This window comes from Nomascus leucogenys, chromosome 17 (genome assembly GCF_006542625.1).
Source record: "Nomascus leucogenys isolate Asia chromosome 17, Asia_NLE_v1, whole genome shotgun sequence".
NCBI lineage: Eukaryota > Metazoa > Chordata > Mammalia > Primates > Hylobatidae > Nomascus > Nomascus leucogenys.
Window position 1 is genome coordinate 38332066 of NC_044397.1, and position 56395 is coordinate 38388460.

At 47.8% G+C, this 56395-nt stretch overlaps 3 protein-coding genes across 4 annotated transcripts; 1 reads left to right on the forward strand and 2 right to left on the reverse strand.

Moving 5' to 3' along the window:
• Positions 1-4673: 4673 nt before the first annotated feature.
• Positions 4674-35959, forward strand: LOC100605610 (putative postmeiotic segregation increased 2-like protein 2). Of its 2 annotated transcripts, XR_004026548.1 has the most exons (9): positions 4674-4711; positions 6534-6620; positions 8013-8196; positions 26241-26380; positions 28562-28648; positions 28827-28929; positions 30041-30219; positions 31306-31514; positions 32018-32053. XR_004026548.1 is itself a non-coding variant. In XM_030797551.1 (8 exons), exons 3-8 carry the CDS (start codon positions 8186-8188, stop codon positions 35929-35931), a joined length of 534 nt encoding a protein of 177 aa, XP_030653411.1. In that variant the 5' UTR covers positions 4687-4711; positions 6534-6620; positions 8013-8185; the 3' UTR covers positions 35932-35959. The 2 variants fall into 2 exon arrangements, 1 of the variants encoding a protein (XP_030653411.1); XM_030797551.1 differs by lacking the exons at positions 31306-31514; positions 32018-32053 and adding an exon at positions 35923-35959 and having other exon boundaries at positions 4687-4711; positions 30041-30224.
• LOC115831003 (speedy protein E2B-like) lies at positions 13555-21524 on the reverse strand. The gene is made up of 7 exons (XM_030797546.1): positions 20887-21524; positions 19724-19891; positions 18632-18690; positions 17343-17428; positions 14730-14973; positions 14504-14608; positions 13555-13652 (listed from the first exon to the last, which is right to left on the reverse strand). Exons 1-6 carry the CDS (start codon positions 21002-21004, stop codon positions 14549-14551), a joined length of 735 nt encoding a protein of 244 aa, XP_030653406.1. The 5' UTR covers positions 21005-21524; the 3' UTR covers positions 13555-13652; positions 14504-14548.
• Positions 35960-37139: 1180 nt separating the features above from the next.
• LOC115830812 (putative speedy protein E7) lies at positions 37140-43559 on the reverse strand (the record flags this gene model as incomplete). Its single annotated transcript, XM_030795599.1, has 5 exons — positions 37140-37452; positions 39843-39928; positions 41131-41189; positions 42224-42391; positions 43364-43559. Coding segments are annotated over 5 exons (822 nt in total), but the record flags the coding sequence as incomplete, so codon positions are not given.
• Between the last annotated feature and the right edge of the window lie 12836 nt (positions 43560-56395).

The following is a 56395-nucleotide window of genomic DNA, read 5'->3' on the forward strand; positions in this document are numbered from 1 at the left end:
AACAGAAAAATAGGTGAGGGTCAGCCAGGCATGGTGGCTCATGCCTGTAATCCTAGAACTTTGGGAGGCCAAGGTGGGAGGATTGCTTGAGGCCAGGAGTTCAAGACCAGCCTGGGCAGCCTAGCAAGATCCCATCCCTTAAAAAAAAAGTTTTTAGGCTGGGCATGGTCACTCATGCCTGTAATCCTAGCACTTTGGGAGGCCAAGGCAGGCGGGTTGCCTGAGCTGAGGAGTTTGAGACCAGCCTGGGCAACATGGTGAGATCCTGTCTCTACTAAAATACAAAAAATTAGCCAGGTGTGGTGTTGGGCACCTGTAATCCCAGCTACTCAGGAGGCTGAGACAGGAGAATTGCTTGAACCCAGGAGGCAGAGGTTGCAGTGAGCCAAGATCGCGCTACTCTACTCCAACCGGAATAACAGAGCGAGACTCCGTCTCAGAAAAAAAAAAGTTTTTAATTATCCAGGTGTGATGGTGCATGCCCATGTCCCAGCTACTTGGGAGGCTGAAGCAGGAGGATTGCTTGAGCCTGGGAGGTCAAGGCTGCAGTTAGCTATGATCACGCCCCTGCACTCCAGCCTGGGCAACAGAGGGAGACCCTGTCTGAAAATAACAGAGGTGGGGGCCTATGACCCCCACTTTAATTTTGGCCCAACCTTAGTAACAGCATAGTCATTGAGTAAGGCAAAAGTGATGTTATGATGTTTGTTATGATGTTTTTCGGCCTCCAATTTACCGTCAAAAACATGTACGCAGTGGCCCTGAGCTGTTGTGTAAATGGACTCGCCACCCTGAGGCCACCATGCTGCAAGGAAGCCCAAGCTAACCCTAGGATGTGCCCTGAAATGACATGAAGACGCATCCCAGCCAGCATTCCACTACCCCATCCTTCACTGCCCCATTTTCACCCCCGCCTACCTCCCTACTCCCTCCACCCCTCCACCTGCCTCCAGCCAGAATTGCACAGCCAAGTACTTCCAGAATTGCTGGTCCAAAGAAATCACAACAGGCACCAAGTTTGGGGCAATCCATTTAATGCTACTAATTGTGGGATGGTTTGTTTGAGCAGCCCCAGATAACAACGTTCCTTGAGGTCACACACTAACAAGCTGTGATTCGAACACTGCCTCTCAAATTCACAAGCGAAAGAGGGGGAATTCCTGTTTAAAATGCCAAAAAGAACTCTTTCTTGCTTTTATTATTTTTAATTTTGTATAATAATTGTACCTTTATATAATAATTGTAATAATTTATGGGGTACAGGGTGATATTTCAATATATGTATACAATGTGTAATGATCACATCAGGGTGATTAGCAGATTCATTTCCTCAGTTATCATTTCTTTGTGTTGGGAACATTCAAAATCGGCTCTTCTACCTATTTGAATATAGAAAATAAATTGTTTTGTTTTGTTTTTGAGAAAGAGTCTCCCTCTGTCGCCCAGGCTGGAGTGCAGTGGTGCAATCTCGGCTCACTGCAACCTCTGCCTCCCGGGTTCAAGCAATTCTCCTGCCTCAGCCTCCCGAGTAGATGAGATTACAGGCACTTGCCTCCACTCCCAGCTAATTTTTGTATTTTTGGTAGAGACAGGATTTCACCCTGTTGGCCAGGCTGGTCTAGAACTCCTGACCTCAGGTGATCTGCCTGCCTTGGCCTCCCAAAATGCTGAGATTACACGCGTGTGCCACCATACCTGACCTCTCCTCTCTGAGATTAACTTTTTTAGCTACAACATGTTGACACAATCATGTGGCATTTGTCTTTTTTTTGTTTCATTGAGACAGGGTCTCATTCTGTCACGCAGGCTGGAGTGCAGTGATGCAATCACAGCTCACTGCAGCCTCGACCTTCTGGGCTCAAGCGATCCTCCTGCCTCAGCCTTCCTGGTAACTAGAACTGTAGGTGCACAGCATCACGCCTAGCTAATTTGTTATTTTTATTTTGCGTAGGCATAGGGTTTCGCTCTGTTACCAAAGCTGGTGTCGAACTCCTGGGTTCAAGCAATCCCCCCACCTCCACAAAGTGCTGGGATTACAGGCACGAGCCACCTCACCTGGCCCATTTGTCTTGCTGTGCCTGACTTATTTCACTTAACATAATGGTCTCCAAGCTCACCCGTGTTCCTGCAAATGACAGAATTTCACTCTTCCAAAGAGAATTTTTTTTTTTTTTTTTTTTTGAGGTGGAGTCTTGCTCTGTCACCCAGGCTGGACTGCAGTGGCACAATCTCAGCTCACTGCACCCTCCACCTCCCAGGTTCAAGCGATTCTCCTGCCTCAGCCTCCTGAGTAGCTGGGATTACAGACCTGCGCCACCACCCCCCGCTAATTTTTGTATTTTGTAGAGAGATGGGGTTTCACCATGTGGCCAGGCTGGTCTGAACCCCTGATCTCAAGCAATCCGCCCGCTTCGCCCTCCCAAAGTACCAGGATTACAGATGTGAGCCACCATGTCCGGCCCCCGAGAGAATTTTAAAATCACATGGGTTGTGGGATCATGTGCCTTGGAGAGAGAAAAACTGCTAGGAAAAAAGAGTAGGAAACCAAACAAACAAACCAACAAAAAATAGCAGGAAGACAAAGGGCATGCAGTGTGCTTTGGGTGAGGATTTACACAGGACAGAAACGGTGGGAATGGCTGTGTAGCTTTGGAATGAAAAGTAGGTTAATAGAGCTGATCAATGCACAGCGAGTCTGGATGCATGATGCCATGAAGGATGGCTGTTTTAATGAGGAGAGAGGCTGGGAGAAAGGCTGATAGGGAAACCCAGCTTTTGGGCCCAGACACTGGAGCAGCCTCCACGCTGCCATGGTCTGGAGAAAGCTATGGCAGGGTCAAGGTCTTTGACCCAGACGCTCATCATCGGTGCCTCTGTTGGGAAGATGGCTGCATGCTGCCGGGATAGTAGCAGGTGAGTGGCAGGCTCTGGGGTCTGCAGACCTAATTAGAAGGAGGACAGGGCAGGCCTGCTGGCTGTGCCGCGGCAGAAGGCAAATGGATGACTCTCTGACCACAAAGAAGAGTCCCACAGGGCTGAAGCCTGCCGAGGGCTGAGGAGTTCATGAGATTCCCATTCAGCCAGCCCCATGGAGGGGAAGAAGGGATGAGGGAGGCAGGGTGGGTCATTGGCTTTTCTCTTTTTCTTTGGGTCTGAGACTCAGGCTTCCTGGGAGGGGCTGGGAGCTGGCATTTACATTCACAGATCTGATCTATTTAAAAGGACAGACTTACTGTATTGACCTCAAAATTATACCCTTGAACTTGCAGGTTCTCCACAATTTCTTTCTTAGGGTGGGAATGGAGTTGGGTTAGAGGCATCTTTGAGATGCTGTATTAGTTTCCTCAGGCTGCTATAACAAAATACCACAGACCAGGTGGCTTAAATAACAGAAATTTATTTTCTCATAGCTCTGGAGGCTGGAAGTCCAAGATCAAGATGTTGGCAGGGGTGTTTTCTCCTGAAGCCTCTCTCCTTGGCTTGCAGATGGCGGCCTTCTTGCTGGGTTCTCACATGGTCTTTCCTCTGTGCACACACACCCCTGGTGTCTCTATCTGAATGTCTTAATCTCCCCTTCTTTTTTTTTTGAGATGGAGTCTCACTCTGCCACCCTGGCTGGAGTGCAGAGTGCAATGGCACAATCTCAGCTCACTGCAACCTCCGCCTCCCAGGTTCAAGCGATTCTCCTGCCTCAGCCTCCCGAGTAGCTGGGATTACAGACTTGTGCCACCACCCCCCTCTAATTTTTGTATTTTTAGTAGAGACAGGGTTTCACCATGTTGGCCGGGCTGGTCTCAAACTCCTGACCTCAAGTGATCCGCCTGCCTCTGCCTCCCAAAGTGCTGGGATTACAGGCATGAGCCACCCCACCCGGCCATGCTTTCAGTTTTCAAGAAAGAAGACACCATTGTTGCCAAAGATTTTGGTAATTTGAGAGATAGAATGTATGTTTTCTCCATGTGGATCCTAGTATAATTAGATAGTAAGGATCTGTTGAATTTCAAGTATCTATCCAGAAGCATTTTGGGTACGTGTTTAAGGATTGTAAAACAGTGTTTCTATTTCTGGATATAATAAATGTATTTGTTAATATAATAAATGGATTAGACCCATAAACTATTTACAGTGTTGAGTCATTTCCCACAGTTAAAATCAGGATGAAAATATATAGTTGAATAGTTGCTTTGTTTCTTACAACATTTCTTTAGTACAGAACCTGCTAAGGCCATTGAACCTATTGGTCGGAAGTCAGTCCATGAGATTTGCTCTGGGCCGGTGGTACTGAGTCTAAGCACTGCGGTGAAAGAGTTAGTAGAAAACAGTCTGGATGCTGGTGCCACTAATATTGGTAAGTTTGGGAGAGTTTTAAGCCACAAGAAATGATCAGTGAATGTTGTTGTAGTCAAGAAACATTTGTAATTGAAATAAGACTATCAAGTGTTGATGTAGTAATAAATTATTATTTTTTTAGTTAAAGTTAGCACCTATTATGTGCCTAGTACTTAGCTAGGTAGTAATAATAATAACAGCTTTTATTGTGTTCTTATGGTGTGCCAGGCAGGTGTTATGCTAAGAATTAGACAGAAATATCTCATTTAATTTGCAGAATAGCTGAGCATGGTGTCTCACACGTGTAATCCTTGCCCTTTGAGAGGCCGAGGTTGGGGGGATTGCTTCAGTCCAAGAGTTCAAGACCAACCTGGCCAACATGGTGAGACCTCGTCTCTATTAAAAACTAAAGTAGGCCAGACGTGGTGGCTCATGCCTGTAATCCCAGCACTTTGGGAGGCCAAGGCGGGTGGATACCTGAGGTCAGGAGTTTGAGACCAGCCTGTCCAAAATGGTGAAACTGTCTCTACTAAAAATACAAAAATTAGCCAGACCTGGTGGCAGAAGCCTGTAATCCCAGCTACTTGGGAGGCTGAGGCATGAGAATTGCTTGAACCCGGGAGGCGGAGGTTGCAGTGAGCCGATATGCCACTGCACACTAGCCTGGGGACAGAGCAAGACTCTGTCTCAAAAAGATAAAATAAAATAAAATAGGCCTGGTGTAGTGGCTCACATCTGTAATCCCAGCACTTTGGGAGGCTGAGGGGGGGGGTGATCATTTGAGGTCAGGAGTTCGAGACCAGCCTAACCAACATGGTAAAACCCTGTCTCTACTAAAAATACAACAATTAGCCAGATGCGATGGTATATGGCTATAATCTCAGCTCCTCAGGAGGCTGAGGGAGGAGAATTGCTTGAACCTCGGAGGTGGAGGTTGCAGTGAGCCAAGATCAGATCGTGCTACTGCATTCCAGCTTTGGTGACAAGAGCAAAACTCCATCTCAAAAAAAAAGAAAGAAAATAACAAAATTAAAACAAATAAAAAATTATTAATCTGCTGAATCACTTTGTGAGGTAGAACTTACTATCTCCATTTTACAGATGAGGAAATTAAGGAACAGGAAATTTCCTGTTTTTGAGATTATAAAGCTAATAAAATAGGATCCAGGAAGTCTGATTCCAGAACCAGTTCTCTTTTCTTTCTTTTTTTTTTTTTTTTTTTTTTTTTTTTTTTTTTTTGAGATGGAGTTTTGCTCTTGTTGCCCAGGTTGCAGTGCAATGGCACGATCTTGGCTCACCGCAACCTCTGCCTCCCGGGTTCAAGCGATTTTCCTGCCTCAGCCTTACGAGTAGCTGGGATTACAGGCAAGCGCCACCACGCCTAGCTAATTTTGTATTTTTAGTAGAGACAGGGTTTCTCCACGTTGGTCAGGCTGGTCTGGAACTCCTGACCTCAGGTGGTCCGCTCACTTTGGCCTCCCAAAGTGCTGGGATTACAGGCATGAACCACCACACCCGGCCCCCGTTCTCCTTACTGGGTATGTTAAAATTATTTCTTTCAAAAGAAAAAGCTGGTCAAAGTGCAACGGTGTTACCCACTACTTGATCACAACCAGTTACAGATTTTTTGTTCCTTCTCCACTCCAACTGCTTCACTTGACTAGCCTAGGAAGAAAAAAAAGAGAAAAGAAAGAAAACGCTAAACTTTTTAATCTGGGCTAGTAAATAGCCAGAAAGGACTTTATAAAAATGAAATATACAAAATGACAGTAGTACATTTAACTAAAGGTATAGCTATGACTCTTAAATTTGCATATGTTATAAATAATATCAATATAAAAACTTATAGCATGGGTCCATTTTTAATAACTATGTAAATTTTTTTTTTTTTTTGAGATGGAGTCTCGCTCTTTCACCCAGGCTGGAGTGCAGTGGCGCGATCTCGGCTCACTGCAGGCTCCGCCCCCCGGGGTTCACGCCATTCTCCTGCCTCAGCCTCCCGCGTAGCTGGGACTACAGGCGCCCGCCACCTCGCCCGGCTAATTTTTTGTATTTTTAGTAGAGACGGGGTTTCACCGTATTAGCCAGGATGGTCTCCATCTCCTGACCTCGTGATCCGCCCGCCTCGGCCTCCCAAAGTGCTGGGATTACAGGCGTGAGCCACCGCGCCCGGCCTAACTATGTAAATATTTTAAACTTTCTAGATCTAAAGCTTAAGGATTATGGAGTGGATCTCACTGAAGTTTCAGACAATGGATGTGGGGTAGAAGAAGAAAACTTCGAAGGCTTAAGTAAGTTGACTTTTTCTAATCCTATTATAAAATAATTGGGCCACATGTCTCAGAATTTTGAGTAAAACTGTCTTGGGAAACGCAAAAACAGTTTTTTAAAGCCAGTTACTAGATATCGTGTATATTCGTTGTTATAGCACTTGAGATATCTTAGTCCTTACTTTACACTCTCTTTCAGCTCTGAAACATCACACATCTAAGATTCAAGAGTTTGCCGACCTAACTCAGGTTGAAACTTTCGGTTTTCAGGGGGAAGCTCTGAGCTCACTTTGTGCACTGAGGTGAAACAATATTTTTATCCATTCACTTGACCCCTTAGAAAAACCTCTCTGAAAATTAGTTGGAATCGTTATTATTAGCAATTTTCTATCTCAGTATCTCAACTTCCAGCTTCTGAATTCTGTTTCGTCTCACTGCCAGTCTAAGTCATAGTACTTCTGAAATGTGAGCAATAAATGAATGAAATGAAGCAAATAGTATTGTTAAAAAAATGGTTACCCTTATTAAAACAGTAACTTCTCAATTTTAACATAACATGTAGATAATAAATGATAGTTACCATTAGTTTTCACTATCAAATTTTAGGGAAACATTTCACCAAAGCACTATTTAATTATAGCACAGATATGAAATTTTTATAATTATATATAAATGCATATATATATATATATATATATATATTTTTTTTTTAGACTGTGTCTCACTCTGTCCCCCAGGCTGGAGTGCAGTGGCACAGTCTCAGCTCACTGCAATCTCTGCCTCCCAGGTTCAAGTGATTCTCGTGCCACAGCCTCCTGAAAGAGCTGGGACTATAGCGTGCACCACCACTCCTGGCTAATTTTTGTATTTTTAATAGAGATGGGGTTTTGCCATGTTGCCCAGGCTGGTCTGGAACTCCTGGCCTCAAGTGATCTGCCCTCCTCAGCCTCCCAAAGTGCTGGAATTACAGGCATGAGCCACCGCACCCTGCCCTACATATACATTTTAATTATAGTATCTTTTGGATTCTTTAAAAATTTTTTTTAAACTTTTTAAAAATTATTTAAAATTCTTTAAAAAAATGTTGTTTGAAGAGTAATAACAACACAAATCTCTATTTGTGAATAAATAAATCTTGAGATCATTCATTTATGGTTTTACAGTTCAACCTGAAAATGAAATCAAAGCTTTTTTCAAAACAAAGCATGTTTAGTGCTCTCTGTCTCACTGTCTTTTAGATGCCAAACCTTAGATTTTATGATGACTCCTCAACCGTTTAGATCTTGGTTATCTCAGAGGGATCATCAGCTTCTTAAGAAAGTTTTGAGAGAAAAGCAAGTGAAGAAAAGCGTAGTCAGTGCCCAACATCATGGGTCTCTCACTGAACACACCCTGCCTGGTATTCTCTCACAGCAATGTCACCATTTCTACCTGCCATGCATCGACAAAGGTTGGGACTCAACTGGTGTTTGATCACAATGGGAAAATCATCCAGAAAACCCCCTACCCCTGCCCCAGAGGGACCACAGTCAGCGTGAAGCAGTTATTTTCTACGGTACCTGTGCGCCATAAGGAATATCAAAGGAATGTTAAGAAGGTACAGTAAATTAATCCTGGTTTTCAAGAGTATTGGTTAATGCACATGAGCAAAAGATTTACTAAAGATGTTTATTCTTCAGTTGATTCTCTTCCCATAATTTATTGAGAAATGCTTTATCTGCATTTCTCATTAAAGACTTAACTTTAGGGTGATTTACTTTTTTGTTTTCATCACATGGTGTTTATTAGGACTGGGCAACATAGTGAGACCCTGTCTCACTATGTTGAAAAAAATTGACTGGGCATGGTGGCATGCACCTGTAGTTCCAGCTACTTGGGAAGCTGAAGTGGGAGGATCACTTGAGCCCAGGAACTTGAGGCTGCAGTGAGCTATATATATACACACACACATATATATATATGTAATTTTTTATTTTTATCTTTTTTGAGATGGAGTCTCACTTTGGCACCCTAGCTGGAGTGCAGTGGCACAATCTCGATCCACTGCAACCTCCATCTCCTGAGTTCAAGTGGTTCTCCTGCCTCAGCCTTCTGAGTAGCTGAGATTACAGGTGCACACCACCACACCCGGCTCATTTTTGTATTTTTAGCAGAGAGGGGGTTTCACCATGTTGTCCAGGCTGGCCAGGCTGGTCTCGAATTCCTGACCTCAGGTGATCCGCCCACCTCGGCCTCTCAAAGTGCTGGGATTTCAGACGTGAGCCACCATGCCTGGCCTTACGTACTTATATTTTCATGAGAATATTTCTCTTGGTTTTCTGATAAATGAGTTACTGGAACCCTTATGAATTTGAATGCAAATGAAACAGCTAAATGTTATGTAATTGTTGTGTTTAAAAAGCAGATTATAAAACTATCTGTATTATATGATTACAGTTTTATAAAAACGAAACAACAGGCCTAAATGTGTATAGTATAAAGGCTGGAAGAGTCAGCACTTCATGTTCTCAGTGGTTATCCTTGGGTGTGAGATCTCATGCACTTTTTGCTCTCTTCTTTTTGCCTTTCCATTTTGTGTGTGTGTTTTTTATCATCTAAAAAGTTATGTAAACATATGCAACTAAAAACTTTTTTTACTTGTAGAGCATTGGGTGCTAATTTTAACATTGTTTTTTTTAGACGGAGTCTTCTCACTCTGTCTCCCAGGCTGGAGTGCAGTGGTGTGATCTTGGCTCACTGCAACCTCTGCCTCCCGGGTTGTAATACAAGCTGAAGTTGGAAGTGTTGGAGCCTGGAGGACCAACAGCTCACCATCCATTCAAATGAATAGGACCGAAAAGTGACAGAACAATGGCCACGAGGGGCCCCAACAGAGGAAGAAACCAGGTGAGGTGTGGTATAGTGGACTCGACTGCCTTCTAAATCTCAGTGGTTGGCCAGGTGCGGTGGCTCACACCTGTAATTCCAGCAAAAGAAAAGCTGAGGCAGGGTGATCACGAAGTCAGGAGTTCAAGACCAGCCTGGCAAACATGGTGAAGCCCCATCTCTACTAAAAATAGAAAAATTAGCCAGGCATGGTGGCATGTGCTGTAGTCCCAGCTACTTGGGAGGCTGAGGCAGGAGAATCGCTTGAACCCGGGAGGCGGAGGTTGCAGTAAGCCGAGATTGTGCCTCTGCACTCTAGCCTAGGTAACAGAGTGGGACACCATCTCAGTCAATCAATCAATCAATCAATCAATCTCAGTGGTTGAACTACCCTTGATATGGTTCAGCTCTGTATCCCCACCCAAATCTCATGTCAAATTGTAATTCCCAGTGTTGAGGGAGGGACCTGGTGGGAGGTGATCGGCTCATGGGGGCTGACTTCCCCTTTCCTGTTCTCATGATAGTGAGTGAGCACTCATGGGATCTGGTTGTTTAAAAGCGTGCAGCACCTCCGGCTTCACTCTCTCTGTCTCTCCTGCTCCACCATGGCCAGACGTGCCTGCTTCCCCTTCACCTTCTGCCATAATTGTCAGTTTCCTGAGGACTCCCCAGCCACGCTTCCTGTACAGCCTGCAGAACTGTGAGTCAAACCTCTTTTCTTTAAATTACCCAGTTTCTGGTAGTTCTTTATAGCAGTATGAAAACACTAATGGACCCTTCTGGTTGAAGGAATGCAGCCATTCTGCTTGTTTGACTATTTCCTTTCTATTCATCTCTATTTCCCGGGAGGTGTTTATCCAAGCGCAATAGGAGGTATTGGTGACCGCACAGTCCCCTCAGTGTTCTGCTAGTGAATACTTGAAGGTTGATCAGAGATCTCCTGCGTTTTCAGTCTGGCATGGGAAAGCCCCCATGTAACTGGTAAAGGTATCTATAAGCACCAGGAGGTATCTAAATCCACCAGGAGCCATCGGCATCACATTGATGTCCATTTACCAGTCTTCCCTGGCAAGATTCTTCTGAATTGTACTGCCTTGGCCAAAAGAGGTATGGGAGGGGCTGGGCGCAGTGGCTCATGCCTGTAGTGCCAGCGTTTTGGGAGACCAATTTCGGGTGGATCATTAGAGGTCAGGGGTTCAAGACCATCCTGGCCAACATGGTGACATCCCGTCTCTACTAGAAATACAAAAAGTTAGCTGGGTTTGGTGTTGGGTGGTGCCTGTAATCCCAGCTACTCGAGAGGCTGAGGCAGGATAATCGCTTGAACCTGGGAGGAGGAGCTGGCAGTGAGCTGAGATCTTGCCATGGCACTCCAGCGTGGGCAACAAGAACGAAACTTCATCTCAAAAAATAAAAAAAGAAGTCCGGGTGCAGTGGCTCACGCCTGCAATCCCAGCACTTTGGGAGGCCAAGACAGGTGGATCACGAGGTCAGGAGTTCAAGACCATCCTGGCCTAGATGGTGAAACCCTGTCTCTACTAAAAATACAAATATTAGCTGCGCATGGTGGCACGCACCTGTAATCTCAGCTACTCAGACGTCTGATGCAGGAGAATTGCTAAAACCTGGGAGAGAGAGGTTGCAGTGAGCCGAGATTGTGCCACTGCACTCTAGCCTGGGTGACAGAGCAAGACTCTGTCTCAAAAGAAAGAAAGAAAAAGGAAATTCCCCAGAGAAGTACCTTGGCTTATTTCATAAAGAGGTACTGAAGGAAGCAGAGGCATGTGGAGGACTTCCCCACCTCATGCAGCTATTTGGGCCATGTCGTCCGAAATTTATTATTTCAGAGTCACTCCTTTGATGACCTTGGCAGTGGACTGCAGTCATCTGTTTAGGCCTCTCCACGGCCCACATCAATGCCAGTATTTCTGTTTGTTGCACATTTGATTTCCTTGTTGTTGGCATTTAGAAGGCCCTCTGTTTTGCAGATCGCACCCTGGGCATGGACCACAGAGATTGCGTCTTGTGAGTCTGTAGAAACAGTCAAGGCCTTGTCCTCTCTTAGGTCCAGAGCTCAGGTGAATGCAGATTTTCCCAGCCGTCTGCGCTGAAGTCCCTGCGGGGAGGCTCCTGGCTGGTTCCCGTAGGTAGACAGCTACACACCCTGCCCTTCACTGGCTTCTTTTCATGAAGCTCCTGCCATCTACAAAACATGTCTCCCTTTTCTTCTTGAACCGCATCTCTGTTATTGAAACTCTAGAAGTCGGCTGGGCATGGTGGCTATGCCTATAATCCCAGCACTTTGGGAGGCCGAGGCAGGCAGATCACGAGGTCGGGAGATCGAGACCATCCTGGATAACACAGTGAAACCCCGTCTCTACTAAAAATACAAAAAATTAGCTGGGCGTGGTGGCAGGCGCCTGTAGTCCCAGCTACTCGGGAGGCTGAGGCAGGAGAATGGCGTGAACCCAGGAGGTGGAGCTTGCAGTGAGCCAAGAGGACACCACCGCACTCCAGCCTGGCTGACGGAGCGAGACTCCATCTCAAAGAAGAAAAAACAGAATTGCGTCACACAGGCCAGATGCAGCGGCTCATGCTTATAATCCCAGCAATTTGAAAGGCAAGGTAAGAGGATCACTTCAGCTTGAGTCTGAGGCCGCAGTGAGCTATGACCATACCACTGCACCCCAGTCTGGGTGACAGCGCCAGACCCCGACTCCAAAAATAAAAAATAAAAATCACAAAGAATTGCATGGCAGAGTGCCTGCCTTTCACAGCTTGAACTGCTGCAGGAACTTTCCTTTTTTTTTTTTTTTTGAGGGGGTGGGGAGACACAATCTCTGCTAGTGATTCTCCTGCCTCAGCCTCCCAAATAGCTGGGATTACAGGCGTGCACCACCATGCCTGCCTAATTTTTGTATTTTTAGTAGAGACAGGGTTTCACCATGTTGGCCAGGCTGGTCTCAAACTCCTGCTGGGATCACAGGTGTGAGCCACCATGCCCGGCCACCTTTAGAGTTTTCTTACCACCTGGTTTTCCTCTCTCAATATCTCTCTCTCATTTCCTGCCTTAAAACTCTAGCTTGGCATCTGGGCGCAGTAGCTCATGCCTGTAATCCCAGCACTTTGGGAGGCCGAGGTGGGTGGATCACTTGAAGTCAGGAGTTCGAGACCAGCCTGGCCAACATGGTGAAACCTTGTCTCTACTATTTTTACAAAAGTTAGTTGGACGTACGGGCGGGTGCCTGTAGTCCCAGCTACTTGGGAGGCTGAGGCAGGAGAATTCCCTTGAACCCGGAGGTGAAAGTTGCAGGGAGCCGAGGTTATACCACTGCACTCCAGCCTGGAGACAGAGTCTTGCTCTGTCTCCAAAACAAACAAACAAACAAACCAAAACCCTGTAGCTTGGGAGCAGCCTTCTCTTCTATTGTTTTTCTTTAAAAAATAAAAATTAAAAATAGATGTAGATGCTGTGTTGCTGAGACTGGCCTCAAACTCCTGGCCTCAAGTGATCCTCCCGCCATGACCTCCAAAACTGCTGGGATTGTAGGTGTGAGCACTGCACCCAGCCTTTTGTTTTTTTCTACATAAAAAACAACACAGGATTATCTTCCAGAGCTAATAAATATGTTCAAATAACCACAACCCCATTAAGGAAAAAACATCACTTGACAGCAAATAATCAATCCAGACCAAGGTGATCACACTCGCTGTGAAGGTGAGAAAAGTTCATCTTTATTATGTTTCCCCAAGAGACACACTGCACTGTTCTCTTGAAAACACACAGCTCATGCCCTCCTTTAGAACACACATCCTGTTTAAAGTAACATACAAACATGCCAATACAAGGTAAAAAAATTACATCTGAATTCTCACATTTCAAACATACACTAAATATCAAATAAACATTTATTTTTATAAGAATTTAAGGGAACTACTACATCACCGGAAACACTCCTGGTTTCTTACTTTTCCCCAAGGACTCCTAGAAGTACCCCAACCCCCACCCCCACCCCTACCCCTGCTCCCAGGAGGACAATGTGATCACTGTATTCAGCTCCATCAAGAACGGTCCAGGTTCTTCTAGATGATCTGCACACATGGCTCCTCTCCTCCTTCCTGGTGTCTGCCTTTAGCATTGGAATAAAGTTCCTGCTGAAAATCCACATCTCCCCTGGGCCCAGTGTTCTGGAAGTGAGAGAGACGATGTGACACTTCAAGGAGGCAGCTCTCTAGACAGGAAGGTTATTCACGTCCCATGTCAAGTCTAACTAGAGTTCAGAGCAATTGAGAAATGCAATTTTATCTCCTGCCTTTCATTCTATACCCTGCTTCTGAACCATCGTGTTCAACTGTGATACTCACCTTTGGTGACCATGACTCCAAAACTCACTTAATACACCCAAGGTCAGCCCCAGTGATCTGCTTCATAACAAGGACTTTGGGTGGGTCTGCCCAGGGAGTAGGGCACCCTCAGAGAATGTGGCTTTGGACTTCATCACAGCTGGGGCCTTTCGTGTCACTTAAGATCTAAACTTGCAACCATGCTAGATCTGTTTCTAATGTGACAACATCGCGAACCACGAGTCCAGAAGTCTAATCCTAATCCTCCCTCCTCATGATGAAGTCTCGTGCTCTGTGCTCAACGTGGTTAGCTGCGCAAGATGTAAACCAAAGCTTCACTGAACCCTCGACCCAAATCGGTAACTCAGGTGTGTCAATCATAATGAACCTCCCCGAACTCAGTATGATTATTTTTGAGTCAGGGTCTCACTCTGTCACCCGGGCTGGAGCGCAGTGGCAGGATCAGGGCTCCCTGCAGCCCTGACCTCCCAGGCTCCAGCGATCCTCCTGCCTCAGCCTCCTGAGTAGTTGGGAGTAGAGATGCCTCCCACATCGCCTGGCTGATTTTCGTATTTTTGTGGAGAGGGGATCTCGCCACGTTGCCCAGGCTTGAAGCCGGATCAAGCAATTGGGTTCCTCGGATTTCCAAAATAGACCCCAATATTCTGCCTTTACCCCGGAGGATGCAGTTGTACCTTCTCTCAGGCCGATGACCTCAGGCCTCCACGGTCCCTGGAGCTCTAGGAAAGGCGGGCGCGATCTCGCGCCCACACCCAGTGCTGTGGGTCATAAGCCTGGATCTGGAAAAACAAACGCCCTTTGAGAAGACAGGGACTCCCCAGGATACCCCTCCCTCCCCTCGTCCAGCCTCCAGCGCACCCGATTCCTCCCCACCTCCTCCACCTCCCAGGCCCCACCCACCTCCTCCAACTCCTCCGGGGAAACCCAAGCCCTGCAGCGCATGGAACAGAAGAACTGGAACCGAAGCTTGTGGAACAAGGCTATCTGAGAGCGGATCTCCCTGGCCCTCCAGTTCGTGGAACGGCGTAACTGGAACTGACGCTTATGGAACAAGGGTATGTGAGAGCGGGTATTCCCATACAGGAAGTAGAAGATGTTTTGTTTGGGGGCCTCGTCGTCCTCCTCCATGTCATTGGCCAGGTAGCTGAGGACAGAAATCAGGTTACTGCTCAGGGGCACCACCAGGAGAGACCTCCGGCTGAGGTCAGCTTCCCAGAGAGGGGGCAGGGGACCGTCCCTAGTTCAGGACTGGCACCCACCCTGCAGAGAGCCACACCTTCCTTAGGAGGGCTCTGCTGGACAGAGACCTGATCAAGGGCGTCTCTCACTCCTTCAGGATGGAGACAACAACCCAACTGGTGGCCAAGAGTGGTGGCTTATGCCTGGAATCCCAGCACATTGGGAGGCCAAAGCAGGAGGATCACTTGAGGCCAGGAGTTTGAGACGGGCTTGGGCAACATAGCAAGACCCTCGTCTCTATTACAAATATAAGAAATATGCCAGACGCGGTGGCTCATGCCTGTAATCCCAGCACTTTAGAAGGCTGAAGCAGGTGGATCACTTGAGGCCAGGAGTTGGAGACCAGCCTGGTCAACATGGAGAAACCCCATCTCTACTAAAAATACAAAAATCATCCTGGTGTGGTAGCATATGCGTTGTTCCTATCTACTCAAGAGGCTGAAGCATAAGAATTGTGTGAACCCAGGAGGCGGAGGTTGCAGTGAGTCGAGATTGGGCCACTCCGTTCCAGCCTGAGAGGCAGAGCAAGACTCTGTCTCAATAAATAAATAAATAAATAAACAAACAAACTGTCCAGGTGTGGTGGCACAGCCCTGTAGTCGGAGCTAATCAAGAGGCTGAGGTGGGAGGATCGCTTGAGCCCAGGATATGGAGGCTGCAGTGAGCTGTGATCTCACCACTGCACTCCAGCTTGGGGGACAGGGCAAGTGTGTCTCAAAGAAATAAAAGAAATTGAATACATTGATATTTTGCCAGGACCCTGCCTTCTACAGGCGTCTAGTCTAATGGGACTGGGAGTAATCAGGGCAGATGACCTAATCCCAGTGTCCAGGATGTAACTAGAGAACTATGGGCATGCAGAAGTTGGAAGATGAGGGAAGGCATCCCAGAGGCTGTGGGGTGAACTGAGTTCAAGGAATGGGTCCTTCCCGTCAGAACCACATGTGTGTGGGACACCCAGACAGAAAACACAAATGCAAAGTCGAGTGGAGGGCATTTGGAAGGAGCAGTGAAGCCAAACCAGGGAACACCAAGATGGCGAGCCAGTGTGCTTGTAGGGATTGTAGAGAGGGCGGAATTGGCACTGTGGACCCTGGCCTCGATAGAGAAAGATATCAGCTAATGAAGTTGTTCAGATGGGCAGTGAGGTTGTCATGCTTTGGAAAGATGCTCAGGCTGCCCTAGGAAGCCCCCTGGCTTGGGGAGAGACTCCAGGAGACCCCAGCAGGGAGCATTTGACAGTGGATTCGAGTGATGCAAGGGGGAACTGAACTGTGACCTCTGTCATGGGAACCTGGAGGAGGTTGATGGCGTTTGTGGTTGATGTGGGAAGGACAGAGAGAGAACCAGAAACATCTACTTGCTGGGGGAAGTGTCATGTCCATTCCTCTGCTCCTTTTCTTCTCCCCTTAGGAGCGGTTTATAGTTCCTTTTGTTTTATTCTTTTTTTTTTTTTTTTTTTTGAGATGGAGTCTCGCTCTGTCACCCAGGCTGGAGTGCAGTGGGTGATCTCACTCACTGCAAGCTCCGCCTCCCAGATTCACGCCATTCTCCTGCCTCAGCCTCCCGAGTAGCTGGGACTACAGGCACCCGCCACCACGCCTGGCTAATTTTTTTTTTTTTTTTTTTTTAAGTAGAGATGGGGTTTCACCGTGTTAGCCAGGATGGTCTCGCTCTCCTGACCTTGTCATCCACCCGCCTTGGCTTCCCAAAGTGTTGGGATTACAGGCATGGACCACCGCACCCGGCCTCTTTTATTCTTTTATTTGTATACTGGCATTGGAGTTTGGTTTTGTTTTTTTTTGTTTGTTTGTTTGTTTTGTTTTCAGAAAAATCTCACTCTGTCACCCAGGCTGGAGTGCAGTGGCTTAACCTTAGCTTACTGCAACCTCCACCTCCTGGGTTCAAGGGGTTCTCTTGCCTCAGCCTCCCCAGTAGCTGGGATTACAGGTGCACACAACCACGCCCGGCTAATTTTTCTATTTTTAATAGAGACAGGGTTTTCCCACGTTGACCAGGTTGGTCTCGAACTCCTGACCTCAGGTGATCTGCTTGCTTCGGCTTCCCAAAGTGCTGGGATTACAGGCGTAAGCCACTACGTGCAGCCTGAGTTTCTTTTTAGAAACAACAGTCTAAGATGCTATAATCCTGTCTTTTTGTACACAGAGTAAAGAGGACAAATAGGTGGAAGAATAAATGAAAGGCTGGAATCCCACTTCCCCGGCTGTCCCAGGGCATTAGATATTGACCGATAGGAGGTAGCAAACCACTCACAGAGCCAGGAAGAAATGAATGCGTTGGTATTGCCAGGAGAGGAGGCCGGCCCGCCTAAAATACGCTATGACCATAGCCAGGAGGTACTGATGGAGAGAAAAGAACACAGAGAAGGAGAGGTCACATCTTGGGAGAGGAAGATTGTGGAGATAGTGGAATGGGGGTCTGGGGAGGGGTTGCCCATCAGAGAAGGGACCTCAGTGTTGGGGTGACTGTGCTCATGTGGAAATTGCGGGGTGGAGGGGTATTCGAAGGTCGGATGCAAATCCGAGAAGCCGGAGGAAGGGTTTTTGGTGATGCTCCCAGGATGGTGGGCTCCGATGGGATCTTTGGAGGGGTGTGTCTAGGTCGGCTGGTGTCAGGAGGGTCTTTTGTGTGCCAGGCAGAGAACTGTCCCAAAGAGTTGAGAGTAGAGGGGCCAGGAGCTTCAGGGCTGCGACCAGACTGTGGCCGAGGGCTCAGATCCCAAACGACCTGTAGGAGAGGCAGGGGCCACTCATTCACTCTGCAAGAGACCAGCAGAGTCCTGAGGGAGATGCTGACAAATCATAAAAATAGCCAGGAGTGGCGGCTCAAGCCTGTCACCCCAGTACTTTGAGAGGTGGAGACAGGAGGATCACGTGAGCCCAACAGTTTGAGAACAACCTGGGCAACACAGCGAGACCTGTTTCTATGAATATTTCAAAAATTACTTGAGCATGGTGGCATGTGCCTAGTCCCAGCTCCTCAGGAGGCTAAGGAGAGAGGATTGCTTGAGCCCAAGAATTAGAGTGAGCTATGATCATGCCACTGTACTCCATCTTGGGGAGCAGAGCTGGACTCTGTTTCAGAAAAGAAAATGTGTGGATGCCGAAACTCAAGACCGTGGGAGCTGGTCGGGCACAGTGGCTGACGTCTGTAATCTCAGCACTTTGGGAGGCCAAGGCAGGTGGATCACCTGAGGTCAGGTGTTCGGGACCAACCTGGCCAACATGGCAAAACCCCGTCTCTACTAAAAACACAAAAATTAGCCGGGCGTGGTGGTTCACGTCTGTAATCCCAGCTGCTTGCAGGCTGAGGCAGGAGAATCGCTTGAACCCGGGAGGCATCGGCTGCAGTGAGTCAAGATCAAGACACTGCCCTCCAGCCTGGGCAACAGAGCAAGACTCTGTCTCACAAAGAAAAAACAAAAAACAAAACTGTAGGAGCATCTGGTGGGAGGTGGTGGAGGGAGAACTGTGGGTTTGGAAACTGCGCCCTCCCCCTGGCCGTGCATTGGAACAGGAACACAGTTACATGGAGAACCTTACCTTGTCTGACACCCTCAGATCTTTGTCCCAGGCCAGGAATCTTTTAATGACAGGATCCTCTGTGATTAGAGAGCAGTGTCAGCATGAGAAGCAGGACAGGGTTTCCGAGGGAGCAGCAGGGCAGCGAGGAGAAGTGTGCCTCCGGGGGGAAGTCTCAGGATTGTGGCCATGGGTGAGGTGGATGGGAGAGGGGAGAATGAGTTTCACTGGGCAAGGGAGAGAGGCTCCTGCTCTGAGAATCCCCTGAGAAGAGGCGGAAGGAGGCCCTGGGTGTGAGAATCTACAGGATGTAGAGCTGGGAATCAGCCAGGACCCCCTCCAGCAGACACGGAGGGACCACTGCAGAGTCATAAAGGCATTCGCATCATTTCTTCATGAGACAGTCAGATCGGGGTGTGACCATGGCCTTGGTATCCCCCACTATGGATGGAGACACTTAGATTTAGAAAAGTCAGTAAGAGACATTAAGTTTCAGAGGGCACAGCTGAAACCACTTTCTTTGTTTATTGATTTTTTTCTTTATTTGATTTTTATTTTTATTTATTTATTAATTTATTTTGAGACAGAGTCTTGCTCTGTGGTCCAGGCTGGAATGCAGTGGCATGATGTTGGCTCACTGCAACCTCTGCCTCCCGGGTTTAAGCGATTCTCCTGTCTCGGCCTCCCAAGTAGCTGGGACTACAGGCATGAGCTACCGTGCCCAGCCTTGGTTTTTCTTTTGAGACAGAGTTTTGCTCTGTCACCCAGGCTGGAGTGCAGTGGGGCAGTCATAGCTCACCGCAGCCTCAAAGTCCTGAGTTCAAGCAATCCTCTTGCCTCAGCCTCCCAACGTGCTGGGATCTCAGGTGCGAGCCACCGCGCCTGGCCCGAAACCAAGCTTTCTTATCCCAAGCACCGGCCTTTATCAAGTCTAACCTAATCCTCTGTCATCTCCTAAGTGTCCCTCATGAGTGATCACTTCAGAGTCCTCCCGCATGGAGAGCTCACCCAGTAGTGGGGGCATATTTTTCCCATTGGAAAAGTGTGGTTATTGGGAGTTTCCTCTTTTTAAGAAGAACAGGATTGGAGGTGCTCTCTGGGGTGTCCTCCTACCAAGCAGCCTGTTGAAGGCCTCGTGGTGCTCAGGGAGCACGAGCAACACTCGCTGTCGCTTGAGCTCCTTCTGTGGCTCCTCCGACGACTCCTCAGATTCGTCCGACCACTCCTTCTTCCTTTTCTGGCAAAAGGACCTACCTGGGGGGCTGTGATCTACCCCAGGGGCTGAGTAAAGAAACCAGGCCACCGTGTAATGCTTCTGCAACTGATCACCTTAGAGCCCGACCCCAAACCCCAAACCACTCTCCATCCTCCCCAGCCTCGCAGACTGCTGGCTTCTCCAAGCCATCTTTCTGACTTTCTCCTCTGCTCAACCCCACATGCCGCTCTTTCCCCTCCCCGTTCTTCCGTCTTTCTGTCCTCAGAACACTACTCATGTCCTTCCCTGGTTCCTGGCTCTCTCAGTCCCTCCTTTTTTTTTTTTTCAAGATAGAATCTTGCTTTGTCGCCCAGTCTAGTGTGTAGTGGTGCAATCTCAGCTCACTGCAACATCCATCTCCCAGATTCCAGTTATTCTCCTTCCTCAGCCTCTCAGGTGGCTGGGATTACAGGTGCCTGCCATAATGCCCAGCTCAATTTTGTACTTCTAGTAGAGACGGGGTTTCACCATGTTGGCCAGGCTGGTCTCAAACTCCTGGCCTCAAGTGATCTGCCTGCCTTGGCTTCCCAAAGTGCTGGGATTACAGGTGTGAGCCACTCCACCCGGCCTGAATTTCTCCATTCTTCCCACACATCCTCCTCAGGTTCTCCTTCCTGACCTCTGACCCTTCTGTGTGTGTTTTTTTTTTTTTTTTTTTTTTTTTTTTTTTTTTTTTTTTTTTTGACACAGCGTCTCACTCTCTCACCCAGACTGGAGTGCAGTAGCATGATCTCGGCTCACTGCTACTTCTTCCTCCCAGGCTCAAGCGATTCTCCTGTCTTAACCTCCCGATTAGCTGGGATTACAGGTGCGCACCACTACCGCCTGGCTAATTTTTGACTTTTAGTAGAGATGGGTTTTCACCATATTGGCCAGGCTGGTCTTGAACTCCTGACCTCAGGTGATCGGCCCGCCTCGGCTTCCCAAAGGGTTGGGGTTACGGGCGTGAGCCACTGTGCCTGGCGCCCTTCCTTCGTCTTAGTCAATCCTATCCCACCTCTTCTTCCTCCAGTCCCCTCACCTGATGGTCCCGACACTTTATCATCCACCACCTCCTGGAGGGGGTACCCCGAGGTGCTCCGCTGGGGGCTCTGCTCATCCTGGGGGTGCGGTAGATACCAGGTCATGATGTTTCCCATAATCTGTCCCCTCTCACGGAAACTAGTCTCTGTTCTGTCCGTGGCCTTCTCGTGGGCACTGGTAGGATCCCGAAGAGTGCGTTATCAATTCTCGAGGCTGGGAGAAGTCAGGAGTGGAGATCAGCTCTGAGAAGATGCTGTTAACCAACTGAACTTCCAGGTGCCCACAGAGTCCGGTCCTTCCAATCAGGAAGGTCGGAATCTCTGATGTCATCGGTCAGCCCAACCTGGCAACCAGTTTGAAAAGAAACACATGTAACTGCCAGGCTGATCTCTTGTCCTGGAGACCCTGAGTGAATGGTATCTCATGCCACTGTCCCAACTGCAGACCGTTGTCCAAAAGCATCTTCAGGGTCTCCGCATCCCTCTGTTCCCTGTCCCAGCAGAGGCATGAGCCACCACACCTGGCCACTTTTCTTATCTATATTTGTTATGTGGATGACTTGTGTTAACACAAATAAGATGCTGCTTGTCATCTTTAAAGAAAATAGGTGGCAACAATAGCAAGCCCTGTTTTTATTTGTACTTATGAGGTTGTAATTAAATGCTAAAAATTAATGCTAAGAATTAAAATGCACATAATAATAGACTTTACCTCACAAACTGGCTTCAATTATTCAATGAAACTTACATGTATTACTTAAATGAGGTTAAATTTAACCTTTAAAAAATGATTTATTGTGGCTAGGCACAGTGGCTCACGCCTGTAATCCCAGCACTTTGGGAGGCGAAGGTGGGAGGATTGACTGAGGCCAGGAGTTTGAAACTAGCCTGGGCAACATAGCAAGACCTCATCTCTGCAAAAAATACAAAAATTAGCAGGGTGTGGTGGTGCACACCTGTAGTCTCAGCCACTCGGGAGGCTGAAGTGGTAGCATTGCTTGAGCCCAGGAGGTTGAGGCTGGAGTGAGCCATGATCAAGCCACTGCACTCCAGCCGAGGAGATGGAGATAGACCCTGTCTCAAACAAAGAACAACAGAAAAATAGGTGAGGGTCAGCCAGGCATGGTGGCTCATGCCTGTAATCCTAGAACTTTGGGAGGCCAAGGTGGGAGGATTGCTTGAGGCCAGGAGTTCAAGACCAGCCTGGGCAGCCTAGCAAGATCCCATCCCTTAAAAAAAAAGTTTTTAGGCTGGGCATGGCCTAGCAAGATCCCATCCCTTAAAAAAAAAGTTTTTAGGCTGGGCATGGTCACTCATGCCTGTAATCCTAGCACTTTGGGAGGCCAAGGCAGGCGGGTTGCCTGAGCTGAGGAGTTTGAGACCAGCCTGGGCAACATGGTGAGATCCTGTCTCTACTAAAATACAAAAAATTAGCCAGGTGTGGTGTTGGGCACCTGTAATCCCAGCTACTCAGGAGGCTGAGGCAGGAGAATTGCTTGAACCCAGGAGGCAGAGGTTGCAGTGAGCCAAGATCGCGCTACTCTACTCCAACCGGAATAACAGAGCGAGACTCCGTCTCAGAAAAAAAAAAGTTTTTAATTATCCAGGTGTGATGGTGCATGCCCATGTCCCAGCTACTTGGGAGGCTGAAGCAGGAGGATTGCTTGAGCCTGGGAGGTCAAGGCTGCAGTTAGCTATGATCACGCCCCTGCACTCCAGCCTGGGCAACAGAGGGAGACCCTGTCTGAAAATAACAGAGGTGGGGGCCTATGACCCCCCCTTTAATTTTGGCCCAACCTTAGTAACAGCATAGTCATTGAGTAAGGCAAAAGTGATGTTATGATGTTTGTTATGATGTTTTTCGGCCTCCAATTTACCGTCAAAAACATGTACGCAGTGGCCCTGAGCTGTTGTGTAAATGGACTCGCCACCCTGAGGCCACCATGCTGCAAGGAAGCCCAAGCTAACCCTAGGATGTGCCCTGAAATGACATGAAGACGCATCCCCAGCCAGCATTCCACTACCCCATCCTTCACTGCCCCATTTTCACCCCCGCCTACCTCCCTACTCCCTCCACCCCTCCACCTGCCTCCAGCCAGAATTGCACAGCCAAGTACTTCCAGAATTGCTGGTCCAAAGAAATCACAACAGGCACCAAGTTTGGGGCAATCCATTTAATGCTACTAATTGTGGGATGGTTTGTTTGAGCAGCCCCAGATAACAACGTTCCTTGAGGTCACACACTAACAAGCTGTGATTCGAACACTGCCTCTCAAATTCACAAGCGAAAGAGGGGGAATTCCTGTTTAAAATGCCAAAAAGAACTCTTTCTTGCTTTTATTATTTTTAATTTTGTATAATAATTGTACCTTTATATAATAATTGTAATAATTTATGGGGTACAGGGTGATATTTCAATATATGTATACAATGTGTAATGATCACATCAGGGTGATTAGCAGATTCATTTCCTCAGTTATCATTTCTTTGTGTTGGGAACATTCAAAATCGGCTCTTCTACCTATTTGAATATAGAAAATAAATTGTTTTGTTTTGTTTTTGAGAAAGAGTCTCCCTCTGTCGCCCAGGCTGGAGTGCAGTGGTGCAATCTCGGCTCACTGCAACCTCTGCCTCCCGGGTTCAAGCAATTCTCCTGCCTCAGCCTCCCGAGTAGATGAGATTACAGGCACTTGCCTCCACTCCCAGCTAATTTTTGTATTTTTGGTAGAGACAGGATTTCACCCTGTTGGCCAGGCTGGTCTAGAACTCCTGACCTCAGGTGATCTGCCTGCCTTGGCCTCCCAAAATGCTGAGATTACACGCGTGTGCCACCATACCTGACCTCTCCTCTCTGAGATTAACTTTTTTAGCTACAACATGTTGACACAATCATGTGGCATTTGTCTTTTTTTTGTTTCATTGAGACAGGGTCTCATTCTGTCACGCAGGCTGGAGTGCAGTGATGCAATCACAGCTCACTGCAGCCTCGACCTTCTGGGCTCAAGCGATCCTCCTGCCTCAGCCTTCCTGGTAACTAGAACTGTAGGTGCACAGCATCACGCCTAGCTAATTTGTTATTTTTATTTTGTGTAGGCATAGGGTTTCGCTCTGTTACCAAAGCTGGTGTCGAACTCCTGGGTTCAAGCAATCCCCCCACCTCCACAAAGTGCTGGGATTACAGGCACGAGCCACCTCACCTGGCCCATTTGTCTTGCTGTGCCTGACTTATTTCACTTAACATAATGGTCTCCAAGCTCACCCGTGTTCCTGCAAATGACAGAATTTCACTCTTCCAAAGAGAATTTTTTTTTTTTTTTTTTTTTTGAGGTGGAGTCTTGCTCTGTCACCCAGGCTGGACTGCAGTGGCACAATCTCAGCTCACTGCACCCTCCACCTCCCAGGTTCAAGCGATTCTCCTGCCTCAGCCTCCTGAGTAGCTGGGATTACAGACCTGCGCCACCACCCCCCGCTAATTTTTGTATTTTGTAGAGAGATGGGGTTTCACCATGTGGCCAGGCTGGTCTGAACCCCTGATCTCAAGCAATCCGCCCGCTTCGCCCTCCCAAAGTACCAGGATTACAGATGTGAGCCACCATGTCCGGCCCCCGAGAGAATTTTAAAATCACATGGGTTGTGGGATCATGTGCCTTGGAGAGAGAAAAACTGCTAGGAAAAAAGAGTAGGAAACCAAACAAACAAACCAACAAAAAATAGCAGGAAGACAAAGGGCATGCAGTGTGCTTTGGGTGAGGATTTACACAGGACAGAAACGGTGGGAATGGCTGTGTAGCTTTGGAATGAAAAGTAGGTTAATAGAGCTGATCAATGCACAGCGAGTCTGGATGCATGATGCCATGAAGGATGGCTGTTTTAATGAGGAGAGAGGCTGGGAGAAAGGCTGATAGGGAAACCCAGCTTTTGGGCCCAGACACTGGAGCAGCCTCCACGCTGCCATGGTCTGGAGAAAGCTATGGCAGGGTCAAGGTCTTTGACCCAGACGCTCATCATCGGTGCCTCTGTTGGGAAGATGGCTGCATGCTGCCGGGATAGTAGCAGGTGAGTGGCAGGCTCTGGGGTCTGCAGACCTAATTAGAAGGAGGACAGGGCAGGCCTGCTGGCTGTGCCGCGGCAGAAGGCAAATGGATGACTCTCTGACCACAAAGAAGAGTCCCACAGGGCTGAAGCCTGCCGAGGGCTGAGGAGTTCATGAGATTCCCATTCAGCCAGCCCCATGGAGGGGAAGAAGGGATGAGGGAGGCAGGGTGGGTCATTGGCTTTTTCTCTTTTTCTTTGGGTCTGAGACTCAGGCTTCCTGGGAGGGGCTGGGAGCTGGCATTTACATTCACAGATCTGATCTATTTAAAAGGACAGACTTACTGTATTGACCTCAAAATTATACCCTTGAACTTGCAGGTTCTCCACAATTTCTTTCTTAGGGTGGGAATGGAGTTGGGTTAGAGGCATCTTTGAGATGCTGTATTAGTTTCCTCAGGCTGCTATAACAAAATACCACAGACCAGGTGGCTTAAATAACAGAAATTTATTTTCTCATAGCTCTGGAGGCTGGAAGTCCAAGATCAAGATGTTGGCAGGGGTGTTTTCTCCTGAAGCCTCTCTCCTTGGCTTGCAGATGGCGGCCTTCTTGCTGGGTTCTCACATGGTCTTTCCTCTGTGCACACACACCCCTGGTGTCTCTATCTGAATGTCTTAATCTCCCCTTCTTTTTTTTTTGAGATGGAGTCTCACTCTGCCACCCTGGCTGGAGTGCAGAGTGCAATGGCACAATCTCAGCTCACTGCAACCTCCGCCTCCCAGGTTCAAGCGATTCTCCTGCCTCAGCCTCCCGAGTAGCTGGGATTACAGACTTGTGCCACCACCCCCCCTCTAATTTTTGTATTTTTAGTAGAGACAGGGTTTCACCATGTTGGCCAGGCTGGTCTCCAACTCCTGACCTCAAGTGATCCGCCTGCCTCTGCCTCCCAAAGTGCTGGGATTACAGGCATGAGCCACCCCACCCGGCCATGCTTTCAGTTTTCAAGAAAGAAGACACCATTGTTGCCAAAGATTTTGGTAATTTGAGAGATAGAATGTATGTTTTCTCCATGTGGATCCTAGTATAATTAGATAGTAAGGATCTGTTGAATTTCAAGTATCTATCCAGAAGCATTTTGGGTACGTGTTTAAGGATTGTAAAACAGTGTTTCTATTTCTGGATATAATAAATGTATTTGTTAATATAATAAATGGATTAGACCCATAAACTATTTACAGTGTTGAGTCATTTCCCACAGTTAAAATCAGGATGAAAATATATAGTTGAATAGTTGCTTTGTTTCTTACAACATTTCTTTAGTACAGAACCTGCTAAGGCCATCGAACCTATTGGTCGGAAGTCAGTCCATGAGATTTGCTCTGGGCCGGTGGTACTGAGTCTAAGCACTGCGGTGAAAGAGTTAGTAGAAAACAGTCTGGATGCTGGTGCCACTAATATTGGTAAGTTTGGGAGAGTTTTAAGCCACAAGAAATGATCAGTGAATGTTGTTGTAGTCAAGAAACATTTGTTATTGAAATAAGACTATCAAGTGTTGATGTAGTAATAAATTATTATTTTTTTAGTTAAAGTTAGCACCTATTATGTGCCTAGTACTTAGCTAGGTAGTAATAATAATAACAGCTTTTATTGTGTTCTTATGGTGTGCCAGGCAGGTGTTATGCTAAGAATTAGACAGAAATATCTCATTTAATTTGCAGAATAGCTGAGCATGGTGTCTCACACGTGTAATCCTTGCCCTTTGAGAGGCCGAGGTTGGGGGGATTGCTTCAGTCCAAGAGTTCAAGACCAACCTGGCCAACATGGTGAGACCTCGTCTCTATTAAAAACTAAAGTAGGCCAGACGTGGTGGCTCATGCCTGTAATCCCAGCACTTTGGGAGGCCAAGGCGGGTGGATACCTGAGGTCAGGAGTTTGAGACCAGCCTGTCCAAAATGGTGAAACTGTCTCTACTAAAAATACAAAAATTAGCCAGACCTGGTGGCAGAAGCCTGTAATCCCAGCTACTTGGGAGGCTGAGGCATGAGAATTGCTTGAACCCGGGAGGCGGAGGTTGCAGTGAGCCGATATGCCACTGCACACTAGCCTGGGGACAGAGCAAGACTCTGTCTCAAAAAGATAAAATAAAATAAAATAGGCCTGGTGTAGTGGCTCACATCTGTAATCCCAGCACTTTGGGAGGCTGAGGGGGGGGTGATCATTTGAGGTCAGGAGTTCGAGACCAGCCTAACCAACATGGTAAAACCCTGTCTCTACTAAAAATACAACAATTAGCCAGATGCGATGGTATATGGCTATAATCTCAGCTCCTCAGGAGGCTGAGGGAGGAGAATTGCTTGAACCTCGGAGGTGGAGGTTGCAGTGAGCCAAGATCAGATCGTGCTACTGCATTCCAGCTTTGGTGACAAGAGCAAAACTCCATCTCAAAAAAAAAGAAAGAAAATAACAAAATTAAAACAAATAAAAAATTATTAATCTGCTGAATAACTTTGTGAGGTAGAACTTACTATCTCCATTTTACAGATGAGGAAATTAAGGAACAGGAAATTTCCTGTTTTTGAGATTATAAAGCTAATAAAATAGGATCCAGGAAGTCTGATTCCAGAACCAGTTCTCTTTTCTTTCTTTTTTTTTTTTTTTTTTTTTTTTTTTTTTTTTGAGATGGAGTTTTGCTCTTGTTGCCCAGGTTGCAGTGCAATGGCACGATCTTGGCTCACCGCAACCTCTGCCTCCCGGGTTCAAGCGATTTTCCTGCCTCAGCCTTACGAGTAGCTGGGATTACAGGCAAGCGCCACCACGCCTAGCTAATTTTGTATTTTTAGTAGAGACAGGGTTTCTCCACGTTGGTCAGGCTGGTCTGGAACTCCTGACCTCAGGTGGTCCGCTCACTTTGGCCTCCCAAAGTGCTGGGATTACAGGCATGAACCACCACACCCGGCCCCCGTTCTCCTTACTGGGTATGTTAAAATTATTTCTTTCAAAAGAAAAAGCTGGTCAAAGTGCAACGGTGTTACCCACTACTTGATCACAACCAGTTACAGATTTTTTGTTCCTTCTCCACTCCAACTGCTTCACTTGACTAGCCTAGGAAGAAAAAAAAGAGAAAAGAAAGAAAACGCTAAACTTTTTAATCTGGGCTAGTAAATAGCCAGAAAGGACTTTATAAAAATGAAATATACAAAATGACAGTAGTACATTTAACTAAAGGTATAGCTATGACTCTTAAATTTGCATATGTTATAAATAATATCAATATAAAAACTTATAGCATGGGTCCATTTTTAATAACTATGTAAATTTTTTTTTTTTTTTGAGATGGAGTCTCGCTCTTTCACCCAGGCTGGAGTGCAGTGGCGCGATCTCGGCTCACTGCAGGCTCCGCCCCCCGGGGTTCACGCCATTCTCCTGCCTCAGCCTCCCGCGTAGCTGGGACTACAGGCGCCCGCCACCTCGCCCGGCTAATTTTTTGTATTTTTAGTAGAGACGGGGTTTCACCGTGTTAGCCAGGATGGTCTCCATCTCCTGACCTCGTGATCCGCCCGCCTCGGCCTCCCAAAGTGCTGGGATTACAGGCGTGAGCCACCGCGCCCGGCCTAACTATGTAAATATTTTAAACTTTCTAGATCTAAAGCTTAAGGATTATGGAGTGGATCTCACTGAAGTTTCAGACAATGGATGTGGGGTAGAAGAAGAAAACTTCGAAGGCTTAAGTAAGTTGACTTTTTCTAATCCTATTATAAAATAATTGGGCCACATGTCTCAGAATTTTGAGTAAAACTGTCTTGGGAAACGCAAAAACAGTTTTTTAAAGCCAGTTACTAGATATCGTGTATATTCGTTGTTATAGCACTTGAGATATCTTAGTCCTTACTTTACACTCTCTTTCAGCTCTGAAACATCACACATCTAAGATTCAAGAGTTTGCCGACCTAACTCAGGTTGAAACTTTCGGTTTTCAGGGGGAAGCTCTGAGCTCACTTTGTGCACTGAGGTGAAACAATATTTTTATCCATTCACTTGACCCCTTAGAAAAACCTCTCTGAAAATTAGTTGGAATCGTTATTATTAGCAATTTTCTATCTCAGTATCTCAACTTCCAGCTTCTGAATTCTGTTTCGTCTCACTGCCAGTCTAAGTCATAGTACTTCTGAAATGTGAGCAATAAATGAATGAAATGAAGCAAATAGTATTGTTAAAAAAATGGTTACCCTTATTAAAACAGTAACTTCTCAATTTTAACATAACATGTAGATAATAAATGATAGTTACCATTAGTTTTCACTATCAAATTTTAGGGAAACATTTCACCAAAGCACTATTTAATTATAGCACAGATATGAAATTTTTATAATTATATATAAATGCATATATATATATATATATATATATATTTTTTTTTTAGACTGTGTCTCACTCTGTCCCCCAGGCTGGAGTGCAGTGGCACAGTCTCAGCTCACTGCAATCTCTGCCTCCCAGGTTCAAGTGATTCTCGTGCCACAGCCTCCTGAAAGAGCTGGGACTATAGCGTGCACCACCACTCCTGGCTAATTTTTGTATTTTTAATAGAGATGGGGTTTTGCCATGTTGCCCAGGCTGGTCTGGAACTCCTGGCCTCAAGTGATCTGCCCTCCTCAGCCTCCCAAAGTGCTGGAATTACAGGCATGAGCCACCGCACCCTGCCCTACATATACATTTTAATTATAGTATCTTTTGGATTCTTTAAAAATTTTTTTTAAACTTTTTAAAAATTATTTAAAATTCTTTAAAAAAATGTTGTTTGAAGAGTAATAACAACACAAATCTCTATTTGTGAATAAATAAATCTTGAGATCATTCATTTATGGTTTTACAGTTCAACCTGAAAATGAAATCAAAGCTTTTTTCAAAACAAAGCATGTTTAGTGCTCTCTGTCTCACTGTCTTTTAGATGCCAAACCTTAGATTTTATGATGACTCCTCAACCGTTTAGATCTTGGTTATCTCAGAGGGATCATCAGCTTCTTAAGAAAGTTTTGAGAGAAAAGCAAGTGAAGAAAAGCGTAGTCAGTGCCCAACATCATGGGTCTCTCACTGAACACACCCTGCCTGGTATTCTCTCACAGCAATGTCACCATTTCTACCTGCCATGCATCGACAAAGGTTGGGACTCAACTGGTGTTTGATCACAATGGGAAAATCATCCAGAAAACCCCCTACCCCTGCCCCAGAGGGACCACAGTCAGCGTGAAGCAGTTATTTTCTACGGTACCTGTGCGCCATAAGGAATATCAAAGGAATGTTAAGAAGGTACAGTAAATTAATCCTGGTTTTCAAGAGTATTGGTTAATGCACATGAGCAAAAGATTTACTAAAGATGTTTATTCTTCAGTTGATTCTCTTCCCATAATTTATTGAGAAATGCTTTATCTGCATTTCTCATTAAAGACTTAACTTTAGGGTGATTTACTTTTTTGTTTTCATCACATGGTGTTTATTAGGACTGGGCAACATAGTGAGACCCTGTCTCACTATGTTGAAAAAAATTGACTGGGCATGGTGGCATGCACCTGTAGTTCCAGCTACTTGGGAAGCTGAAGTGGGAGGATCACTTGAGCCCAGGAACTTGAGGCTGCAGTGAGCTATATATATACACACACACATATATATATATGTAATTTTTTATTTTTATCTTTTTTTGAGATGGAGTCTCACTTTGGCACCCTAGCTGGAGTGCAGTGGCACAATCTCGATCCACTGCAACCTCCATCTCCTGAGTTCAAGTGGTTCTCCTGCCTCAGCCTTCTGAGTAGCTGAGATTACAGGTGCACACCACCACACCCGGCTCATTTTTGTATTTTTAGCAGAGAGGGGGTTTCACCATGTTGTCCAGGCTGGCCAGGCTGGTCTCGAATTCCTGACCTCAGGTGATCCGCCCACCTCGGCCTCTCAAAGTGCTGGGATTTCAGACGTGAGCCACCATGCCTGGCCTTACGTACTTATATTTTCATGAGAATATTTCTCTTGGTTTTCTGATAAATGAGTTACTGGAACCCTTATGAATTTGAATGCAAATGAAACAGCTAAATGTTATGTAATTGTTGTGTTTAAAAAGCAGATTATAAAACTATCTGTATTATATGATTACAGTTTTATAAAAACGAAACAACAGGCCTAAATGTGTATAGTATAAAGGCTGGAAGAGTCAGCACTTCATGTTCTCAGTGGTTATCCTTGGGTGTGAGATCTCATGCACTTTTTGCTCTCTTCTTTTTGCCTTTCCATTTTGTGTGTGTGTTTTTTATCATCTAAAAAGTTATGTAAACATATGCAACTAAAAACTTTTTTTACTTGTAGAGCATTGGGTGCTAATTTTAACATTGTTTTTTTTAGACGGAGTCTTCTCACTCTGTCTCCCAGGCTGGAGTGCAGTGGTGTGATCTTGGCTCACTGCAACCTCTGCCTCCCGGGTTGTAATACAAGCTGAAGTTGGAAGTGTTGGAGCCTGGAGGACCAACAGCTCACCATCCATTCAAATGAATAGGACCGAAAAGTGACAGAACAATGGCCACGAGGGGCCCCAACAGAGGAAGAAACCAGGTGAGGTGTGGTATAGTGGACTCGACTGCCTTCTAAATCTCAGTGGTTGGCCAGGTGCGGTGGCTCACACCTGTAATTCCAGCAAAAGAAAAGCTGAGGCAGGGTGATCACGAAGTCAGGAGTTCAAGACCAGCCTGGCAAACATGGTGAAGCCCCATCTCTACTAAAAATAGAAAAATTAGCCAGGCATGGTGGCATGTGCTGTAGTCCCAGCTACTTGGGAGGCTGAGGCAGGAGAATCGCTTGAACCCGGGAGGCGGAGGTTGCAGTAAGCCGAGATTGTGCCTCTGCACTCTAGCCTAGGTAACAGAGTGGGACACCATCTCAGTCAATCAATCAATCAATCAATCAATCTCAGTGGTTGAACTACCCTTGATATGGTTCAGCTCTGTATCCCCACCCAAATCTCATGTCAAATTGTAATTCCCAGTGTTGAGGGAGGGACCTGGTGGGAGGTGATCGGCTCATGGGGGCTGACTTCCCCTTTCCTGTTCTCATGATAGTGAGTGAGCACTCATGGGATCTGGTTGTTTAAAAGCGTGCAGCACCTCCGGCTTCACTCTCTCTGTCTCTCCTGCTCCACCATGGCCAGACGTGCCTGCTTCCCCTTCACCTTCTGCCATAATTGTCAGTTTCCTGAGGACTCCCCAGCCACGCTTCCTGTACAGCCTGCAGAACTGTGAGTCAAACCTCTTTTCTTTAAATTACCCAGTTTCTGGTAGTTCTTTATAGCAGTATGAAAACACTAATGGACCCTTCTGGTTGAAGGAATGCAGCCATTCTGCTTGTTTGACTATTTCCTTTCTATTCATCTCTATTTCCCGGGAGGTGTTTATCCAAGCGCAATAGGAGGTATTGGTGACCGCACAGTCCCCTCAGTGTTCTGCTAGTGAATACTTGAAGGTTGATCAGAGATCTCCTGCGTTTTCAGTCTGGCATGGGAAAGCCCCCATGTAACTGGTAAAGGTATCTATAAGCACCAGGAGGTATCTAAATCCACCAGGAGCCATCGGCATCACATTGATGTCCATTTACCAGTCTTCCCTGGCAAGATTCTTCTGAATTGTACTGCCTTGGCCAAAAGAGGTATGGGAGGGGCTGGGCGCAGTGGCTCATGCCTGTAGTGCCAGCGTTTTGGGAGACCAATTTCGGGTGGATCATTAGAGGTCAGGGGTTCAAGACCATCCTGGCCAACATGGTGACATCCCGTCTCTACTAGAAATACAAAAAGTTAGCTGGGTTTGGTGTTGGGTGGTGCCTGTAATCCCAGCTACTCGAGAGGCTGAGGCAGGATAATCGCTTGAACCTGGGAGGAGGAGCTGGCAGTGAGCTGAGATCTTGCCATGGCACTCCAGCGTGGGCAACAAGAACGAAACTTCATCTCAAAAAATAAAAAAAGAAGTCCGGGTGCAGTGGCTCACGCCTGCAATCCCAGCACTTTGGGAGGCCAAGACAGGTGGATCACGAGGTCAGGAGTTCAAGACCATCCTGGCCTAGATGGTGAAACCCTGTCTCTACTAAAAATACAAATATTAGCTGCGCATGGTGGCACGCACCTGTAATCTCAGCTACTCAGACGTCTGATGCAGGAGAATTGCTAAAACCTGGGAGAGAGAGGTTGCAGTGAGCCGAGATTGTGCCACTGCACTCTAGCCTGGGTGACAGAGCAAGACTCTGTCTCAAAAGAAAGAAAGAAAAAGGAAATTCCCCAGAGAAGTACCTTGGCTTATTTCATAAAGAGGTACTGAAGGAAGCAGAGGCATGTGGAGGACTTCCCCACCTCATGCAGCTATTTGGGCCATGTCGTCCGAAATTTATTATTTCAGAGTCACTCCTTTGATGACCTTGGCAGTGGACTGCAGTCATCTGTTTAGGCCTCTCCACGGCCCACATCAATGCCAGTATTTCTGTTTGTTGCACATTTGATTTCCTTGTTGTTGGCATTTAGAAGGCCCTCTGTTTTGCAGATCGCACCCTGGGCATGGACCACAGAGATTGCGTCTTGTGAGTCTGTAGAAACAGTCAAGGCCTTGTCCTCTCTTAGGTCCAGAGCTCAGGTGAATGCAGATTTTCCCAGCCGTCTGCGCTGAAGTCCCTGCGGGGAGGCTCCTGGCTGGTTCCCGTAGGTAGACAGCTACACACCCTGCCCTTCACTGGCTTCTTTTCATGAAGCTCCTGCCATCTACAAAACATGTCTCCCTTTTCTTCTTGAACCGCATCTCTGTTATTGAAACTCTAGAAGTCGGCTGGGCATGGTGGCTATGCCTATAATCCCAGCACTTTGGGAGGCCAAGGTGGGCAGATCACCTGAGGTCAGGAGTTCAAAACCAGCCTGGCCAACATGGCGAAACCCTATCTCCAATACAAATAGAAAAATTAGCCAAGCTTGGTGGCCACTGTACTCCAGCCTGGGCGACAGAGCAAGACTCCATCTCAAAAAAAAAAAAGAGAGAGAGAGAAAGAAAGTATCATGCTTTTCTGAGTTCTGTGAGTTGTTATAGTGAATTATCAAACTTGAAGGCATGGTGGGAACCTCCAAATTTGCAGCCAGTTGGTGAGAAGTACCTGTGGTCTGAGGACACCCAAGCCTGCAGCTGCATCTAAAGCGAGGGCAGCCTATTGGGGCTGGTGGCCTTAACCTGTGGCGTTTGAGGTAACATCAGGGAGTTGACATCAGAATTGCATCACACAGGCCGGTCACGGTGGCTCACGCCCGTAATCCCAGCACTTTGGGAGGCCGAGGCAGGCAGATCACGAGGTCGGGAGATCGAGACCATCCTGGATAACACAGTGAAACCCCGTCTCTACTAAAAATACAAAAAATTAGCTGGGCGTGGTGGCAGGCGCCTGTAGTCCCAGCTACTCGGGAGGCTGAGGCAGGAGAATGGCGTGAACCCAGGAGGTGGAGCTTGCAGTGAGCCAAGAGGACACCACCGCACTCCAGCCTGGCTGACGGAGCGAGACTCCATCTCAAAGAAGAAAAAAACAGAATTGCGTCACACAGGCCAGATGCAGCGGCTCATGCTTATAATCCCAGCAATTTGAAAGGCAAGGTAAGAGGATCACTTCAGCTTGAGTCTGAGGCCGCAGTGAGCTATGACCATACCACTGCACCCCAGTCTGGGTGACAGCGCCAGACCCCGACTCCAAAAATAAAAAATAAAAATCACAAAGAATTGCATGGCAGAGTGCCTGCCTTTCACAGCTTGAACTGCTGCAGGAACTTTCCTTTTTTTTTTTTTTTTGAGGGGGTGGGGAGACACAATCTCTGCTAGTGATTCTCCTGCCTCAGCCTCCCAAATAGCTGGGATTACAGGCGTGCACCACCATGCCTGCCTAATTTTTGTATTTTTAGTAGAGACAGGGTTTCACCATGTTGGCCAGGCTGGTCTCAAACTCCTGCTGGGATCACGGGTGTGAGCCACCATGCCCGGCCACCTTTAGAGTTTTCTTACCACCTGGTTTTCCTCTCTCAATATCTTTCTCTCATTTCCTGCCTTAAAACTCTAGCTTGGCATCTGGGCGCAGTAGCTCATGCCTGTAATCCCAGCACTTTGGGAGGCCGAGGTGGGTGGATCACTTGAAGTCAGGAGTTCGAGACCAGCCTGGCCAACATGGTGAAACCTTGTCTCTACTATTTTTACAAAAGTTAGTTGGACGTACGGGCGGGTGCCTGTAGTCCCAGCTACTTGGGAGGCTGAGGCAGGAGAATTCCCTTGAACCCGGAGGTGAAAGTTGCAGGGAGCCGAGGTTATACCACTGCACTCCAGCCTGGAGACAGAGTCTTGCTCTGTCTCCAAAACAAACAAACAAACAAACCAAAACCCTGTAGCTTGGGAGCAGCCTTCTCTTCTATTGTTTTTCTTTAAAAAATAAAAATTAAAAATAGATGTAGATGCTGTGTTGCTGAGACTGGCCTCAAACTCCTGGCCTCAAGTGATCCTCCCGCCATGACCTCCAAAACTGCTGGGATTGTAGGTGTGAGCACTGCACCCAGCCTTTTGTTTTTTTCTACATAAAAAACAACACAGGATTATCTTCCAGAGCTAATAAATATGTTCAAATAACCACAACCCCATTAAGGAAAAAACATCACTTGACAGCAAATAATCAATCCAGACCAAGGTGATCACACTCGCTGTGAAGGTGAGAAAAGTTCATCTTTATTATGTTTCCCCAAGAGACACACTGCACTGTTCTCTTGAAAACACACAGCTCATGCCCTCCTTTAGAACACACATCCTGTTTAAAGTAACATACAAACATGCCAATACAAGGTAAAAAAATTACATCTGAATTCTCACATTTCAAACATACACTAAATATCAAATAAACATTTATTTTTATAAGAATTTAAGGGAACTACTACATCGCCGGAAACACTCCTGGTTTCTTACTTTTCCCCAAGGACTCCTAGAAGTACCCCAACCCCCACCCCCACCCCTACCCCTGCTCCAGGAGGACAATGTGATCACTGTATTCAGCTCCATCAAGAACGGTCCAGGTTCTTCTAGATGATCTGCACACATGGCTCCTCTCCTCCTTCCTGGTGTCTGCCTTTAGCATTGGAATAAAGTTCCTGCTGAAAATCCACATCTCCCCTGGGCCCAGTGTTCTGGAAGTGAGAGAGACGATGTGACACTTCAAGGAGGCAGCTCTCTAGACAGGAAGGTTATTCACGTCCCATGTCAAGTCTAACTAGAGTTCAGAGCAATTGAGAAATGCAATTTTATCTCCTGCCTTTCATTCTATACCCTGCTTCTGAACCATCGTGTTCAACTGTGATACTCATGCTTTGGTGACCATGACTCCAAAACTCACTTAATACACCCAAGGTCAGCCCCAGTGATCTGCTTCATAGCAAGGACTTTGGGTGGGTCTGCCCAGGGAGTAGGGCACCCTCAGAGAATGTGGCTTTGGACTTCATCACAGCTGGGGCCTTTCGTGTCACTTAAGATCTAAACTTGCAACCATGCTAGATCTGTTTCTAATGTGACAACATCGCGAACCACGAGTCCAGAAGTCTAATCCTAATCCTCCCTCCTCATGATGAAGTCTCGTGCTCTGTGCTCAACGTGGTTAGCTGCGCAAGATGTAAACCAAAGCTTCACTGAACCCTCGACCCAAATCGGTAACTCAGGTGTGTCAATCATAATGAACCTCCCCGAACTCAGTATGATTATTTTTGAGTCAGGGTCTCACTCTGTCACCCGGGCTGGAGCGCAGTGGCAGGATCAGGGCTCCCTGCAGCCCTGACCTCCCAGGCTCCAGCGATCCTCCTGCCTCAGCCTCCTGAGTAGTTGGGAGTAGAGATGCCTCCCACATCGCCTGGCTGATTTTCGTATTTTTGTGGAGAGGGGATCTCGCCACGTTGCCCAGGCTTGAAGCCGGATCAAGCAATTGGGTTCCTCGGATTTCCAAAATAGACCCCAATATTCTGCCTTTACCCCGGAGGATGCAGTTGTACCTTCTCTCAGGCCGATGACCTCAGGCCTCCACGGTCCCTGGAGCTCTAGGAAAGGCGGGCGCGATCTCGCGCCCACACCCAGTGCTGTGGGTCATAAGCCTGGATCTGGAAAAACAAACGCCCTTGGAGAAGACAGGGACTCCCCAGGATACCCCTCCCTCCCCTCGTCCAGCCTCCAGCGCACCCGATTCCTCCCCACCTCCTCCACCTCCCAAGGCCCCACCCACCTCTTCCAACTCCTCCGGGGAAACCCAAGCCCTGCAGCGCATGGAACAGAAGAACTGGAACCGAAGCTTGTGGAACAAGGCTATCTGAGAGCGGATCTCCCTGGCCCTCCAGTTCGTGGAACGGCGTAACTGGAACTGACGCTTATGGAACAAGGGTATGTGAGAGCGGGTATTCCCATACAGGAAGTAGAAGATGTTTTGTTTGGGGGCCTCGTCGTCCTCCTCCATGTCATTGGCCAGGTAGCTGAGGACAGAAATCAGGTTACTGCTCAGGGGCACCACCAGGAGAGACCTCCGGCTGAGGTCAGCTTCCCAGAGAGGGGGGCAGGGGACCGTCCCTAGTTCAGGACTGGCACCCACCCTGCAGAGAGCCACACCTTCCTTAGGAGGGCTCTGCTGGACAGAGACCTGATCAAGGGCGTCTCTCACTCCTTCAGGATGGAGACAACAACCCAACTGGTGGCCAAGAGTGGTGGCTTATGCCTGGAATCCCAGCACATTGGGAGGCCAAAGCAGGAGGATCACTTGAGGCCAGGAGTTTGAGACGGGCTTGGGCAACATAGCAAGACCCTCGTCTCTATTACAAATATAAGAAATATGCCAGACGCGGTGGCTCATGCCTGTAATCCCAGCACTTTAGAAGGCTGAAGCAGGTGGATCACTTGAGGCCAGGAGTTGGAGACCAGCCTGGTCAACATGGAGAAACCCCATCTCTACTAAAAATACAAAAATCATCCTGGTGTGGTAGCATATGCGTTGTTCCTATCTACTCAAGAGGCTGAAGCATAAGAATTGTGTGAACCCAGGAGGCGGAGGTTGCAGTGAGTCGAGATTGGGCCACTCCATTCCAGCCTGAGAGGCAGAGCAAGACTCTGTCTCAATAAATAAATAAATAAATAAATAAATAAATAAATAAACAAACAAACTGTCCAGGTGTGGTGGCACAGCCCTGTAGTCGGAGCTAATCAAGAGGCTGAGGTGGGAGGATCGCTTGAGCCCAGGATATGGAGGCTGCAGTGAGCTGTGATCTCACCACTGCACTCCAGCTTGGGGGACAGGGCAAGTGTGTCTCAAAGAAATAAAAGAAATTGAATACATTGATATTTTGCCAGGACCCTGCCTTCTACAGGCGTCTAGTCTAATGGGACTGGGAGTAATCAGGGCAGATGACCTAATCCCAGTGTCCAGGATGTAACTAGAGAACTATGGGCATGCAGAAGTTGGAAGATGAGGGAAGGCATCCCAGAGGCTGTGGGGTGAACTGAGTTCAAGGAATGGGTCCTTCCCGTCAGAACCACATGTGTGTGGGACACCCAGACAGAAAACACAAATGCAAAGTCGAGTGGAGGGCATTTGGAAGGAGCAGTGAAGCCAAACCAGGGAACACCAAGATGGCGAGCCAGTGTGCTTGTAGGGATTGTAGAGAGGGCGGAATTGGCACTGTGGACCCTGGCCTCGATAGAGAAAGATATCAGCTAATGAAGTTGTTCAGATGGGCAGTGAGGTTGTCATGCTTTGGAAAGATGCTCAGGCTGCCCTAGGAAGCCCCCTGGCTTGGGGAGAGACTCCAGGAGACCCCAGCAGGGAGCATTTGACAGTGGATTCGAGTGATGCAAGGGGGAACTGAACTGTGACCTCTGTCATGGGAACCTGGAGGAGGTTGATGGCGTTTGTGGTTGATGTGGGAAGGACAGAGAGAGAACCAGAAACATCTACTTGCTGGGGGAAGTGTCATGTCCATTCCTCTGCTCCTTTTCTTCTCCCCTTAGGAGCGGTTTATAGTTCCTTTTGTTTTATTCTTTTTTTTTTTTTTTTTTTTGAGATGGAGTCTCGCTCTGTCACCCAGGCTGGAGTACAGTGGTGTGATCTCGCTCACTGCAAGCTCCGCCTCCCAGATTCACGCCATTCTCCTGCCTCAGCCTCCCGAGTAGCTGGGACTATAGGCGCCCGCCACCACGCCTGGCTAATTTTTTTTTTTTTTTTTTTTTTTAAGTAGAGATGGGGTTTCACCGTGTTAGCCAGGATGGTCTCGCTCTCCTGACCTTGTCATCCACCCGCCTTGGCTTCCCAAAGTGTTGGGATTACAGGCATGGACCACCGCACCCGGCCTCTTTTATTCTTTTATTTGTATACTGGCATTGGAGTTTGGTTTTGTTTTTTTTTGTTTGTTTGTTTGTTTTGTTTTCAGAAAAATCTCACTCTGTCACCCAGGCTGGAGTGCAGTGGCTTAACCTTAGCTTACTGCAACCTCCACCTCCTGGGTTCAAGGGGTTCTCTTGCCTCAGCCTCCCCAGTAGCTGGGATTACAGGTGCACACAACCACGCCCGGCTAATTTTTCTATTTTTAATAGAGACAGGGTTTTCCCACGTTGACCAGGTTGGTCTCGAACTCCTGACCTCAGGTGATCTGCTTGCTTCGGCTTCCCAAAGTGCTGGGATTACAGGCGTAAGCCACTACGTGCAGCCTGAGTTTCTTTTTAGAAACAACAGTCTAAGATGCTATAATCCTGTCTTTTTTGTACACAGAGTAAAGAGGACAAATAGGTGAAAGAATAAATGAAAGGCTGGAATCCCACTTCCCCGGCTGTCCCAGGGCATTAGATATTGACCAATAGAAGGTAACAAACCACTCACAGAGCCAGGAAGAAATGAATGCGTTGGTATTGCCAGGAGAGGAGGCCGGCCCGCCTAAAATACGCTATGACCATAGCCAGGAGGTACTGATGGAGAGAAAAGAACACAGAGAAGGAGAGGTCACATCTTGGGAGAGGAAGATTGTGGAGATAGTGGAATGGGGGTCTGGGGAGGTGTTGCCCATCAGAGAAGGGACCTCAGTGTTGGGGTGACTGTGCTCATGTGGAAATTGCGGGGTGGAGGGATATTCGAAGGTCGGATGCAAATCTGAGAAGCTGGAGGAAGGGTTTTTGGTGATGCTCCCAGGATGGTGGGCTCCGATGGGATCTTTGGAGGGGTGTGTCTAGGTCGGCTGGTGTCAGGAGGGTCTTTTGTGTGCCAGGCAGAGAACTGTCCCAAAGAGTGAGAGTAGAGGGGCCAGGAGCTTCAGGGCTGCGACCAGACTGTGGCCGAGGGCTCAGATCCCAAACGACCTGTAGGAGAGGCAGGGGCCGCTCATTCACTCTGCAAGAGACCAGCAGAGTCCTGAGGGAGATGCTGACAAATCATAAAAATAGCCAGGAGTGGCGGCTCAAGCCTGTCATCCCAGTACTTTGAGAGGTGGAGACAGGAGGATCACGTGAGCCCAACAGTTTGAGAACAACCTGGGCAACACAGCGATACCCTGTTTCTATGAATATTTCAAAAATTACTTGAGCATGGTGGCATGTGCCTAGTCCCAGCTCCTCAGGAGGCTAAGGAGAGAGGATTGCTTGAGCCCAAGAATTAGAGTGAGCTATGATCATGCCACTGTACTCCATCTTGGGGAGCAGAGCTGGACTCTGTTTCAGAAAAGAAAATGTGTGGATGCCGAAACTCAAGACCGTGGGAGCTGGTCGGGCACAGTGGCTGACGTCTGTAATCTCAGCACTTTGGGAGGCCAAGGCAGGTGGATCACCTGAGGTCAGGTGTTCGGGACCAACCTGGCCAACATGACAAAACCCCGTCTCTACTAAAAACACAAAAATTAGCCGGGCGTGGTGGTTCACGTCTGTAATCCCAGCTGCTTGCAGGCTGAGGCAGGAGAATCGCTTGAACCCGGGAGGCATCGGCTGCAGTGAGTCAAGATCAAGACACTGCCCTCCAGCCTGGGCAACAGAGCAAGACTCTGTCTCACAAAAAAAAAAAAAAAAAAAAGCTGTAGGAGCATCTGGTGGGAGGTGGTGGAGGGAGAACTGTGGGTTTGGAAGCTGCGCCCTCCCCCTGGCCATGCATTGGAACAGGAACACAGTTACATGGAGAACCTTACCTTGTCTGACACCCTCAGATCTTTGTCCCAAGCAAGGAATCTTTTAATGACAGGATCCTCTGTGATTAGAGAGCAGTGTCAGCATGAGAAGCAGGACAGGGTTTCCGTGGGAGCAGTAGGGCAGCGAGGAGAAGTGTGCCTCCCGGGGGGAAGTCTCAGGATTGTGGCCATGGGTGAGGTGGATGGGAGAGGGGAGAATGAGTTTCACTGGGCAAGGGAGAGAGGCTCCTGCTCTGAAAATCCCCTGAGAAGAGGCGGAAAGAGGCCCTGCGTGTGAGAATCTACAGGATGTAGAGCTGGGAATCAGCCAGGACCCCCTCCAGCAGACACGGAGGGACCACTGCAGAGTCATAAAGGCATTCGCATCATTTCTTCATGAGACAGTCAGATCGGGGTGTGACCATGGCCTTGGTATCCCCCACTATGGATGGAGACACTTAGATTTAGAAAAGTCAGTAAGAGACATTAAGTTTCAGAGGGCACAGCTGAAACCACTTTCTTTGTTTATTGATTTTTTTCTTTATTTGATTTTTATTTTTATTTATTTATTAATTTATTTTGAGACAGAGTCTTGCTCTGTGGTCCAGGCTGGAATGCAGTGGCATGATGTTGGCTCACTGCAACCTCTGCCTCCCAGATTTAAGCGATTCTCCTGTCTCGGCCTCCCAAGTAGCTGGGACTACAGGCATGAGCTACCGTGCCCAGCCTTGGTTTTTCTTTTGAGACAGAGTTTTGCTCTGTCACCCAGGCTGGAGTGCAGTGGGGCAGTCATAGCTCACCGCAGCCTCAAAGTCCTGAGTTCAAGCAATCCTCTTGCCTCAGCCTCCCAACGTGCTGGGATCTCAGGCGGGAGCCACCGTGCCTGGCCCGAAACCAAGCTTTCTTATCCCAAGCACCGGCCTTTATCAAGTCTAACTTAATCCTCTATCGTCTCCTAAGTGTCCCTCATGAGTGATCACTTCAGAGTCCTCCCGCATGGAGAGCTCACCCAGTAGTGGGGGCATATTTTTCCCATTGGAAAAGTGTGGTTATTGGGAGTTTCCTCTTTTTAAGAAGAACAGGATTGGAGGTGCTCTCTGGGGTGTCCTCCTACCAAGCAGCCTGTTGAAGGCCTCGTGGTGCTCAGGGAGCACGAGCAACACTCGCTGTCGCTTGAGCTCCTTCTGTGGCTCCTCCGACGACTCCTCAGATTCGTCCGACCACTCCTTCTTCCTTTTCTGGCAAAAGGACCTACCTGGGGGGCTGTGATCTACCCCAGGGGCTGAGTAAAGAAACCAGGCCACCGTGTAATGCTTCTGCAACTGATCACCTTAGAGCCCGACCCCAAACCCCAAACCACTCTCCATCCTCCCCAGCCTCACAGACTGCTGGCTTCTCCAAGCCATCTTTCTGACTTTCTCCTCTGCTCAACCCCACATGCCACTCTTTTCCCTCCCCATTCTTCCGTCTTTCTGTCCTCAGAACACTACTCATGTCCTTCCCTGGCCCCTGGCTCTCTCAGTCCCTCCTTTTTTTTTTTTTCAAGATAGAATCTTGCTTTGTCGCCCAGTCTAGTGTGTAGTGGTGCAATCTCAGCTCACTGCAACATCCATCTCCCAGATTCCAGTTATTCTCCTTCCTCAGCCTCTCAGGTGGCTGGGATTACAGGTGCCTGCCATAATGCCCAGCTCAATTTTGTACTTCTAGTAGAGACGGGGTTTCACCATGTTGGCCAGGCTGGTCTCAAACTCCTGGCCTCAAGTGATCTGCCTGCCTTGGCTTCCCAAAGTGCTGGGATTACAGGTGTGAGCCACTCCACCCAGCCTGAATTTCTCCATTCTTCCCACACATCCTCCTCAGGTTCTCCTTCCTGACCTCTGACCCTTCTGTTTTTCGTTTTTTGTTTTTTTTTTTTGACACAGCGTCTCACTCTCTCACCCAGACTGGAGTGCAGTAGCATGATCTCGGCTCACTGCAACCTCTTCCTCCCAGGCTCAAGCGATTCTCCTGTCTTAACCTCCCGATTAGCTGGGATTACAGGTGCGCACCACTACCGCCTGGCTAATTTTTGTACTTTTAGTAGAGATGGGTTTTCACCATATTGGCCAGGCTGGTCTTGAACTCCTGACCTCAGGTGATCGGCCCGCCTCAGCTTCCCAAAGGGTTGGGGTTACGGGCGTGAGCCACTGTGCCTGGCGCCCTTCCTTCGTCTTAGTCAATCCTATCCCACCTCTTCTTCCTCCAGTCCCCTCACCTGATGGTCCCGACACTTTATCATCCACCACCTCCTGGAGGGGGTACCCCGAGGTGCTCCGCTGGGGGCTCTGCTCATCCTGGGGGTGCGGTAGACAGCAGGTCATGATGTTTCCCATAATCTGTCCCCTCTCACGGAAACTAGTCTCTGTTCTGTCCGTGGCCTTCTCGTGGGCACTGGTAGGATCCCGAAGAGTGCGTTATCAATTCTCGAGGCTGGGAGAAGTCAGGAGTGGAGATCAGCTCTGAGAAGATGCTGTTAACCAACTGAACTTCCAGGTGCCCACAGAGTCCGGTCCTTCCAATCAGGAAGGTCGGAATCTCTGATGTCATCGGTCAGCCCAACCTGGCAACCAGTTTGAAAAGAAACACATGTAACTGCCAGGCTGATCTCTTGTCCTGGAGACCCTGAGTGAATGGTATCTCATGCCACTGTCCCAACTGCAGACCATTGTCCAAAAGCATCTTCAGGGTCTCCGCATCCCTCTGTTCCCTGTCCCAGCAGAGGCATGAGCCACCACACCTGGCCACTTTTCTTATCTATATTTGTTATGTGGATGACTTGTGTTAACACAAATAAGATGCTGCTTGTCATCTTTAAAGAAAATAGGTGGCAACAATAGCAAGCCCTGTTTTTATTTGTACTTATGAGGTTGTAATTAAATGCTAAAAATTAATGCTAAGAATTAAAATGCACATAATAATAGACTTTACCTCACAAACTGGCTTCAATTATTCAATGAAACTTACATGTATTACTTAAATGAGGTTAAATTTAACCTTTAAAAAATGATTTATTGTGGCTAGGCACAGTGGCTCACGCCTGTAATCCCAGCACTTTGGGAGGCCAAGGTGGGAGGATTGACTGAGGCCAGGAGTTTGAAACTAGCCTGGGCAACATAGCAAGACCTCATCTCTGCAAAAAATACAAAAATTAGCAGGGTGTGGTGGTGCACACCTGTAGTCTCAGCCACTCGGGAGGCTGAAGTGGTAGCATTGCTTGAGCCCAGGAGGTTGAGGCTGGAGTGAGCCATGATCAAGCCACTGCACTCCAGCCGAGGAGATGGAGATAGACCCTGTCTCAAACAAAGAACAACAGAAAAATAGGTGAGGGTCAGCCAGGCATGGTGGCTCATGCCTGTAATCCTAGAACTTTGGGAGGCCAAGGTGGGAGGATTGCTTGAGGCCAGGAGTTCAAGACCAGCCTGGGCAGCCTAGCAAGATCCCATCCCTTAAAAAAAAAAGTTTTTAGGCTGGGCATGGTCACTCATGCCTGTAATCCTAGCACTTTGGGAGGCCAAGGCAGGCGGGTTGCCTGAGCTGAGGAGTTTGAGACCAGCCTGGGCAACATGGTGAGATCCTGTCTCTACTAAAATACAAAAAATTAGCCAGGTGTGGTGTTGGGCACCTGTAATCCTAGCTACTCAGGAGGCTGAGGCAGGAGAATTGCTTGAACCCAGGAGGCAGAGGTTGCAGTGAGCCAAGATCACGCTACTCTATTCCAGCCGGAATAACAGAGCGGGACTCCATCTCAGAAAAAAAAAAAAGTTTTTAATTATCCAGGTGTGATGGTGCATGCCCATGTCCCAGCTACTTGGGAGGCTGAAGCAGGAGGATTGCTTGAGCCTGGGAGGTCAAGGCTGCAGTTAGCTATGATCACGCCCCTGCACTCCAGCCTGGGCAACAGAGGGAGACCCTGTCTGAAAATAACAGAGGTGGGGGCCTATGACCCCCCCTTTAATTTTGGCCCAACCTTAGTAACAGCATAGTCATTGAGTAAGGCAAAAGTGATGTTATGATGTTTGTTATGATGTTTTTCGGCCTCCAATTTACCGTCAAAAACATGTACGCAGTGGCCCTGAGCTGTTGTGTAAATGGACTCGCCACCCTGAGGCCACCATGCTGCAAGGAAGCCCAAGCTAACCCTAGGATGTGCCCTGAAATGACATGAAGACGCATCCCCAGCCAGCATTCCACTACCCCATCCTTCACTGCCCCATTTTCACCCCCGCCTACCTCCCTACTCCCTCCACCCCTCCACCTGCCTCCAGCCAGAATTGCACAGCCAAGTACTTCCAGAATTGCTGGTCCAAAGAAATCACAACAGGCACCAAGTTTGGGGCAATCCATTTAATGCTACTAATTGTGGGATGGTTTGTTTGAGCAGCCCCAGATAACAACATTCCTTGAGGTCACACACTAACAAGCTGTGATTCGAACACTGCCTCTCAAATTCACAAGCGAAAGGGGGAATTCCTGTTTAAAATGCCAAAAAGAACTCTTTCTTGCTTTTATTATTTTTAATTTTGTATAATAATTGTACCTTTATATAATAATTGTAATAATTTACGGGGTACAGGGTGATATTTCAATATATGTATACAATGTGTAATGATCACATCAGGGTGATTAGCAGATTCATTTCCTCAGTTATCATTTCTTTGTGTTGGGAACATTCAAAATCGGCTCTTCTACCTATTTGAATATAGAAAATAAATTGTTTTGTTTTGTTTTTGAGAAAGAGTCTCCCTCTGTCGCCCAGGCTGGAGTGCAGTGGCGCAATCTCGGCTCACTGCAACCTCTGCCTCCCGGGTTCAAGCAATTCTCCTGCCTCAGCCTCCCGAGTAGATGAGATTACAGGCACTTGCCTCCACTCCCAGCTAATTTTTGTATTTTTGGTAGAGACAGGATTTCACCCTGTTGGCCAGGCTGGTCTAGAACTCCTGACCTCAGGTGATCTGCCTGCCTTGGCCTCCCAAAATGCTGAGATTACACGCGTGTGCCACCATACCTGACCTCTCCTCTCTAATTCTGAGATTAACTTTTTTAGCTACAACATGTTGACACAATCATGTGGCATTTGTCTTTTTTTTGTTTCATTGAGACAGGGTCTCATTCTGTCACGCAGGCTGGAGTGCAGTGATGCAATCACAGCTCACTGCAGCCTCGACCTTCTGGGCTCAAGCGATCCTCCTGCCTCAGCCTTCCTGGTAACTAGAACTGTAGGTGCACAGCATCACGCCTAGTTAATTTCTTATTTTTATTTTGTGTAGGCATAGGGTTTCGCTCTGTTACCAAAGCTGGTGTCGAACTCCTGGGTTCAAGCAATCCCCCCACCTCCACAAAGTGCTGGGATTACAGGCACGAGCCACCTCACCTGGCCCATTTGTCTTGCTGTGCCTGACTTACTTCACTTAACATAATGGTCTCCAAGCTCACCCGTGTTCCTGCAAATGACAGAATTTCACTCTTCCAAAGAGAATTTTTTTTTTTTTTGAGGTGGAGTCTTGCTCTGTCACCCAGGCTGGACTGCAGTGGCACAATCTCAGCTCACTGCACCCTCCACTTCCCAGGTTCAAGCGATTCTCCTGCCTCAGCCTCCTGAGTAGCTGGGATTACAGACCTGTGCCACCACTCCCCGCTAATTTTTGTATTTTGTAGAGAGATGGGGTTTCACCATGTGGCCAGGCTGGTCTGAACCCCTGATCTCAATCCGCCCGCTTCGCCCTCCCAAAGTACCAGGATTACAGATGTGAGCCACCATGTCCGGCCCCCGAGAGAATTTTAAAATCACATGGGTTGTGGGATCATGTGCCTTGGAGAGAGAAAAACTGTTAGGAAAAAAGAGTAGGAAACCAAACAAACAAACCAACAAAAAATAGCAGGAAGACAAAGGGCATGCAGTGTGCTTTGGGTGAGGATTTACACAGGACAGAAATGGTGGGAATGGCTGTGTAGCTTTGGAATGAAAAGTAGGTTAATAGAGCTGATCAATGCACAGCGAGTCTGGATGCATGATGCCATGAAGGATGGCTGTTTTAATGAGGAGAGAGGCTGGGAGAAAGGCTGATAGGGAAACCCAGCTTTTGGGCCCAGACACTGGAGCAGCCTCCACGCTGCCATGGTCTGGAGAAACTATGGCAGGGTCAAGGTCTTTGACCCAGACGCTCATCATCGGTGCCTCTGTTGGGAAGATGGCTGCATGCTGCCGGGATAGTAGCAGGTGAGTGGCAGGCTCTGGGGTCTGCAGACCTAATTAGAAGGAGGACAGGGCAGGCCTGCTGGCTGTGCCGTGAGAGAAGGCAAATGGATGACTCTCTGACCACAAAGAAGAGTCCCACAGGGCTGAAGCCTGCCGAGGGCTGAGGAGTTCATGAGATTCCCATTCAGCCAGCCCCATGGAGGGGAAGAAGGGATGAGGGAGGCAGGGTGGGTCATTGGCTTTTTCTCTTTTTCTTTGGGTCTGAGACTCAGGCTTCCTGGGAGGGGCTGGGAGCTGGCATTTACATTCACAGATCTGATCTATTTAAAAGGACAGACTTACTGTATTGACCTCAAAATTATACCCTTGAACTTGCAGGTTCTCCACAATTTCTTTCTTAGGGTGGGAATGGAGTTGGGTTAGAGGCATCTTTGAGATGCTGTATTAGTTTGCTCAGGCTGCTATAACAAAATACCACAGACCAGGTGGCTTAAATAACAGAAATTTATTTTCTCATAGCTCTGGAGGCTGGAAGTCCAAGATCAAGATGTTGGCAGGGGTGTTTTCTCCTGAAGCCTCTCTCCTTGGCTTGCAGATGGCGGCCTTCTTGCTGGGTTCTCACATGGTCTTTCCTCTGTGCACACACACCCCTGGTGTCTCTATCTGAATGTCTTAATCTCCCCTTCTTTTTTTTTTGAGATGGAGTCTCACTCTGCCACCCTGGCTGGAGTGCAGAGTGCAATGGCACAATCTCAGCTCACTGCAACCTCCGCCTCCCAGGTTCAAGCGATTCTCCTGCCTCAGCCTCCCGAGTAGCTGGGATTACAGACTTGTGCCACCACCCCCCCTCTAATTTTTGTATTTTTAGTAGAGACAAGGTTTCACTATATTGGCCGGGCTGGTCTCAAACTCCTGAGCTCAAGTGATCCACCCACCTCAGCCTCCCAAAGTGCTGAGACTATAGGCGTGAACACCATGCCCACCCATGCCTCCTCTTTTTTTAAGAGACACAGTCTCACTCTGTCACCCATCTTGGAGTGCAGTGGTGCAATCATAGCTCACTGCATCCTCGAACTCCTGGGCTCAAACAATCCCCCTGCCTCAGCCTCCTGAGTAGCTGAAACTACATGTGAATGCCACCACACCCAGCTAATTTTTTAATTGTTTGTAGAGATGTAGAGACAAGGATCTTGCTATGTTGCCCAGGCTGGTCTTGAACACCTGACTTCCAGCCCTCCTCCTGCCTCAGCCTCCCAAATTGCTGGGATTACCAGAGTGAGCCACCTTGCCCAGTCTCCAGACCTTTTTGAATTCCAGAATTGAAAAGCAATTTTAGATCTATAATATGGTTTTTGGAGGATTGCTGAGGGACTCAGTAAGAAACAACAGTAGGGAGAGGAGAGCTTGAACTAACACTTACTGGCAGAAGACAAAGAAATCCTAGGCTGGGTGCAGTGGCTCATGCCTGTAAACCCTGCACTTTGGGAGGCTGAGGCAGGCAGATCACTTGAGGTCAAGAGTTCGAGACCAGCCTGGCCAACATGGTGAAACTCCATCTCTCCTAAAAATACAAAAATTATCTAGGTACGGTAGTGCATACCTGTAGTCCTAGCTACTTGGGAGGCTGAGGCAGGAGAATTGCTTGAACCCAAGAGGTGGAGGTTGCAGTGAACCAAGATCATGCCACTGCACTCCAGCCTGGGTGACAGAGTGGTATTTGGTATTTTAGATACCAAAAAAAATTAAATTAAAAATAAAAACGTAAAAGTCTGCCTAGAGGCCAGGTGTGGTGGGTATGCCGGTAATCCCAGCACTTTGGGAGGCCAAGGCAGGAGGATCACTTGAGCCCAGGCATTAGAGACCAGCCTAGGCAACATGGTGAAACCTCATCTCTACAAAAAATACAAAAATTAACCAGACATGGTGGCAGGCACCTGTAGTCGCAGCTACTCAGGAGGCTGAAGTGGGAGGGTGGTTTGAGCCCAGAAAGCAGAGGTTGCAGTGAGCCGAGGTCTTGCCACTGCACTCCAACCTGGGCAAGAGAGCCAGACTCCATCTCAAAAATACATGAATACATAATAAAATAAATAAAATATACTTTTTAAATGCCTAGAACATTCTGTTATTCTTAGCAAGGCCTGCCCTCTATTGAAACTGTTTTTCCAGAGCCTAATTGGCCTGCGGAAAAGAAAATATCTAACCTGACCCCCCTCCTTCCACAACTGGATAAGAGAAATACCTATTCCAGCTCCCCCAGCCTTCCTATGTAGCCTAAACGGCAGTAGGGACGGAACTGAGAGAAATCTGTGAAAGGCACAACCCTGGGGCATAGGCTTACTGCAGACTGAGACCTGGTCTGGCTTGGTGGCTTGTGAATTATAGGTACTATTTTGACAGCAGATCTCTAGAATTTATTCACCTTATATAACAGAAACTTTGCACCCATTGAAGAACAATTCTCCATTTCCCCTCCTCCCAGCCCCTGGCAACCACCAGGCTATTCTCTGCTTCTGTGAGTTTGACTCTTTTTTTTTTTTTTGAGACAGAGTCTCACTCTATCTCCCAGGCTGGAGTGCAGTGGCGTGTTCTCAGCTCACTGCAATCTCCGCCTCCCAGGTTCAAGCAGTTCTCCTGCCTCAGCCTCCCAAGTAGCTGGGACTATAGGTGTGCCTCACCACGACTGGCTAATTTTTGTATTTTTAGTAGAGACAGGGTTTTGTCATGTTGGCCAGGCTGGTCTCGAACTCCAGGCCTCATATGATCCGCCCACCTTGGCTTTCACTTAGCATAACATCCCCAGGTTCAATCACGGTGTTGCAAATGAGAGGATCTCCTTGTTTTTAAGGCTGAATTAAATACTCCATTGTACGTATATATCACATTTTCTTTATCCATTCATGTGCTGATGGACACTTTTTTCTTGCTCCTTTAAAATAAGTTCACTATCTATTAGCCTGGGCAACATGGCAAGACCCCATCTCCACAAATAATAAAAAAGATTAGCTGGGTGTGGTGGTCTGTGCCTCATAGTCCCAGCTACTCAGGAGGCTGAGGCAGGAGGGGCACTTGAGCCTGGAAGGTGGAGGCTGCAGTGAGCCATGATCGCACCACTGCACTCCAGCCTGGGTGGCAGTGGTGTCTTCAAAAAATAAATAATAAAATAAAATAATGTCATCATTTATCCCATCTAAATATGTATTATTTTTTTTTTTCGAGATGGAGTCTCGCTCTGTTGCCCAGGCTGCAGTGCAGAGGTGCGATCTCCGCTCACTGCAAGCTCCGCCTCCGGGGTTCACGCCATTCTCCTGCCTCAGCCTCCTGAGTAGCTGGGGCTACAGGCACCCGCCACCACGCCCGGCTAATTTTTTGTATTTTTAGTAGAGATGGTGTTTCACCGTGTTAGCCAGGATGGTTGCAATCTCCTGACCTCATGTTCCGCCCACCTCGGCCTCCCAAAGTGCTGGGATTACAGGCGTGAGCCACCACGCCCGGCCAAGAAGGCAGCGTGTATTCTTTAATAATATTGTTTTGCCTGGTCTTTTTTTTTTTTTTTTGAGATGGAGTCTCGCTCTGTCACCCAGGCCAGGGTGCAGTGGTGCAATCTCGGCTCACTGCAAGCTCCATCTCCTGGGTTCATGCCGTTCTCCTGCCTCAGCCTCCCAAGTAGCTGGGACTACAGGTGCCCGCCACCACGTCCGGCTAATTTTTTGTATTTTTAGTAGAGACAGGGTTTCACCATGTTAGCCAGGATGGTCTTGATTTCCTGACCTCGTGATCCACCTGCCTCAGCCTCCCAAAGTGCTGGGATTACAGGTGTGAGCCACTGCGCCTGGCCTTTTTTTTGTTTTTTTTTTTTTTTGACACAGGGTCTCACTCTGTCACCCAGGCTGGAGTGCAGCGGCACAATCATAGCTCACTATAGCCTCAACCTCCTGGGATCAAGTGATTCTCCTGCCTCAGCCTCCTAAGTAGCTGCGATTACAGGTGCAGTCCACCATGCTCAGTTAATGTTTTGTATTTTTTTAATAGAGACATGGTTTCACCATGTTGCCCAGGCTGGTGTCAAACTCCTGGGCTCAAGGGATCCACCCACCTTGGCCTCCCAAAGTGCTGAGACTACAGGCATGAGTCACTGCACCTGACCTGTTTTACCTGTTCTTAAATTTGACATGCATGAGTGGGGGAAGGGGTGCTAGGGATAAAAAACAACACATCAGGTACAATGTACATTACTCAGGTGACAGGCGCACTAAAATCTCAGAAATAAAAATGTTGCAAGCTATTGAAATAAGAATTTAAAAATATTAAAAAGTCAGCCTGGCCAACATGGTGAAACCCCATCTCTAGTAAAAATACCAAAATTAGCAGGGCATGGTGGCGCGTGCCTTGTAATCCGAGCTACTCAGGAGGCTGAGGCTGGAGAATCGCTTGAACCCGGGAGGCAGAGCTTGCAGTGAGCTGAGATTGCGCCAGTGCACTCCAGCCTGGGTGACAGAGCGAGACTCCATCTCAAAAATATATATATATATAAAATAGATATTATATTATAGATATTATGTTTATATTGTACATATTATATATTTTATATATATATAATTGAGCCTGGAAGGTGGAGGCTGCAGTGAGCCATGATATATTATATATATGTATTATATAGATATATAAAAGTAGGCCGGGCGCGGTGGCTCACGCTTGTAATCCCAGCACTTTGGGAGGCTGAGGTGGGTGGATCCCGAGGTCAGGAGATCGAGACCACAGTGAAACCCCCCGTCTCTACTAAAAATACAAAAAATTAGCCGGGCGTGGTGGCGGGCGCCTGTAGTCCCAGCTACTCGGAGAGGCTGAGGCAGGAGAATGGCGTGAACCCGGGAGGCGGAGCTTGCAGTGAGCCGAGATTGCGCCACTGCACTCCAGCCTGGGCGACAGAGCGAGACTCTGTCTCAAAAAAAAAAAAAAAAAAAGATAAAAGACTTTGTATGCATTGAATCATATTTTGTACATGCTTTCATGTATTACTCCTTGGTCTCATCATTATGTTCATACATGTTGAACATGAGATTCATACATGTTTTTGAATGAAGCAGCAGCTTCTTCTTTCTTGTTCCATTGTAAGAATATGCTACAATGGCTGGGCACAGTGGCTCACACCTGTCATCCCAACACTTTGGGAGGCCCAGGTGGGCAAATCCACCTGAGGTCAGGAGTTTGAGACCAGCCTGGCCAACATGGCGAAACCCCATCTCTACTAAAAATACAAAAAACAAGACGGGGCCGGGCACCATGGCTCAAGCTTGTAATCCCAACACTTTGGGAGGCCAAGGAGGGTGGATCACAAGATCAGGAGATCAAGACCATCCTGGCTAACACGGTGAAACCCCGTCTCTGCTAAAAATACAAAACATTAGCCGGACATGGTTGTGGGCACCTGTAATCCCAGCTACTCAAGAGGCTGAGGCAGGAGAGTGGCGTGAACCGGGGAGGCAGAGCTTGCAGTGAGCCAAGATCATGCCATTTGCACTCTAGCCTGGGCTACAAGAGTGAGACTCCGTCTCAAAAAAAAAAAAAAAAATAGCTGGGTATGGTGGCACACACCTGTAGTCCCAGCTACTCGGGAGGCTGAGGTGGGAGAATCACTTGAATCCAGGAGGCGGAGGTTGCAGTGAGCCAAGATCACGCCACTGCACTGCAGCCTGGGTGACAGAGTGAGACTCTGTCTCAAAAAAAAGAAAAAGAAAAAAAGAATATGCCACAGTGCATTTGTTCATTTCTCCTGCGGGTGGACACTTGGGTCCTTCCAGCGCCACTGTGTACAGTGTTGTGATGAACGTTTTTGCACACACACACACCTCTCTAGAACATTCACCCAAGAGTGGAGCTGCTGGGTCACGGGGTGTAGGTGAGTCCATTGCTGGTGCTGGGGTTTCCTTGGGTGTTTGAACAACTTCCATTCCCACCAGCACATATGAGAATTCTTTGTTTCAAATCTCTGCCAACACTAAGTGTTCATGACACTGATCTTTTCACAAGTGTAAATCAGATCATGTCACTCTCCCGATTCAAGCCCTATTTTTTTTTTTTTTCCGAAACAGAGTCTCACTCTGTCACTCAGGCTAGAGTACAGTGGCATAATCTCGGCTCACTGCAACCTCCGCCTCCCAGGTTCAAGCGATTCTCCAATCTCAGCCTCCCAAGTATCCAGGACTATAGGCGCACGCCACCACGCTGTCTAATTTTTTGTATTTTTGGTAGAGACGATGTTTCACCCTGTTGTCCAAGATGGTCTTCAACTCCCAAGCTCAAACAATCTGCCCACCTCAGCCTCCCAAAGTGCTGGGGTTACAGGCTGGAGCCACCCAGCCCAGCCTAGATTTTTACCTTGATGAAAATCCTGATTTGGGAATAGAGTCAGCTCCACAGCGAGCCATCTGATATTTTTTTTTTTTTTTTTGAGATGGAGTCTCACTCTGTCACCCAGGCTGGAGTGCACTGGGCTCACTGTAACCTCCACCTCCCGGGTTCAAGCAATTCCCCCTCCTCAGCCTCCCGAGTAGCTGGGACCACAGGCACCCACCACCACGCACAGCTAATTTCTGTATTTTTGTAGAGATGGGGTTTCACCATGTTGACCAGGCTGGTCTTGAACTCCTGACCTCAGGTGAACCACCCACCTCGGCCTCCTAAAGTGCTAGGATTACAGGTGTGAGCCACCTCACCCGGACTGTTCTTTTCTCTTACATTTGGTCACCTGGTGCCTCTGAACTCCCTCTTCCACTCTCTCTACATCCTGATGCACAATTTATTTGAAAAGGAGGAAACATTTTCTGTCCGAAGTCCCTTTTTACTCCTTTCTTTCCCAACAAAACCTGTACAGAATCCACATACTACTGTGTTCTATAGAGGAGCGGGGAGGGGGACCAGTTCTCCACTCCCCTGGCCCTGCTGACACCTGGAGGGTGCCAGGCATGTTCATGGAACATGAACAGCAGCATTGCAGCCTTCCTTCCTTCCCCACAGCTGTATCTGTGTCAGTCTGGATAACAAGGACTTGTCAACACGAATCTCTCTCTTCTCCTGGCGTAAGACAGAAAACAAAAACAAAAGACGTTGGAGCAGAGAAGATCAGAAAAGGGTGGGTTTGAGATGTTTGGGAGGGTTGAATGGGCATTTTGACCACTTAGCTTCTCCTTGGGTGGTATTTAGCAGACGCCCTTGTGGTTTAAACTGTAGCTTTAGAAATAAAATCCACTCCTGGCCAGGTGCGGTGGCTCATGCCTCTAATCCCAGCACTCTGGGAGGCCAAGGCGGGTGGATCATGAGATCGAAATCAGCAGATCGAGACCATCCTGGCTAACATGGTGAAACCCCGTCTCTACTAAAATAATACAAAAAAATTAGCCAGGCATAGTGGCAGGCGCCTGTAGTCCCAGCTACTAGGGAGGCTGAGGCAGGAGGATGGTGTGAATCCGGGAGGCGGAGCTTGCAGTGAGCCAAGGTTGTGCCACTGCACTCCAGCCTGGGCAACAGAGCAAGACTCCGTCTCAAAAAAAAAAAAAAACAGAAAAGAAAAAAGAAAGAAAATCTACTTCTAGGCTGGGCGTGGTGGCTCATGCTTGTAATCCCAGCACTTTGGGAGGCCGAGGTGGGCGGATCACGAGGTCAGGAGATCGAGACCATGGTGAAACCCTGTCTCTACTAAAAATACGAAAAATTAGCCAGGCGTGGTGGCGGGCGCCTGTAGTCCCAGCTACTCAGAGAGGCTGAGGCAGGAGAATGGCGTGAACCCGGGAGGCGGAGCTTGCAGTGAGCCGAGATTGCACCACTGCACTCCAGCCTGGGTGACAGAGCGAGACTCCGCCTCAAAAAAAAAAAAAAAAAAAAAAGTCCACTTCTAATGCTACCCGGGGCCCTGCTGCTTGACAGAGAAACTGAAGAACATAAAGGATCTTGTTTGAGGGTTTTTTTTGTTGTTGTTGTTGTATGTTTGTTTGTTTTGAGGCAGGGTTTCACCCTTTCACCCAGGCTGGAGTGTGGTGGCACGATCACAGCTCACTGCAGCCTGGAACTCCCGGGCTCAGATGATCCTCCTGCCTCAGCCCCCCAAGTAGCTGGGACCATAGGCATGCACTACCATGCCTGGCTAAATTTTATATATTTTTTAGAGATGGGTTTTGCCATGTTGCCCAGGCTAGTCTTAAACTCCTGGGCTCAATCTAGCCTCCCACCTCAGCTTCCCAAGGTGCTGGAATTATAGGCATGACCCACTACACACTATACCTAGTTTTCATTATTTATTTATTTATGTATTTATTTTTTAGAGACAGTCTCACTCTGTTGCTCAGCCAGGCTGGAGTTGAGTGGTGCCATCGTAGCTCACTGCAGCCTTAAACTCCTGGGCTCAAATGATCCTCCAGTCTCAGCATCCCAAGTAGCTGGAACCATAGGTGCACATCACCATGCCAGGCTAAATTTTAAAATTTTTTGTAGAGATGGCGTCTCTGATACTGCCCAGGCTGGTTTGAAGCTCCTGGGCTCACATGATCCTCCTGCTTCAGCCCTCCAAGTTGCTGGGATCACAGGCATGTACCACCACACCTGGCTTCTATATTTTTGTAAAGTTGGGGGATCTTGCTACATTGCCCAGGCTGATCTCAAGCTCCTGGGCTCAAGCATTCCTCCCGCTTCAGCCTCCCAAAGTGCTGCAATTACAGGCATGAGCGACTGCACCCAGCTTCAGCCTAACAGATCTTTTTTTTTTTTTTTTTTTGAGACAGAGTCTCACTGTGTTGCCCAGGCTGGAGTGCAGCGGTGTGATCTCGGCTCACTATAACCTCCACCTCCCAGGTTCAAGTGATTCTCGTGCCTCAGCCTCCCATGTAGCTGAGAGTACAGGTGCATGCCACCATGCCTGACTAATTTTTGTATTTTTAATAGAGACAGGGTTTCACAATGTTGGCCAGGCTGTTCTCGAACTCCTGACCTCATGTGATCTGCCCCTGCTCAGCCTCCCAAAGTACTGGGATTACAAGCATGAGCCACCATGCCTGGCCAGAT

Bases quoted from the DNA above. Each gene is read 5' to 3' on its own strand.
- LOC115831003 (XM_030797546.1), bottom strand. From the start codon at position 21,004: ATGGGAAACATCATGACCTGGTATCTACCGCACCCCCAGGATGAGCAG. The intron at 17,429-18,631 runs GTAAGGTTCTCC...TCTCTCCATCAG, and splicing joins ATCTGAGGGTGTCAGACAAG to TACCTCCTGGCTATGGTCAT. The intron at 14,609-14,729 runs GTGGGTGGGGCC...TTGTTTTTCCAG, and splicing joins CCCCGGAGGAGTTGGAGGAG to ATCCAGGCTTATGACCCACA.
- LOC100605610 (XM_030797551.1), top strand. The intron at 28,649-28,826 runs GTAAGTTGACTT...ACTCTCTTTCAG, and splicing joins AGAAAACTTCGAAGGCTTAA to CTCTGAAACATCACACATCT. The intron at 28,930-30,040 runs GTGAAACAATAT...ATTCTCTCACAG, and splicing joins AGCTCACTTTGTGCACTGAG to CAATGTCACCATTTCTACCT.